Below are 50,540 nucleotides of genomic sequence, written 5' to 3' on the forward strand. Positions count from 1 at the left end.
CAATAGGTGCGTTGACGAAGGTGTTTTTCCCGATTTAATGAAATACAGCAAGGTTATTCCCTTATTCAAAAGCAGTAGGAAAGTTGATCCTAGCAACTATAGGCCCATTTCAATTTTACCAGCTTTAAGTAAAATATTCGAAAAGGTTATGCTAACTCAATTACTGTCCTTTTTCGGTAGGAATCATATTTTTCATAGTGAACAATACGGGTTTACTAGTGGTAGATCGACTAGCGATGCGGGGGTAGCGTTACTAAAACACATCTTTGATGCTTGGGAAAGGTCCCAGAACGCTATTGGTGTTTTCTGTGACCTCTCAAAGGCATTTGATTGCGTTGATCATAATACTCTTATTAGTAAGCTGGAACATTACGGTGTAAATGGCAAGGCGTCGAAACTTGTCTCGTCATATCTCAACGGTAGAATTCAGAAAGTAGGCATAAATGGAGCGACTTCTTTGGGTTCTCCAGTAAAAATGGGTGTTCCGCAGGGCTCAATACTTGGACCTTTCTTATTTCTGATTTATATTAATGATCTGCCATTCTTTGTTAAGGACCATTGCGAAATAGTGTTGTTTGCTGATGACACATCCTTGATTTTTAAAACAGACAGACATGACATTAACTATGACCGTATTAATGATACCCTCTCTAAAGTAGTTTATTGGTTTAATGCTAACAATTTATTGCTTAATGCCAAGAAGACAAAATGTGTTAAATTTGAATTACCTAACGTAAAATCGACTAGTCCAAGCATAGAAATAAACGGAGAAAAGTTAGACCTTGTTAATAAAGCAGTCTTCTTGGGAGTGACCTTAGATAGTAAACTTCAGTGGTTTCCACATATATCGTCCCTGGCCAGCAGATTAAGCTCCGCTGCATACGCAGTCCGCAGAATACGTGAGCTTACCGATGTTAGTACTGCTAGACTAGTTTACTTTAGTTACTTCCATAGTATAATGTTCTACGGGATTCTCATGTGGGGTAAAGCGGCAGATATTCAAACCATATTTGTATTGCAAAAACGAGCGATTCGTTCTGTGTACCGTCTAGGCTCTCGGGTATCTCTCAGAGAAAAGTTTAAGGAGACTGGTATCATGACTGTGGCATCACAGTACATTTACTCAAATATTTTATATGCCCGTAAAAATATACATAATTTCAATAAGAAAGAAGATATCCATAATATTAACCTTAGAGCTAAGTCCAAACTCATGGTACCACGATTTCGTTTAACCAAGGTAAACAACTCTTTTATGGAGAACTGTATACGTTTTTACAATAAGATTCCGGAGCATATATTAAGTTTATCATTTCCTAAGTTTAAAAACTACATTAAAAATATTTTGATCGAAAAATCATATTACAAAATTGAAGACTACGTGTTAGATAAAGATGTATGGAAAGACGACATGGCTCCAGAATCCACACAAATTTGATTCAAAATGTATTCCATAGCATTTAAGTTTATTTGAAAAGAGCAATCCCTAGAGTTTCTTGCTCGTTCTTCTCAGGGAGGTCAGCGTAGTGAACGAGCAGTACCTTAAATGTGACGTTTTCAAGTGTAAATTTATTTTACCTATGGAATAAATCATCTTTGACTTTGACTTTGACTTTGCTACATAGTTAATTATTGACTATATGAAACACTGCAGCTACACCTTTTTTATAAATTTAGTTACCTACTAATTTACTAATCCACAACCAAATCACTCCTCCACTGCCAAATCAATATTTAACAGTGAAAGAGTGACTAGTTTTAAATTTGATATATATTTCGTTATTATGCTATAACATATAGAAAAGTATGCAGAAAGTTACATTTAAATATTATCCTTGCTTCATTTACATTTGTTTACATTGTACGAGTATGGAGTTAGATTCAGTTATGTGGAAATAAATTTATTTTTACCTAGCCGCTTAGTTGGAGCTCTAGATAGTACTGTTTTACCTTACCTTTAAAAGACTGAGTGGAGGAGAGGATTCGCAAGAGAGGGGGAATATTATTCCATATTTTATTGGACTTGTTAACTTATGGCTGCGGGTGACGGTCGCTGTGCCAGTCCAGTGGCAGTGATTTAAAGCTTTGAGTGACACTGTAACTGTTTAGAACAGGCGCGTCGCTTACCTCCAGGCGACTTGTTCGTCCCTTCACGCATAACTTCCTTTTCGCTCTTATTGCATTTCCAGAAAGATTTTTATGACCGACTTAAGCAAATTCCGATTAAACCAGTGTGGTGACTCCTTAATGTCCGATGAGATTGCGCCCAAGCGTCTATTCTACATAACAAATAAGAGACGTTTTTTCAAAATCTCATTTTATACATGAATATTTGGTTTTTTATCAATAGACACAAAGAAAATTAAAATTATGTATAGGTATTATTTACAAGTTGCAAAACAGTTCATCGTATTACAAGTCTACAACCACAATAGAAGTAATAGCCATGTATGTAACAACGAGGAACGCTGTAGTTGATGTTCCATTGAGGCACTGCATAGTGCATGCCTTCATTTACGAATGCCGTTTACACGTCCTAATTCGAAATCCATTTATACCACGGCAGCTTTCATCACGAGTTTCCGTTGTTACAATTTAGACGATAATTTTCAAGTTTTTAAATGAATTTACTATTTTTTAGTAGGTGTACCTACAGGGACCCAAAAATACCCAAATGAAAACAATTGAATATTCCGATGGCAAGTTAAATCACTAGACAGTTAACACAATTTTGATTTAGAAAGTACACGAAAACGGTCCACCGCCACCTAGCGGACATCTTATGTAAACTACATAATTTTATTTTAAATTAATTATTGAAATAGCAATAAATAAAAGAAAATAATTTACTAATTAACCTAATAATTAACAAAACAATTCAAACTTAAAAATGATTGAACAACATGGTCACTTGGTCCAGGACGCTGCCAATGTTTTATTCTTCGGATAGCTGAGCTTATTTTTTGGTGGAAGTATTTGCCACTCTTTTGGCGAACTCGGTGTCACAACTGTTTGAACTGTGAGTACTGGATGAATAGGTCTCGGGCTCGAATCCCCATGGGATCAATTTGGAAATGAAGTTTTATTAATTAGCTCCTGCGTGAATTCCGTTGTTCTGGTACTCTAGAGACCAGGTATTTCTTGTGGTTATCTGGTACTATTATTATTATGGTGCCTGTCAAAAAAATGTCTTCACCGCAGGCTTCAACGGGGAATGATACTTTAGTTATTTGTAACTGTCATGTGTTCATAATTATATTTCAACAATTGAATGCCGTTGTGTCGGATCTTGGATCATTATAAATATATTGCGCAAGTAAGCAATTAAATTCTTATAAACATTCAACACTTTTGGTAGTTACTGGTTTCTTAATGATGTGTATTAATCTCCCGATATTTAAAAGCGCGATGAGAATGGTTGCGTTTGAGAGACCGATGGTTCGAATCCCCGTTGCGGCAAGTACCTATGATTTGAATGTCTAAGTTGACAACGATGAAGGAAAATATCGCTTTGATGCCTGGACGTTGGTAAAGGTTCATAAGTATTGGAACATATATATGAAGTAGCGGATTGACTGGCAAATGACAATTGACAGCTTTAATAACGGACATATCTGTATACTCCATTCAGTCGTCGACGATTACCATTACCTCGATTTCTTGCGGTGTTACCATTGTCACTATGTTATGTGTATTTTTTTTATTTCATAATGCCAGTGACGGGATGAACGAGGCTTGGCGGTACTCAGAGCTTTAAAACGCAAAGATCGAAGGGGCACTGCCACTGCGTCCGTCACCCTGAGACGTAAGTTGACAAGTCCCATGTGCCTGTAATTTCTCCAGCAGCCTTACCTTTCAAAACTGGAACGCAGTAATGCTCACATTATTGCTTGGTGGCAGATATAGGTAAGGTGTCAGCACTTTCCTGGACGAACTCTTTCACAAGGATCTTTGCTGCGTTGTAGGAACAGAATAAAAAGAGTGGTCTGACCATAATCCCTTAATTCTCTTGTGTATTTTTTTCTAAAACTACCGTAAACTAACCATGCATATATCTATAAAGATTCCTGAAAAAAATATAATTTTTTACATGGACTTCAATATTTAAAACTCAGTCCGGTAAAAAACGAACTAATGAATTAATGTAATATACATTATAGTACATTAAAAATTACAATAATAACACAGAACATTACATAATCGTAAGTATAACAGAATAAGTTAGGTACCTGGCCCTATTGCTAAGTAACAATACAGCGGCATGTGAGTAATTACGCCAAAGGTGTATTTAAAACATGACCCACACCCTACAGTGTACTAATGCATAATGCGTTGATGATGAGAAACAATAAAAGACCGCATGAGATATAGGTTGAGCAACTATTTGGACATATAGCCCTAGAGCTAGAATTATACTTTGCTTTATTAATCATCATACATTATTTACTAATTCGGGTTTACAAATTTAATCTCGACTCGGTCACAATTTTGTAACCTTGGTAATATGGATCATACGACAAAATGCTTTCATCTATTAGTATTTTTTTTAGTAGCAGTAGAGAACCTTGTGTAAGAGTTAATCCAGGAAAGTACTGCCACCTTACCTATTTTTGCCGCCAAGCAGTAATGTCAGCATTACTGTGTTTTGAAGGGTAAAGGTGCTGGTGAAATTACAGGCACATGGGACTTGTCAAATTATGTCTAAGGGTTCGGGCGCAGAGGCAATGCCCCTCAGATCTTTGCGATTTAAAGCTCTGAGTGGTACTGCAACTGTTATGGACAGGCGTGTCGAAAAACACCGATTGGCTCTAGGACGCTACAGTACCAAAACTGTTAGGGATACCGTGTGTCTCTAAAGGCATGACGGGTTAAGGATAAAAAAGTTATCGACTTATTTCGCTCGTAGAACGTTTAAACCTCTCTCTTGAAAAGTTACATTTTGCGGATGTGACCTTGTTAGAAGGGAACGAATTTCTTCCTCAGAATAGAAATTTACTAGTTGTAAAGTTGATTAAATCAAAGAATACCTTCTAATAACTAGTATTTCAAATGAATATACTACTAATTAAGACAATACACAAATCAAAACTGTCCAGGGATGAAAAACGTTTTTAGTCATGTACTGAAAAGCAGGTTTTTTTAATTAATTTTTATTTTATAATTTGAATCTGAAAATGAAATTGAGCCAAAAATCAATTAGTGTTAAAAAAATTATTCAAATACCTGATTTAATAAAATGTTATGGATGTTGTATGAAAAATCATTTTATTAAATTTGACCAACTTCTGCTGTTCCGATTTTTTCGTCTGATACAATGAAATGATTCTCACATAAAATAATTTTGACCAATGGACAACTCACGCTTGACCGAAAATTAACTATGCCAAAATTGTTTTCACAAAAAAAGATTTAATGCTTCCTAAAACAGTTTCTTTGTACCTTCTATGCTTTCGGATTTCCCCATACTGTCCCATTTAAAAAAAACACTGTATATGGGTTTCTCTTACGAATAATAATAAATAATACAAGATGACGTATCGTATATACAAAACAACGGGCACGCGGCATGAATCGCGCAAACCAGGGCGACTTGAGGCGGCATTCCTTTCAGGAGTTTTCAGTAGCAATCGGTTCGCCCGCCGCAGCAGTTTAAACACCCATCAAGCTATCTGAAACGTTTCAGCTTAACTGAAACTTTTATTTACTTTTGTGTAACCCTAAATACTATTTGCCAAGTGATGTATCCTTTCTTGTTCACAGTTAATCGATATTTAACTTTGTTATTAAAAAACAGTACTTCACTGTTGTAGGCTTAAAGTTTTCAATCAAATCTGATAAAGCTTTTGATCTATTTCTAATTGGTTTTTATGACTGTGTGATAGATTGAGCTGAATCATAAAACTTGTAGATTTTTTGTTAATTTCTTACCTTGTAAAGAAAACATACAATAAAATTAACGCTCCACTGGTACGTACTACAGTTACCATATAAAGATGTTATTCAAGATAATTATGATATTACCTATGGTATTTATTAGAATTTACCACTTGTTGGTTAGTAAAGTGTTATGAGCTCGAGCAAGGACAAGTGAAAACTATTAGAAATGTTTGCTTTACACTCGCGGCGGCTGCGCAGGTAAGGTTTTTGACTGCTTTACTACTTTCTAATTATGTAAGGTGTAAAAACGTGGGTGTAGATTGTACCCTTATGAGACTACGCATTATGCTTCACGCATTAACTGCAAGCAGTCGAAACCAACTTCATGCAGCCGAGATCCACTGCACGCATTAACTGCAAGCATGCAGTCAATCTGTTAGCAAACTAAAATATTAAATTCGCTTAGTTATACACAGGAAATGAAACTATTGGAGCTATATCGCGTATATTTGTTTTTTTTTAAACAAACCAACGTTTCGAGCCCTTTACTGGTCCCGTAGTCACGACTGACTGACATGGTAAAGTCATCAACCAGTTAGATCTAATATTAATGCAAGTTAGCATCCGAATAATTATAACTTTTTATTAAAAAACCGACCTCAAAAATTCGTGAAATTACATCTATTTGCCGAATTTTGTTGCAATCGGTTACGGAAAGTGCACGGAACCGAATTCATCCCCGAATTTGCCACACTTAGAGGTGGGAAATTTTCTTCAAATTTAAATGGAACCAATACTGAGGTACCCTCCTTCCAACAGAAAAATAACCATATGAATCGGTTTAATTACATTACATACAAAAAAAATATTCAACGGAATTGAAAACCTCCTTTTTCCAAGTCCGTTAAAAAATGGTTTCATTTCCTATGTGTAACAATCGCGAAAACCTAAGAATTCGATATCACTTAGTTATCATAATCAAAGAGAAACAAGGGTCATCATCATATCAGCCGGAAGACGTCCACATAGGTCTCCCCCAAAGATTTCCAGACTAGCCGATCGGACGCGACGTGCATCCATCGGCTACCCGCCGCTCTTACCAGGTCATCCGTCCATCTAGTAGGGGGACGTCCCACTGAATGCCTTCCGGTTCGTGGTCTCCATTCGAGAACCTTTCTCCCCCAACGGAAACAAGAGTGTTATTGAATTTCCCTCTATAAAGGAAATAGGTTAAGTTAATAGCAACCCTTGCACTGCAGAAGGCTCAGCGTTCCCACGTCGGGGTCTGCGCGGAGGCGCGCCCGCGAGCGCCGGCGCGCTGAGCAGACACGCCTCGAGGGCGAGCGGCTCGCCCGGCAGCGCGTCGAGAAGCGCATGTTCGAGAAGATGGAGCAGCAGAGAGTCGTCAGTATTTCCATCAAATAACCATACTCCAGCATGTGAACGCAAATCATAAGTCATGATAATGTAACACAATTGGAAACTATAAATTAACTGCCTCCGTGGTCGAACGGTTACCATGCTGGGGTCCCACACGCAGAGGCCCCAGGTTCGATTCCCGGGCGAGGAGGAAATATTTGTATGGCCCACGTTTATTGTTCTCGTGAGTTTGGGTGTAATTTGTGGTTGTCTATGTGTATGTCCATGGCACCCTCGACACAGTGTGCGTGGCTATGTTGAGTGTGTGCGTTATTATTATTATTAAATAATTTGGAAGCCTTAGCTAGCGCTAGTCTGTCTTTTTTGAAGATGGAGTAAAATGGCATTTGAAGGGTTGCCAGTTTTCAACAATTTTTAAATAGTCGTGTAGCTGTTGTCGATAGTTTTATAGATAGGTGAAAGAAGGTAAAATTTTGCCAAAAATGATGGAATTGTGAGTGTTACAACGTTCTAAAGATAACTCATTGCGTTATTATCTTCTTCATTGTTATTTTGACAGTTGACCTACTAGGATCGAAATCAATTTTTGTTCATAAACATTTAAACAAGAACAGGTTTCATTATTTATATTGAATTAAAATGAAAAAGTTTTAAATATGTCTCTTTATATTTTTAATAGACATGGATCTAAATGCAGTGTATGTATGAATTTACAAAAATTGACAATTCGTTTAATTTAAAAAAATCAAATGAACGTGGGTACACGTTGCAGTTGGACGAAAAATAGGCTGATAATGGTTCAAATTAAATAAGTTCAGCCATTTATTGCATAAGCGTGACCAACATACAGTCGATAATCGATAGAATATTTATTGATTGCAATCACTTTAGCGCAACGAGCTGTAGTTTTACTTCATCTTAAAAAAAGACAGACTTAGTACATTTGCATGGCGCCCACCACCCATCATCATTCCAAACATCCCTAATGTTTACCACCAAACATGACACCGTTAGACCGAGACGAAACTTACTACATACTTACCTTACTTAACTATCGACTAACGACCAAAGGAAAGACGTACTTTGAAGTATGAATAAGCGTAACTAAACTTTTGTTAACGTAACCCCACGTTGCCAACGTAACAGGCGAAACTAAACTAGTAAAATAAATCTTGTAGTCCAGGGAAAGCTGTATTTATCTACTAATTCTGCCAAACTCGTATCTTGCCTAGACAATCTAGATAGGTATTTAGGCATTACAGTAAGAGGTAACCAAGGATGTACAAATAATATTATAACGTGTTTTTGTTTAACAACAGTTTTATAAAACAACTCGTCGCTTTAGTCGAGCAGGTTTCCCAAGTTGCGCGGTCGGGTTTTAAAGAAACAATTTACTTACTGCAAAAAAACAATTGTTTTATTCTAGGAATGCAAGTCCTAGAATAAAACACGAAGCAAATATTTTGTCTTATGGCGAAATTGCGCAACCCGAGAAAGCTCCTGTCAATAGAATGAACGGCCAATTGTGTATTTTCTTAATGCGACGGTGAAAGCCAATACGAACACGCATAATTTCTATTTAAGCGGCTTTTCTAAGCAGGAAAAGGCCGTCTCTCATTCGTACATTGTTGCCTAAAATAAATATCTAGCGTAAAAACCCTTTTGGAGAGCGTGAAGATGACATTTTCGTGCAAACACGTTAGTTCCACACAGCATGTATTCCTTCGATTAAGAAATGTTGCCAAATTCAATTATTCGCTTTTGGAGTATGTTACATACAATAGCCGTTCAATATTAAATGCTTTATTCATGTGTGAATTTCGTTTATAATCAAGTAATCATTGTTCACTTTCCGAAAACAGAATCACATGACAAACGCTGTCTGACTAAATAAAAGGAATGATTGTTGTGTAAGCTTGTATTTTTTTTCATTGTAAAGAATTTAGAGACAATTAAACTTCCCAAACGTAGGTACTTAAGTAAATAAATATACGATGCAATTGTATTATAATATAATTTATCTAATTATCTTAGCGATATTTGAAAAGTGGAACATGAGTGATCCTGTGGATAATTTCCCTGATCTTTGCAATTTAAAGCTCTAAGTGGCATTACAACTGCCATGGACAGGCGCGTCGCTGAACACCAGGCGCACGACTTGTTCGTTCCGTTACTTAGTGTCATCGATCTCGGAAAATACTCAATGGGATACCGTCATTTAGTACATCTTTCGTTCTTGGTCCTGGATATATAGGTTTTTTATTTATAGGCTCGCGAACAACTAGCGTCATACGAGCCTTGGGGCCGCGCGGGAGGTGGCGCTCCGAACCCACGTGGCGTCCGCTACTCCAACCTGCGCGCTTCAGGGATCTACCCTGAAGATGAATTGAGGGTATGTACTTTCTAAATTCCACCACCAAGTTACTCTTGTATAAAATAGGCTGGTGCAAATGTTCTTAGAAAATTCTAAATTTTAAACAAGAGATGTGCATTCTATTTATCTAATCTCCTAAACATCTAAATCTAAATTTCATTGAAACGAAATCTTTATACTAAAGGTTATTTATTATACAGCTTGTGAGTGCTTGGATGACAAAAATCTGTGATAGCGACACGTGTAGTTAGTGTAGTCTCGAAGATGTTTGAAATAAATAGTGTGAATGATAAATATATTCAAATGTATTTTTACTAAGACCTTTAGAGTTTCTTATTCATTCTTCTCAGGGGAATCTGCGTTACGAATGAGCAGAGAGAGTAGAGTTTAATCAGTATGACGATTTCTAGTGTAATTTGCCTACCTATGAAATAATGATTGTTTGAATTTGAGTTTGAGTTTAATATCTACTTAGAATTCATGTCATTGTTATTTTATTTCTACATGTATATACTCTTAGAATAATAACGCATAGAATGATAGTTTCATATCAAACGAACTGTCACAAGTGAGGCAAAAATCAAATTCATGTGGGCTAGTTTTAGTAGTAGGTTAATTTTCGGTTTTAGTGAATATTTATATAAAAATACAAGTTGAAACGCGTTACTTCCTTGTGGAATGTGATGTTAGTATCTATTTTATGTTTGTCTGACGTATTTTTACACTCATTTACCGCACATTTCGTAATTTTTAGCTAAAATTCTTGAGCTGTTCGCGGTGCAAGTTGACCTTGAGCACTGAAGGCCCGCCCGCTCGTGTAGGCCCTTTTGGCGCGCTTCAATTTGCCTCACTTAGCGTGTGCGGGCTAGGTTTCTATGCGTTATTATTCTAAGTATATACTATGTACAACGTAACAAATACGCGTTATTGGCACCATGACATTGTTTTACGTTTTAACTATGATATTAATTAATAATATTAAGAGCACCAATCGTACGTCAATAATAAAGTGGCGAAAGTTTAAAATTAAAATACTCGTGAAACTAACAAAAGACAAGTTAAGAAAAACATACGAAATAAAATTTGTTTTTCATCCGGAATATATTGCTGCTGACACGCAAGTTATTGTTTAAAATGTATACTGTCAGTTACAAAACTCTTTCCAATGAAATCAACTCAGGACTAACATCGTCCCTCTTTATTACTTAGCGGACTTTGTTTCACAATTAAAACGGCGTAATCTTGATAAGGTCATATCTTGCTTAACTGGTGAATATCAAAGAGATTTAAGTTTTATTTGGTCAATTGACAACAAAAGCGATCAAGAAAAAAGTGATCTTATATCGACTAAGTAATTAGTAGATTCAGGCGTTACTTTGCGGAAGTCCATGTTAATAAAAATGGAAGTAAATTAATTTGGTACTCCGCGAACCCAGTGAAGGTTAAATCGTGCAAAATAGCTGCGCTTGGGTTGAATATTTTTTCATGCAGTTAATTATGCCACCCTCCCTCCGCATAAAATTAATAAAATAAATAACACAAGCGCAACTACAGTCACAAACCATCACCAAAAACCCGACACGTGTTTCGCCTCTCCACGAGGCATGCTCAGGGGCTGTTGTATTGTTGTAGTCAACGACATTACTTCCATTTTTATTATAGCGACTAGTTTTTGCAAATTATATTTTTAAATTGTTAAATAAAAAAATGAATAATTAATGAGGTTATAAACGTGTTTCATCATTATTTTCTAGGACTAACAAGGTATTTATATTTGCACCAATGCCTTCAGTACTTCAAAGAGTAAATAAATTAAATTATGTGAAAACGTCACAACTTTAAAACTTAATTTGTGTATTCCCAAAAAATTGAAATTTTGTGTTGGGTCACTTTCATTCTAAAAGTGCGGTCAATTAAGTACCATCAATGTCAATGTAGAAAAGTGAAATAAACAAAAGTATTAAATTGTATATAAACTAATAATAAAGAAAAATTATAGGCACTATCAAAATAACATTATATAAATACAAGATCGCACACTCAGAAAACATTCCTTCGATCCGGCCGGATTCGAACCGACGTCTTCTAGCATACCGTGCCAGATGCTATACCAACTAAGCCACGGAACGAACCAGTAAATCGTACCGAGAATGCGTTACCCTAAAAAAAATTGCCCTATGACTTCTAAGTCAGGGGGTCGATACATATGTGATAATCATCGACGATGTTGACGCAAGCGGGCAATCGAATACATCTTTCACGTTAACGCGTGGTTCTGTAATAGACATCACAGCCAGGAAAGCGCTGTCAACTAAATTGTTATATTAATTACGCTATTATTCTTCACCGATAAAATCGTGTAGGCGACAAGATTGCATGTGTCAGTGGTAACATTTATTTTGCTTTTATGCAATTCAATCACCTTGCCCTGTGTTTTATTGAACAATTAATTGTCGTTGCCGCCTTTTAATTGGAGATTTCCACGAACACATCAATTTCCATGGTGATTTATTTTTTTCAGTTACTATTTTTTTTAAATATTTTTATAATCTACATTATACTCACTTGATACTAACACATATGCACACTACTTTTACTTCACAATGTTTTTGCTTTTGATGCACCGCAACGCGCTACCCTCGAAGGTGGTGGCTGAAAATCAGTGCTTTCTTGTTGGACAAATTTTGCACTGAGGCACGACCTATTTGGTTTGCTATAGCGCACACAAGCTGTTGATCATTAGGTTAGAATTATGTTTTTTATTTATTAATGCTGTTTGTTTTTGCTTTATTTTCTTTAATTTTCATTTCTGTGTGTCTCTTTTAATCAATTTACTCTATTGTATTGTTGTGTGTGTGATGCAAGACCAATGAACGTTTTATCTTTCTATTTATTTAAAAAAAACATGGCGTCGTTGCCCATAGCAGTTGTAAAAAAAGCTAGATTTTTTTATCGACAACATACAATAGCGTGCAAATATCCAATGAGTAATCTACAGCTGTATAATTTTATTACGAAAATCTAAGAAAAATGCCTAGGTCATTGGATTACACGTCATTTTATAAAGGCGGTTTTGAGGGATAAGGGTGCTGGTGAAATTACGGGAACGTGGGATTTATCACCTTAAATATGTCTCCGGGTGACGAGTGCAGTGGCAGTGCCCTTCTGATCTTTGCGATTTAAAGATCTGAGTGGCACTGCAACTGTTACGGACAGGTGGGTCGTTATATAAATTTTCATTCAACATGAAGTAATTTAGAATTTATAATATATACGTTTTTATAACTTCCCTTGAACAAAATTAGACTACTAAATTAAATATTCGAGACGAGGAAATTACACGATGACTGACTGACATTCATAATAATACAAGAATTTCTTTCGTGACCTTTGTTAATCTATAATTCGGAATAGCTTCGTAGGAAATTGCTTTTGTCGTTATTTCGGATTATGTTATCTTTTGACGGTTTAATAGATTCTATAATGTTATAAGCGATTGTAGTGGTTTTATGGCAAAACATTGCCAAGGTATTATACTTAGAAGATTCGTTTTAAATTTGTAAAAAACATTTATTTTTTTGATATACATATCAGTAACAAACGTACTTTATGCAATTAATAGATTGCCATAACCATGCCATAACCATCAATGAACAATTTGAGGTTCCATCAAAATCACCTAGATGGCATTGATTGATTTTATGCAAATATTGAATCACGATGTCAAGATTTTCCCTTCAAGCCATTCTGGTAGAAGTGTACTATACCATCCTGAGTCGAGGTCCGTGTCCACCTTTAGTAGCGGTCGAGCTCTTTATGAAAGAGTTCATCCAGGGAAGTACTGTCACCTTACTTATTTCTGACGCCTAGCAGTAATGTGAGCATTACTGCGTTTCGGTTTTGAAGTCAACTTATGTCGCAGGGGGACGGGCGCTGTGGGGATGTCCCTCAGCTCTTTGCGATTGAAAGCTCTAAGCAGCACTGCAACTGTTATGGACAGGTATGTCGCTTACTGTCCGTCACTTGGTATAATAAAAAAAATTGGGTGCCCGCAGGCCCGCTATTTAAATTTTTATGCAGGTTAAAAACCTTCAGCTCTCCCATCCCAACTCGTGCGGTGGCGCCTAATTGTAAAATATCATAAAAAAAGATCATGCTTTGTTGTAAGTACTTTTTTTGTGTAGTAAGTACTGGCTACTGAAAATTATTCTTAATGTATATATTTTTCGAATTTTAAAAGCTTCCTTTTTCTTTTGTATGACATCTGTATGACTTTGTCTCTCTATTAAAAAATCTTCAAAAACAAACACATCTTTCTTGAATATTTACAAATATTTTTACAAATACCTCTCCAAAAGCTCCAATAGGACCCAAATCCAACATGCTTGCTAACGGATTACGTCCTTTTGAGAACGGCTACACGGAACCAATCTGGAAACATATTTCGGACTTTTAGTAGATTGTTATCTCCGGTATCTATTGCATTTGTTACAAGTGTATAGAGTGTAGGTCTTTACCTAACGTCCGAAATACACCACAAAAAATAAGTACAAAGTTTGCCTGGATTCGACGTTGTCATTCAAATCGTTAATAGGTATACAATATGTATATGGCGTGTGCATAATAATTAACACAGATTTACGAAATGAAATAAGTAAACCTAATTAATAAGCTTTAAAGTTTAATTGTCTATGGTTTATCATGTCAAATAATAATAATTTCTCCTACACTCTTTGGACTTCTTGTCATTTTTAACTTTAACTATTTCGACATTTTGCGTGCGTGTGTATGTTTGTTATGTTTGTGTTTGTGTGTGGGTGGGACAATCGCATACCTCCGTACACTTAAAAATGATAAACAGAAGAGAACAAAATTCATGACCCTGTTATTTATGTCCTGACGATGTCAAGTGATAAGTAATTCATATATTCATTCGTGATGGCCAACTTTCTCGAAATATTCGTATAAAATTCGTTTTTATTTACGCGTTTCTCGTCGTAACTTATTACGATGAGAAACGAGAATATTCACTCAATAACTTATTATGGAGTATAATTTGCGATAACGTCACTGGCTGATATTGTCGGCTGAACAAATCACAGGGAGATTCGCAAAAGTACATTGTTAAGGCTTACCGTAAAAATTTAATTTCGAACTTGTTTTTCACATCTGTCCAGATGTATTATTTAAGAAGTCATTAGGGTGCGTTCCCATTATTTCGTAACGTTTTATTTATCGTTGGATGACTGCCGCTTTTAGCCTGTTCCCATATCATGACTGTGTCGTGGACTTTTTTTTATCGTTTGTTTTATTATAAATCGGTTTTCGGAATAACGAATATTTGAGTTTACGTTTAACTGGAATATCGGTACATTTCTTATAGTACACGCTTATTTTCACATTTACAGTAATATGTGTATGTATGTATGGCTCAACTCTTTATTATTTCTCTAAGTGAATTTGTACAAAATTCGACATAATAATATATATAAAAATTAATTAATATTTACGACAAAGGCTACTTTACTCCATTACTCTTATGTTCAAGTAATTTTCAGTCGAAGCTAAATATGGTGCATTTTGTTAAATTTCCAGTAGAAGCTGAATATGGTGTTTTTGGGCCCTTAAATTGTTGCAAGCAAAATTAGGCACTACTGCAATGACGTTACAAATTAAATGTTTTAGTTTTTTATATTTCGTTACATGTCACTACGTTTGTATAGGTTAACTTCGGACATTTTTTTCGTGGTTTTTGTATTAGGCCCGACTCTATTTGTTGGTAGGTCAATGTATCCATTCGATAAGAGTTATACGTTTCGCGTCAACGATCTGAGCGGAAGCGATTAGTGTGGTGAGTCCTTTATCTGTTTCAAAGATTGGATTTCATTGGGCAAATAATTATGTGATAATGTCAGTACGAGTAGGTACATGGTGTAATAAGCACGGGCTGGAATTTTACAGATTTTAATGTGCGAACACAGGATAAATAGAATTTGACAGTAATAAACTAAGTATAGTAGCAGTAGACCTTCTTGTGAAAGAGTTTGACCAGGGAAGTACTGCCACCTTATCTATTTGTGCCGCCAAGCAGTAATATCAGCATTACTGTGTTCCGGTTTTGAAGGGTAAGGGTGCTGGTGAAATTACAGGCACATGGGACTTGTCAACGTATATCTCATGGCGACGGGCGCAGTGGCAGTGCGCCTCAGATCTTTGTGGTTTAAAGAGCTGAGTGGCACTGCAGCTGTCATGGACAGGCGTGTAGCTTACCATCAGGTGTTCGTCCCGTCACTTGATATTATAAAACAAAAAAAAATAGTTTCACCGTATCCGGTCAAACATTAGGGATACAAACGAATTAAGTCATATTATCTATCGAGTTTATAAATAAATAATCGTCTAATTACGTGCTATGCTTTCGCGATTTAAATTGAAAAAAAATATCGTTTAATTTTTATGGTATCTATTTACAAACATGCACTAAAAAGTCGTAGCCGCCTAATGGTTTGACCTGCCGTCACTCAAGCAGAGGGCATGGGTTCGAATTCGGCCTTCCACGTCCGAGATTTCTGGAATTTTTGAGTGAAATTTTATTTGAAATTTACCATTCTCTCCTTACCATTCTAGTGTTCGATCTTTATTTAATAGTTATAACAAACTAGTCGAGTAATTTCACAGAAAAATTATAATTGGATATCATGGTGGTCAAACTTCCTGACATGCAATGAAAAACCTAATCAGCGGCTGGTAGCTGTAAAGGAACCTCCCTGAGTGAAGAAAATCTTTCATAGATTTCTCACAAATGGTGTTACGGCAAAAAGTCATTAAAAAAAAACAGAAAACAAAGACCTGCAATAAAATACACGGAAAAATTCGTTAGGTCTGTTGGTTCGTTCCGTGGCTTAGTTGGCATAGCGAAGTGAATTTTTTCTATGTGTTCGATCTTTGTTTTAATAATTATTTACAATGGGGTTTTCAGTCAAGGACAACGTCGTGAAGAATAATAATGACGTGTTTGAAGTTTCCAAGTCGCGTTTGGCCTGCATGGGAACTACAGCTACAACTCTCCCACTGTGAGAGGAGTGTGCCGAGCAGAGGGATTAATATTAATAAGTAAAAAACTGAGTTAATGGTGTAGTGGTTACATTACCTTTAACAAAACGAAGTGTTTCAAACCTGTTTCGACAACTGTAAAAAAATCGTTATCGACTATGTTGTCACATGTTGTGTCTTAATTACAGCAGGTTTTAACCTCTTTTTTGGCTTTTTTTATAACGCCTCACATCTTAAATGTGTAATAAGCAATAAGCAATAAGTCAAAGCAAAAAGTCAATATATCAATGTATTACATTTTAATAATTAAAGCAATCATTCAATATGTTCTTAATGCGCCGTTAACGCGGGACCACACCGTGCGGTGTGACGCAACGCGTGTGTGCAAAAAAATTACCCATCAGCTTACCGGATATGACTTTTATCATAATCGTACACAACATTATTGAGTGTGTTCATTATTTTTACTCTTTATTCATAAAAGATATACCTATAGCGGCAATGTGGGAGGCAACTTTGTGAGACGACAAGAAGGACGTTATCGGGTGAAATTGAGTATTTTCTTAAAAAGGCTTTAGTGCGTAAGTGAGATGAATAGTGGGGCTTAGCAATTGATAGTCACTGTTAACCTCTGGGAAAAAGGTTTGAGTATACATTACATGTTATGTATGAACAAATAAAATGCATGGTGGTAAGCCACACGTCTATCCATAACTGTTGCTGTGCTACTTAGAGCTTTAATCGCAAAGATATCAGGGGCACTGCCAATGCGCCAGTCGTCAAAAGTTGACAAGTCCCATGCGTCCGTAATTTCACCAGCACCCTTCCAATCCGAAACGCAGTAATACTCACATTACTGCTTGGCGGAAAAATAGATAAAGTGGCAGATCTTCCCTGGACGAATTCTTTCACATGCAGCTCTACTGCAGCAATACGTTTCCTGTTTATTAACTGCAGCAGTAATGTGATCACCCCGTGTATAGTAATTGCGGTAATAAGTCCTATTGTTGCCGTTTTATAAGGTTCAAAATACTATGTAAATATTTAAGTAAATACTTAATTTTGTTCGTTTGATGTTCTTCGATCGAAGGAATTTTTCTTTATGCAAGCATAGCAGAATTGGAGTTATTTCATAAAATAAAACAAATCAATAATACATGTTTCTTAATTTTTTTAATGAATTACTAAATGAATATTAATAAATGAATTACTTATATTTACATGGATGTTTCACGTGTATGTGTGAGTGACGTATTGTATCTACTTGCGTGCATTTTATATATTTAAGTAGGTATAGGAACTTTGTGAACTTACATACAAAATAGAATTATAAGTTGATAATTTTAGCATTATCTTCTAGGGTGCACGCTAATCTACGCAACTTTCTTTAATCCAGTAGTTGAATATGTAAAAAACTAAAATTATATGATGTGTCTAGGGTATAAATCTATACGAAGCTTGCCGTCGATTGCCGTCACCACACCGACGTCGACGTACGCCGCTGCGCCTGCGCGAGGACCCGCAAACACTCTACACTGACACCTTGCGCAAGAGCGTCGATAATGACGTGCGTTACAGGCAGACACCTGATCAGCAGAAATGCTACAAGGAGATATTGGGTAAGATCAAAGACCAGCACACGATGTGCCTAAATCATATAAGAAATAATTATTATTTACTTTTTCTCAGATGACATGGTGACTCGGAAAAACAAAGCTATAAAAGCTGAAATGAAAAAAGATCGCGAGCATGAGCGAAAAATAGTAAGGAAAATTACCTTTGCCTACATTCTTTTTCTCATTTGCAAATAGCCAAGGTTCAAAGAAGCTAATAGTCTCATAACCTATCTTCCTTCTTCAGGTCCCTTATCTTCTTTCAAGGCTTTGTGTCTTTACCGAGTAGAGGAGTACGTTTTGGCGTATGAATATTTTACACATGCTTTCAGCAAACATTGGAGGGGCCATGGGGCAAGCCTGGTCCTGGAGGCACTACGTGGAGGAACCCCCGAGACATTGGACTAAATTTCTCAAAGTCTATGGTAAATACGAAATTTAGCGCTGAACTTTTATTTATGAATACTTTATATCACTGATCCTTTCATGATTCATTCAAACAGTAAATTATAGCTTTTAGAGATCGTTATACTTGACCGTTAATCTACACCTGTTTGTCCTCAGTTTATGATCTCAACATACACATAAAAATGAATCTTTTCAGGGCTGGACTGACAACGAAATTTTCGACAAAATAAAAGGGGAACACAAAAACTACAAAAGATCTTCGCTTACTTTGCCTAAAGTAAAGAGAGACGACGATTCTAATGACGACATCACACAGGACAAAGAAAACATCAAACCTTCCAGTGTAGAAAAGCTGCCTGATATCGAACAGACGAATAGTGCTAGTAAAGAACAGAAACGGAAACTCAGTGGCGAAAAAAAGGAAGCACCAAAAGTAGAACAATTGAAGGACAATGGAAAAAACAAAAAACGCGCAACTAAAAAAGGCAATTTTGTAAAAAGATTATCAAACGGCGAGAGATTAAAACGTATAGTTCCTGATGAAGAAATTAAAAAACCCGTGCTTACAACGGTAAACAATGGGGACGCAGCAACAATAGGAGATAAGAAACTGACGCCCGAGACAACAATCTTCCGGTTGACGGGAGGAATTGAGTTGGTTCCGTTATTGGCAAGAAGGAGGCGTGTGGGAGCGAGGACTCTACCATCCAGCGATGTCACCAGGCCTCCGGAACAAGCTTGCGAGTACGTATGCAAAAATATCAAAGTCAATATTGTTAAGTCACATTTGGACTCTAATTTCTTTTATTTGCAACAAGAACATTTGTTTTATTTTGTTTGCCCTGTACTTCTGTAGTTAGTTCCTCTGGGGGATATTTAAATTGATACCTGTATCTGCCGTGTCAGGGCCTTAAAGTCTGCGTTTAAAAACGACAGTATTGTTTGTTATTATTGCGCAAATCATGTGGAAATATTTATCTTTAGTTTGGGCTTTTTACGCGTGTTTTATTAAAAATGTCAAAGCATCGCTTAATAGATTTGTACCCGAGGTCACAAGTCAACACCTCTTTCAATTAAAAGCATTCTTTAGCACTTTGGACATTTTTCGCAAGTGTTCAACTCGTTTTGTTATGTAAGTAAGTAGAAATATGTTACGAAATAAAACGCCATTGTATGTCATAGGATGTAGTGGGCGTATCGAGTCTTGCTAAGGAGCTCTACGACAAAGGATCGTCATGTCTTGTCATTGCATTCGCCTTTCTGGGTTTTAGAATAGATCGCCTGATAGCGAATGTGATTATTAAAACCGACATCAAAAGAGAGCGGTTTTCAGTTTTTCATCGCAGTTTCTCCTAAATGTTTGGACTATATTTAATGGTTCTATATACTAGTGTATAGAGTCATTAAATATAGAAAGGATAGGTACATATTAGGGAGGACTATATATTGAGTGTCCCACAGCTATGCGACAGTTATCTTATATATTTATTTGCGGCATAGCTACAGAATACAAACTGTGAAGTTTGCATTGGAATATGAGTAAATTTACATTCCTATGATAGCCACACACGGCATTTGCGAAGTAAATAAAAGTTAACAGATTATTGAACAAAATAAATAAATTGCGCTTAAATACGTAGGAAAAAAATCATGTTGCATATAAACAAAAACATTAAGAACAAATAGATTTCTTACAGAGCTACGGCAAAAAAGTCGTTAAAAACCAAAACAAAGATATGCAACAAGCACATAGATAAATTCGTGAGGTCCGCTGATTTGTTCCGTGACTTAGTTGGCATAGTTGTTCGAATTCAGCAGGTTCGAAAGATTTTTTCTAAGCGTTCGATCTTTGTATTATTAATTATAAGAAACTAGTGGAGTAATTTCACAAAAAATAATTGAATATCAAGGTGGTGAAACAACCTGACATTGAAGAAACAATACGATTTTTAAATATTCGACGTATTCACCTTGTCCTTACAAGTATTTAAATAAGTATAACGATAAACTCATAATGAGCTCTAAACATTCGGAAAATAGGATCATTACACGAGATATTGTTAGTGGTTCATGGTAGAGAAAAAGTTATTTCGGTACTTTTACTGCCAATCTTAAACGTGGAGGGAAAGTATTTTATATGTTGTAAATAATATATTTTGCTTCACGGATACATTATTTTATTTTTAAAAGTAAGTAACACTACATTGAAAGACTTTTAAAAAGTAGCTTTATCTGGAAATCGAACTGACCAAATCTGACGAAAAAACATCTTCATATATTTATTTTTATTAATTCCTTTCAAGTAACATAGTATTTACAATTTATTAAAACAAAAAAAAAGAAACAATATGAATTTATTATTTAAGTGTATTTCGTCGGTGTTTTGTAGAAAGGGTGTAAGCGACATTTCGTATATTTTTCAGGGGAATATGTTTTAGGTTTTTAGCGACCGTTTTAAAATATTTCAGGTTTGGTCCTGATTAAGTTTAAATTTTAAAATTGAGTATTAAAACAGGACATAAATACTTTTAAAAAGTCGTTAAACGATTTGTGAAGGTCTGATCGCGAAGATCATGTCGCAGCTGCATGTCGAAGAAGGTTTACAAACTTTGAAAAAAAAAACCACAAGTGAAGTCCACAATCCGCATTAGGCAGCGTGGTGGACTATTCCCTAAATCCATCCTAAGAGGAGACATGTGCCAAGCAGTGGGACGTATTTATTACAAACTATTTGTTGTCATTTTTGTGATAATTGTAACGTATCAAGATCCAAACTTAAGTGATAACTTCAGAATAAATGAAAAGATTTCATATAACAACTTGTCTTCGTAATTGACAAAAACATCTTAATTAACAACGAATGAGCAAGCAAATTCAACTATCATTTGGAAAATGCTATTAATGATTTGTAATTAATTCTATCTACCACATAATCAATAAAAATTTATTTGCATTTATGCAAATTTGTTACATTTTTATGACACCTGTCTTTCTGCTTGCGAAGAAATGCCGTTTAGTGAAATCTTCACCTGTCATTTGTTGTCTTAAACGGGTTTCTATTCTCATTTGGGGTTCATTACAAAAGATGTAGCGAGGTTTTTAAAACAAATGTGGCGTTGTATTTTCTTCCAGACACGGTGTTTCTTTCTTATTCTTATTGTACTTGCGGAATGACTTTTTTCAAAATCGCACGCAGTGTGTAAAAATTAGTAATGAAGCAGCCATAGCATGTGGAATCCCTCAAGGTAGCATTTTGGGACCAACAATTTTTCTCTGCTATTCAATTAATTTAAATATTATTCTGGGTCGGAGACCTGGTGTCTACCTAGTTTGGGGACCAGTCTCCCGTTAAGTTCTCACTTGAAAGTATTTTTAAAATTATATGTGAATGGGAGAGATTAAATGATTATTAATATATTATTATTAATTAATGCAGTACTCTTTTTCTTTAACACGCACGTAAAATGTGTTCAACGAGCAGAGTTAAATGATTATTTTATATAATTATTTCATAACCTTGACATAATAAAGACACACGTGATCATACGCCAAAAGTACTTTTATTACATGAAAGTTATGAAAATAATACAAACTTAAGTATTATGTGAAAATTTGTAACTCTTCTAGAACATTTAGCAGCTGCTACTAATAGATCGGCTCTTGAAAAAATGTCAGACCATCCCGCCTTTATGTCTGTAGGAATCAAAACAACAACACCAACCCAGCCCGCCACTCTGGCCCAATACGGGTTGGGGACTTAGGGTTGTGAACCTTGTTTCTTCGACGTGCAGGTGTCATCATCATCGAAAATGGTAAATTTAAAATTGAATTTCACGTATAAATTTAGAAGTGAGAGCCTGGATTCGAAGTAACGGCTTCTGTTTGAGAGGCGGTAGGTTAAACCTTTAAGACTACCGCGGCTTTTAATTAAATTTTAAATTAAATTATTGATGAAAAATTAAAATCTATTATCTATTAGTATGGCTGAGACGCCTTAGTCTATCCCAAAAAGACGAAAATTTTACTACCACCACTACAAAACGTCGAATGCCCGTTTGCTATAGGAATCTACCTATGGCGATCTGTGAAGTGTAGATGTGTTTATATTTTTTTAAGCCCCGCACTACGCAAATTCTATATCGCGAGTGACATGAACACGCACATAGACAACCACAAATTACACCCAAACTTAAGAGATATAAATGTAGGCTATACAAATATTTCTCCCGGCCCGGGAATCGAACCCGGGACCTCTGCGTGGCAGTCCAGTATGATAACGTCAAATTTTGCTATTATTCAACACATTACTGACGAAATTAGTTTTACGTTATGTTTTGTAATACATAAGCTTAGTTGCTTCATGATATCTTTGAACGGCGTTTTTATATCCCGCAATAAAAACTATGACAATGGATACTTAAATAACGCCTTTGTTTGGATATTTTATTGCCCTCTGATGCGAGTTGCCAATACTATAATTTTCACTCGATGACGTTAAAATCCACACTCGATGAGTAAAAAAAAATGTCAACGTTAAACGACAACTTTCCGCTCCATGGACAGTTACTTTTTTTTTCTTTCGTAAAGGAACAAAGTTTCTAAATGAAAAGTAAAAGTTTATTTAGTAGATTCAACAAATTTAAAAACCGTTTTTATACCTTTAGAGCCTTTAAATCTGTGCTGGTATAATGTTGAGTGCAAGGACCGGTGTCCACCAGGGAGAATTTCTTATGTTATCTTTTAAGCTGACATTCTGTGTATTAACACCAAACCATATCAAGCGTCAGTTATTTGATGCTGGATACCTTCGTTATTAAAAGTTTGTCCAGGGAAATACTGCTACCTTACCTATTTCTGCCGCCAACAGTAATCTGAGCACTTTGCGTTTCGGTTTTGAAGGGTAAATTGTGTTTGTGACATCACGGGCACATAGGACTTGTCCATTTATGTCTCAGGGTGACGGAAACAAAGGCAGTGCCCCTGAGATTTTCACGACTGTTATAGACAGGCGTGTGTATTGCCTATCACCAGGCGAATGCCTTGTTCGTCCTGTCACTTGTTATCATAATAATTACTTTTTACTTTTCCGTACTAGGCGAGCATAAATTCATTGACGGACTGTACCTACAGCATTGACTTACAATTATAGTGTCTGAACTTATAGGGCGTTAAAATCGTATACAGAGCGTCATTTACGCTTTAGTCTTCGTTTGTTCGACTGACAGCGAAGCAAGCAAAATTAGACAGTACTGCGATGATATTACAATTTAAATTCAACGTTTTAGCTTGTTCATATTCCTTTATATGTCACTACGTTTAAATAGGTTGACTTGGGACATTTTTTTTGTGGTTTTTGTATTAGACCCGTCGTCCATTTATTTGTAAGTCAATGACCTACAGCTAAACAGAAAGATCTTTTTCGCATTAGCTCGGAAAGCCTTTCTTTCTCATTGGAAATCTGCGCTGTAGAAAAGTTTTTGGAATTTGAACTTGACGAAATACTGTGGTCCAGCCAACTTTTTCTTTCGATGAAAAAAAAGAGATAATGACACGTTCAACTACGCGATTTGTCGTATATTACTTATTTATGTAATATAAATCCGTTGGTATATTTTATTCTTATTATTGTTGACATTATATTGGCAATGATAACTACTTGTGTTTATTAAATTATTTTAATTCGTCGAAGAACTTAAATATTTTCAATAATCACTTAATCACACGAAATAAAAGTACAAGCCAGAATAAAAATTGATGAGGCGTAAATTCAGAACGCATCCGAAGATATCTTTTTCTTTTAATTAAAAAAAAACTGATGTTAACTATTTTTCTTTCATCTACCATTTTCCTCGCTTTAGTGAGGTGAAAGGTTGTGTGTTTTGCTCGGCAGCAAAGTTGTTTTGCGTCTCGTGTCTCGAAACCCTCGCTACGCTCAGGAATACAAGCACTCGCGTTTCTACAACAACTTTTGGGGCCTTGCATAACAAATAACCATTGTTGTAATTTCGTACTTCCCTTTCAGTATTTAAAACGTTTATTCAAGAAACGTGACAAAGGAAAAGATACATTCAAGAGTGTGAAGGCTAAATAAGAAACCAGATGGAGCAGTGGTAACCCAGTCAAAAAAACCATCGGCTGAGATGTTGAAGGTTTTTTTATCCCTGAGGCGGCTTGTTCCTTCGACTTTAATTTCTAAGTTACAGTAGCAGTAGCTTTCGTTACTGGTGAAGATAAATATCGTGATGACACATGTGTGTCAGAGAAGGTTCACAACCTTAAGAGAACAAAAGAAAAAGTGTGAAGTCTATTGCCTAAACACTATTTTTTGAGCAGTACGATGTGTAATGATGATGAAAGCTAAAGTCGTATTTTTTTATAATACCAAGTAACGGGACGAAAACATCGTGCGCTTGGTGATAAGTGACACGCCTGTTCATAGCAGCTGCAGTGCCACGCCTGTCACCCTGAGATATAAGTTGACAAGTGCCGTGCGCCTGTAAGTTCACGCGGTAATGCTGACATTAGTGCTTGGCGGCAGAAATAGGTAAGGTGGCAGTACTTCCCTGGACGAGCTCTTTATTTACATTAACTTAAATGGAAATTAAACCTCCAGACATAGGCCGCTTACAGTGAAACTGAAAATAGTGATGGACGAACAAGTCATGCGCCTGGTGATAAGCGACACGCCTGTCCATGTCAGTTGCTGTGCCGCTCTGAGCTTTAAATAGCAAAGATCTGATTGACACTAACACTGACACGTTACCCTGAGACATGAGCCCCATGTGCCTCTAATTCTTTCTTTCACAAAGAACTCTACTGCTCCTAGTTAATTTAGCAAACAACACCGCTCAAGTCCTTTCGAGTCAATGTAAACGAGAGTTAAAAAACTCAACAAACTTATTAACTCTCGTCATAAATAAGTAACGTAATTTTATTTGGTGGTCATAAATAAGGCACTTATTAGAATAAGTAAGCGTTTTTTCCATGCTAGCGTGGAAAAGGTTTTTGAAATTCGAACTTAACCATAGACAGTGCAGCACATAACTTTTTCTTTCGATGAAAAAACATAATGACACGTTCAACTACGCGATTTGTCGTACATTATTTATGTAATGTACGACATAGATATATCCGTTGGTATATTTTATTCTTATTATTGTTGACATTAAATTGACAGCGATAACTAATTTTGATCATTAAGTTATTTTGTTTTAGTTCAACTGTTTTTCTTTCATCTACGATTTTCCTCGCTATAGTGAGGCGAAAAGTTGTCTGTTTCGCTCGACCGCAAAGTTGTTTCGCGTCTCGTGCCTTAAAACCCTCGCTACGCTCAGAATTTTATTTCTTTTATCATTATTATAATCTTAGTACCCTTCGCTTACTCAGGTTTCAATACAAGCACTCATGTTAAACAATAACTTTGCAGCCTTGCATAACAAATAACTATTTCTTTTAGCAATTTATTCTAACAGTCAAATATTGCTTTTTTACTTTTTCTATTACATCTTCCTCTCTTTAGTCGTTTATTATTTCTTCACATTGTTAGAGAAACAAATTAATTCGGATAGATTTGTTATTCAATAATTCAGACATTATAACTACATTTTATTAATCAATAAGTTGTTTAATTGCTTTTTATATACGATAAGGTTTAATTTTAATTTAGACATTTAAAAGTACAAACAGCCAATTTTCGACTTAAGCCGTGTTATTTGCCAAGCGACGTAACATGAATGGACGAAATTGGGTCCCAACATTTTGACTACATGGTAAACTTTATGCTACTTAATACCCCAAAGCCTAAATGCAGATGTCTTACACCATGTTAGCCCAGTGGGGCCATGACAGGTTATCGACATGTTGGCCGTCGTCTGTCCGATTGCGTCACAACTTTCTATAGACGACGCCCATATGACACGAGATGTACGGATTTGATTATCACGTGTCGTCTGTTAGATAGTTGATTATCTTTTTGGGGACATGTTGACAATGACAATAAGTCTTTGATTATTTCATTACCGCAATATGGTGTGACATTGTATGACTGATTGGACTGCCCGAGTATAATAGAGCCACACAGCAAGGGTCACTTTGATACAAAGTGCGTTCTTGTAGAGCTTTTTTTAACGCTGTTTATTACATACAAATGAACTTGAGTTTAGTAAACCGAACTCAAACAGTGGCTGTGGATTCGAGTCCGGGCACCTCTGAAACTCTCGGAATTTATGTGTAAAATTTACCATGAGCTTTTCGGTGAAGGAAAATATCGTGAAGAACAAGCACGTCGAAGAAGTTTCACAACACTCGGAAAACGTGTGTAGTCTCCAACTCGTGAGGAGACCCGTGCTCAGCGGTGGAACGCATAACGGGCCAGACATCACGTTTGGTAATAATTAATATTTCAAAGTCATCTTTTGTTGTTGATATTACATCTTATCATGAAATCATTCACGATAGGTCAGAGAACTAACAATTTTATTTCGATGACCTCGGTGGCCCAGCGTGGGTGTTGGATGAATAGGTCCCGGTTTCGATTTCCGGTGGAACCAAATTGTGAAATAAACTTTTCTAAATTGGTACTGTTATGGATGTTTTGGTATTTACCATACAGGAAATTCCCTACTTTGAGATCAGATAATTGGTGTTGGCACTGCAACATTAAACATTTATAACTAAAATGGTGACAATCAACATGATCAAATTTTGTTAAATTACTCTTTGCAGATGGCGTGAATCTCTTCACGTTGAATATTTACGGGAATTGAAACGACAGATACAAGTTAAATACGATCGAAAAGAGGTAAAGAAATATTTTTAATTATTCCTAAATATTTATTATACCTTTTTATTTTTATTTAGCACTGCCACCTTACTTATTTCTGACGTCAAGCGGTAGTTACTTACTGTGTTCTGGTTTTGGAGGGTAAGGGTATCTGGTGAAACTGCCGACACATGGGGCTTGTCAACTTATGTCTCAGGGTGATGGGCGCAGTGGCAGCGATCCCAAGATCTTTGCGATTTGAAGCTCTGAGTTGTATTGTAACTGTTACAGACAGTCGTGTCGCTTACCATCAGGCGCACGACTTGTTCGTCCCGTCAATTGATATTATAAAAAAACGACATTCGGTTTCTGTCTTAATGTAATTTACATATCGAGTTGTTAGGTTATAGCAATTGTTACACTAGGACATAAAAGATAGGATAGGAAATGAATTATTTTCATATTTAAATCGCGTATACTTGTTCTAATTTCAACAGGGAAGAGTTTCTCTCATAGATTTAGGTTTCTCTGTACCACCGGTTGGGAATCCAATATTCCTGACTATGATAACACTACAGTACTGATTAATATGTTTTCATTTATTCTAGTTACCATTAGTAATTAATAGTAAAATTTTATTTTTAAAAACGTTATATTGTTAAAATAATTTATAAAACATATGTAGCGTAAATTGGAAAGTTTCTTTGGAAAATTAAAAAATATAGGTATTTATTTAATAACTTTTGTAGCTATAATGAAAAAGTAAGGTGGTTTGCTTAAATATTAGACATAACTCGTGGATGACTTTACCATCTTGGTCTGCCATGACCATGGGTCGCATCTCTGGGCAACTTCTATTTGTTATGATAGGCGTTCCTGGCAATGAAGAGTACTCAGCTTCGTCATCCGACAAGAGTTCAAAAGAGTTTTTTGTTTGAACGTTGTATCTATTTCGCTGGGTAACATAATTTTGGTCCTTTGGAGATTTATTTGTAGTCATTTCGTGTGTTGGTGAACAATCTAAATTAGAGAACACTCCCAATTTAGACCAACATTGGTCACATCTGTATGAATGTTTATTAGCTGTTGTCATTATAGAGAAACGTTGGAATGTCACATTGGTGCAGTCTAAGTGTTCACACAGTACACAAACTAAGAATTGCCTGTTCAAGATGTTTTCGTTGCATTTAATGCAATTTTTTGTAACTTTTGGAGACATATTGCTGTTCAATTAGATAATAGAATCATGAAAAAAGATAAAAATATAAAAATAACAATTAAAACTGTTTTTTATCTTGTGCTGAGAATCGAACCGGCACCTCCACGAGAGCGTTTCTCTCCGGTACCAAATACACCATCGAGACCTGCGAAAAGGCCCGAAACATTGGTTTATTTGAAAAAAATAAATATACACAATTAAGATCTGAAAAAATATTTAATTTCCTATGTAATTAACTTACTTTGGACATGCCACTTTAGCGTGACTTTTTTAAGGGCATCTCCAATTTGATCGAATTCACGTCTCCCCAAGTTTCCATTCACACTCACTCTATTTTGCGCCATCAATCTACTTAATTATTTATTTATTAATATTATTATAAAAACAGGAAAATAATAATAAAGAAAAAAAAAAGAAAACAATAAACAGTATTTTTTAACAACATGCACTTACATAAAAACTATCCAATACCTGCGCTAATCACAAATTATTCAATAAAATTAAATAGAGTATCCGTGAGTTTAGACTTTAGCGCACCAACATTACAATTGAATATATCAACATTCAGATCATAATTGCTCAGCACACTATCCAAGCTAGGTAGTCCTCGCTAAAGGAACTACAAACCGGTGATAGCGTCTCATAGAACGACTAAACGAAATATCACCCAGTAGGTCAAAGCATTCAACATTATCATTTATAATGTTTAGACTACTAACGCTAATTCTGTACACAACCAAATTATCGAGGCATCCCGTTTTCTATCGGTCACTATATATGATCTTACACACTACAGCTCTTTCTCTTACTGTACTGTTCGGCATAATGTATTAAAATTGTACTTTGACGCAGGAAAGTCGTCGAGTATCAGCCGAGAGTGTAAAGCAACACCACGCGACCTGGGAATCCCTCTGGGGTAGACCGGGACACGGCGCCCCTTTACGAGGCAAATACGCCCGCAGCAACCTAGCACGGCTGCTATATGTAGCCCCATCGGTAGCTAATGCTTCGTAATACTTGTGCCAGGGAACAATACTGGTACTTTTGCTAACACGGTACTGTCCTTTAGGGGTAAGTTTGGTGCAATACCTTTACGGCGTAAGTGCGGGGTAAACGTGATCGTAGTTTCCGTACATGATTTAGCCTCAGCGTTACTCGTCTGATAACAAAACGTGAACAAATAACATGTAGAGGCACAAAATGTAAAGAAATATTAGAATTTATCAAGTTGTCTGCGTAGTGCCAATTTTAAAGTAACGTTCTAGAAATTGTTAACTAATGATGAGTTGCAAAAGTGTTCTAAAGTTAGTTAAGACAAGCAAGAATTATCTGTCACTTATATAAATAGATACAGTTGAAAAGGTGACCTCGATAGTAAATAGACGAAACTCTGAAAGTAATTTTTTGAAATTTACAAAATAGGCCATTTAACTGTTATTAAATCAGATAAATTTTTATTTCACATAAAAAACAACTTACCCTAGTCTTGATATAAGAAACCTGTGTGTTGTAAGTAACCTGATATTAGTGATAATCATTTAGAGAATAACCACGAAAGTCTTAAAATCTATATATACAGCATTTAATGTAATGAAATCGTAATCATAAGCAACAAAATTAACAAAAAAGAACTTACGAAATGACTGGGGAAGCGATTCGAGAATGTTATTTAAAAAAATACGAGAAAAAAATAAATATCATAAAAATAATATGTACCATAATGTAAATGTGAAATTTTTTAACCCTTCTATCTAAGAGTCTAGACAACCTCAACGGCTTTTGTTGATTCCGCAGAGCAGTGAAAGTGTTAAATAAATCACTTTGGAAAAAATATATAATGAGGATATACACCGATTAGTATACGGTATGAAAATACGATTTCTAAAAATTTTCACGATAGAAAAGAAAAACAAACTTACCTCTCTCTTACTCATTTTACAAGAAAATCTATGTATTCAATAGGTACTTTACATACACGTATAGTATACGATATACACTTTTCAAAAGGCTTTAATTTCGTTTGTCAAAAAAATAAATTCTGAAATAAAGCCTTAAAATATTAGTACGGAAAAAAAATTATTCGAGCTGAACTAGTATAGACTTTTAAACATAAACTGTTATACTAATAATTTCATTCGTAGAATCTTTAAACATCTCTTCTGAAAAGTTGTAATTTTACAAATATGACCTTGCTACATCAAGGGTGGGATATTGTTTTAAAAATGTTTTTTTTTTAATTGCGCCACTTTATTATTGAGGGTGGAAAAAGCCATGATGATCTAGAGTTTCTCTTGACTCAATGTAAAAAAGTAAAACCAAATGAATTAAAAGACTTCTAAATATTATTGACGCAATAATAGATAAAAAATCTAGAGCTAGAGCATTTTATCTTAAAAACTGTACATAACAATCTAGACAAAAGTTAGCAAAAGAGAAAGAAAATAAACAATAGCTCACTCACTGAACATGTGTTTTTTATTCCGTACAAATGGATATTGCTAAGCGAGTAAGCCTTTCAAAGAGACCCCTCTCAAAGGCTGTCCATGGGCGACAATGAATTAAATGAATGAACGAAAGTCTAATTTTATTTATTTATTAATTAAAATTAGTTAACAACTAATTGCACTAGTCGGCGACGTATGACGCAATCTGGTGTTAGGTAACCGGCTTCGAAAATGACATCCTTCATGCGACATCCTTCGGCCAAAAATCATCCTTCATGAAGGTGGACAGCTGTTCGATTTCCACACTCCTGCCACAAACAAATTAAGACGCTGTACGGGACTCGAAAAGCTCGACCCTCAGCGTATATTTGGTTTTAATATATTTGACGACCTGTTAGGGAGATCTCGGACTAAATTCCCGCTAGAACCAATTTGTCTGGATGTTCTGGAGACTTTATATAATTTCGTTGTAATACTTTCGTTCGACTCATAACATAGAGAATTTCTTAGTTTACTCTTTTGTCTGTTTGTGTGGTTCAATATTATTATTATTATTAAACTGCCTCCGTAGCCGAACGGTTACCATGCTGGACTGCCACGCAGAGATCTTGGGTTCGATTACCAGGCCGGGAGAAATATTTGTATGGCCCACATTATTTCTCTCGTGAGTTTGGGTGTATTTTATGGTTTGGTATGGTTTTTTTATATTGGAAAAACAATTTTCAAACAAGTTGCTATATACAATTTTATTATTTATCTATTGTAGACATTATATAAGTTTATATAAAATAGAAATTACAAGGGATACTCAATACTAAAATATAATGTCGTTAACTAGTTATAATTGGAGATAATCAAAAAATATACATTCGTTTTAAAGCACAAATAAAAAACAAGTAAAACATTTTAAATTAAATGTCATTCATAATCATTTGAAACATAATGTTAAGTTGTATTAAAGAGTTTGCATGATTTTGTCCAAATTCTATTGTTCCTGCGGTATGAGTAGATTTAAGGTGCGTGATATAAATAAAGCGATTGAGACATTTACACAAAATATCTTGTATAAAAGCGGAGCAGTGAAGTACATTAAACCACAAATTCAATTTCAACGAAATTATCTTCACGTCGTGAGAAAATTATGTTAATTATTCATGAAACAGAGTTCTCGTCGCTCCACTTTGGCAAGGTCATGTTTGTTAATAAAAGTATCACGACATCTTGAATAGACAACAAAGCGTAAAAATGTCTGCGACAAAATAGTATATTACTTTAATAAATACCTCTTTCCCATCCCCCATTCACATCAGTATTTTTTAGATATATAATTACCACATTATTTAGTAGAAGTCGAACTCCTTGTCAAAGAGTTCATCCAGGGAAATACTAGCACTATATCTAAGTATTTCTGCCGCCGAGCAGTAATGTGAGAATTACTGCGTTCCAGTGTTGAAAGGTAAGTGTGCATCAAACATGCAGGTATTAGGGCGCGCAGGGCACGATGAGAGGTGACACATCGTTTGAATTGTACAAACAATGGTAGAACTATCCGAAAATCAAATCCAATTAATAGCAGTGGAGTTGTGAAAGAGTCCAGGGAAATATTGCCACTTTACCGGCGTTCTGGTTTTGAAGGGTAAGGGTGCCGATGATATTACAGGCACATCGGACTTGTCAATATGTCTCAGGGCGTCGGGCGCAGTGGCAGTGTCCCTCATATCTTTGCGATTTAAAGCTGTGAGTGGCATTGCAACTGTTATGGACGCGCGTGTAGCTTATCATCAGATAGCACGACAGTAGTAGTAAAAAAAATCCTCACCCGAGCAAATTGTCTTACCGGTCAACCTGAGTTCGAAGCCCGAAAGAAATTGAATTTACGCCCCGTTATATTCTCTTCTTACAAAATTATCGTAGTGAAGGGGAATTTGCACGTTGGAGAAAATTAAGTATAATAAAAATAAGTATATCTTGAAAAACAAAGTCCCCAACTCGCATTGAACCAATCGGAGGTGGACGTATGTGGGTTGTTGGTGATGATGAAATCTCGTTTTGACTCAATAGTATGTTTCAAAGACGACATTCATGAGTAAGTTAGCGACAAAGCTATAAATCACGTCACGATCCCGTTCCAAAAACAGGTATTGCCGGGAACGAATGCAGTTTATTTGAGTATGCAGCCGGCTCTAAACGATGGTACCAGTTACTCGATCACGGTTTCCCAATGTCATTAAAACATAATATATTGAGGGCAGACAGCTAGTGTGGGACGTGACCTGTGAGGACACTGGCCTGCTTCTCAAGTCTATGTAAGTATACGTGGCGGGCGCTCCAGAACAGTCTAGAATTACAAAAGGTTCCAAAATGTCAACTTTAGCCAAGAATGTGTTTTTTGCGTTGGAGAACCTGCGTTCCTAGGAGTTGCAGGCGAAATTCCTCGCTTCAGAACGCTCGTGGAAGTCTCGGGAGACCATAAAGTTGGCAGCTACTTTCTCCAAGAATTGTTTTAGCGAAACAAAGGGGAAACTTCCTTCTGGGCAAAGTGCCCCACGGCGTTCCTCTCGATGATATTTTTATTTAGTATATTGTTAATTTAATAACTGTGACCATGGGACCTGTAAAGGGCCCGAAATGTTGATGTGTTTGAAAAACAAATATACGCGATTTAAATCCAAAACAATTGTTTCATTTCTTACCTATGTGTAACAATCGCGATAACCTAAGAACTCGATAGTATATTGTTACGAAGACCTTTGAAAATGTGTTAAGAACATGAAGTTATTAAGTTATTAAGAGGGTATATTGATGTTCAACTACTTCCCGAAATTTTGAAATACATACAACACGTAATGTAGTTTCGTTAATTCGAAGTAGAAAGAAAGAAAGAAAGAAACATTTATTCGGCTATTGCAAATAATAATAATAATATTAACCTAAATTTAAATTAAAGAACAAACCACTAAAAAAAATAACCAAAAAATATATATATTACTAAGTAAATGTATTTGAAACTTTGAAACATCTTAAACAATAAACTAAAAAGACGCCAATGCCTGAAACATGTTCAAAAAATAAACACCTCTTAATTTCATATAGAACCCGCGTGATCTACACGCATTATTCAACGTAAGAAGATTAACATAATATTATCTATATTATATAGATATTATCTATTATAAACTGACACTGAAATTGGAATATCGAGTTTACAAAACAAGATTGATAATCTTTTATTAATTTATTATCGTTACAAAGTCGATATTATTGTTGCATCACTATAACCTATACTACGATCACTTTCAATTATTGTTGAAATAAAATAAGTTTCAACTCATTTTGAGAGATTTAATGTGTGTGTAGAAAACTAAGTGTTACTGTACCTACTATTTAATAGGTTTTTATTTTTTGTGTTTGTATTATTTAAATTTTTTTATGAAATCACTCCACTAGTTTGAATTATTAATACATTAATACATCAAACGCTTAGAAAATATTCCTTCGATCCGGCCGGATTCGAACCGACTTCTCCTAGCAAACCGTGCCAGACGCTATACCAACTTAGCCACGGAACGAACCAGCAGACCTCACGAATTTTTGTATGTGCTTGTTTTGTCGGATCTTTTGTATTTGGTGTTCACGACTTTTTAGCCATAGCGCCATCTATGAGAAATCTATGAAATTATAGAATCATTATTATCATGAACCCATTTATACGTCCCACTGCTGGGCACGGGTCTTCTCTCAGGCCATGGTTTAGGCCATAGGCCGCCACGCTGGTCCAATACGGTTAGCGGACATCACACGTTTTCCGAGGGTTGTGAACTTTTACCGAAAAGCTCTTGGTAAATTTCAAATTAAATTTGAGAGGCGGTAGGTCAAACCTACAAGGCTACCACGGCTAATCTATAGAATATTTTAATAAAAATTAGTTATTTTTGTTTTGTCTACAATCGACAATGTAAAATGGCAACACAAGTGGCAGAGATGAAGAAGGCATTCGAATGTTCCGGAAAAGAAGATAAATGACCGACGAAACCTTTGCTTTTTGATAAATATCTGTATTAAGGCTGTATAAATAGCATCTTTGTGATCATATTTTATATATTTAGACAACGTTCTAGGTCCTCAATTGTGTTAGTTACTCTTAGCCTACTTTAGTTTTTAATAATTAACAGGGGTTTTGTCCTTTGAGTGAGCTTCTAAATTAAAGAACAACAAACTTATTTGCTATCATCTTCTAGATGAAGGTAAGAGAAACAGTTTTCTCGTGCCATAGTGTGTAGAAGCTGTTCATGCGCATTTCAACACACATGGTCGACGCGAACATGGTCGATTTATGCAAGTTGCAATTCCATCGTGTTATTGTAAAGATGCTCTTAAGTTTAAAATTAATCTATATTGTTAGCTGGACACCTATTTTATTATAAAAAGTGTAAAGGCAAGATAATCTTTATAGTGACCACAGCATACTGGTAGTGCTACCAGCGCCACACTCTTACGCAAGTTAAAACGCACGCGTCTGATGTACCAAAACCAGTCCATAGACAAGTTAAGAAAAACCATAGAAAATTATTAGGTATGAACAAAGATGGTCCACCTAGAACTGTAATTCCATCTAGAATACATTTTGTTTTTGACAGTATACGGAAATTTATGACACTTAATATGAGAAAAAATTAAACGAGTTCTAATTTTATTGTAAAACAAACTAGAACCAGTATTAACTAAACGTGTATTAAAAGTTGATAATTAATTAATTTTCTTATTACTCTACAGAATACACAAAGTAAATAGACGTAATATTGGTGTTGGTATCCATGAAGAAGATTTGGAGCAAATTATTGTGCTAGGTGTCAATAAGTTACATGAAACAGATGAAATCGAAGATGCGAAGAATGCTCTGTTGCCAATTGTAACCGCTTTAAATTTAGCACAAAAGGGCGTTACCATATTGCACAATGTATCAGTTTTATCAGATGTGGTCTGATGATTAATATTCTTGAGTGTTTAAATGTGAACATCGTTTTTGATTGAGAAAGTATTAAACGGTGCAGCTACTTATTAATGGGTACGACGAGGCTGTTTTTGTGATAGTTTGAGCAGTTAAAAATGTGATAGATCCTTTACTGACTACTAGCGGTTGTAATATTGCATTTCAGCTCATTGATTTACACTTATACGGTATTTATCGACTTGGTGCCTACTTATAGAAACAAAATAATCATATAGATTTTAAGACTTTCGTGGTTATTCACTAAATGATTATCATTAGTATCAGGTTTCTTACCACGGTACATTGACTTACAAATAAATGGACGACGGGTCTAATACAAAAACCACAAAAATATAAGGCGCTGAAAAGCTTCTACTGAATAATATTACTTGATTATATGATGTAATTGATCCAGGAACATAGATTGCTGCAGCGATGACTGGTGAAAACGGTTTGTTAAGACACGCGGTGTACAAAATACAATAATCTTCAATACGAAAATTAAAAGATAATAAAAAATAGAGCTACACGAAGCAAAGTGAAAGCGAATGATTGGTCCAAAAGTAGCGAAGCTAGTAAACATAGAATCTTCAAAGTATACAGATTTCTCGACAGATTTGCAAGCACCTTTTAGTGTGTCTGTAACCCTACGACAAACGTCAGACACCTGGGGATCCCACGTAAGGCCTGTGTCAATAATAAGCCCCGGGTTCTTTACCTGATTTGACAGAGCAATCACTACGTTCTCAAACATTACTGGTGGCACGCACGACATATCACAAGACGAAAAAATGTCGTGAGCTTCCAAGGATGATGGCTTGACACTTGGAAGGGTTGACATTGATACCAAACCTTTGGGACCAAACCGAGACGCGATGAAGGTCATCATTAATTAATACAATTGCATCACTGATGCCACCGACATTAACCTTGGTATAAAGCTGCAAGTCGTCGGCATACAGGTGGTAAGAACATTTGAAGTTGGACATAATCAGATTTATGAAAATAGAAAACAAGAGAGGAGAGAGAATTCCGCCCTGAGGTACCCCAGAAGTGACTTTACACCATTCTGAGAACGAGCAATCAATACGAATCGCGTGTTTGAAAGAGAACCATTCAGCTGCCGTTGATGACATGTTTAGGTGGTCTAGGGTGACAAGCAGAAGGTCATGATCCACGACGTTGAATGCATCGGAGAAGTCAATTAGGACCAACACAGTAAGTAGAGTACAGTCCATGCCACTCCTTACATCCTCAACAATCTTTAGCAAGGCAGTAGAAGTACTATGACCTGCTCGAAAACCTGATTGAAAAGGAGAAAGGATATTGTTTGAGTAAACATAAACAGACAATTGTTTGTGAACGACAGCCTCTAAGACTTTAGAAAGAAAAGAAATAATTGAGATGGGACGGTAATGCTTGAGTAAACTGGGGTAAGTAACTTTTGGAAGAGGAATTACATGAGCATTTCGCCACAGAGAAGGAAAAGCCCCAGTCATCATCGAGAAATTAACTACGTGCGTAACATTATGTTTTTATGATACTCAATGACGGGACGATAAAGCCATGTGCCTGGTGGTAAACGACACAGTAGCAGTGTCTATAAGATACTAATAATAATAATTATATATAATTTATTATATAATAATTTTTAATTCGGGACATAATCACGACCATAGACGTTGCAGTACGTCAGAAACGTCGAGGTAATTAAAATATGTTTTATACATGATTAAAATTAAGTTAAATTATCACCAATGCATGGTTTCGTTTTGAATATTGTATGTACTCAAATCAATGATAGTTGAATGCACAAGCTGGTAACAAATCAAGAATATTTTAATTGCATCAAACACGACAATAGCTCGAATTTGTTTAATGTTAACTGAGAATCTAACTATGCGAACGCTAAACCGACAGAAAGGAAATTACATAATTGCATAATTTACAACTATAAGAAACGCTTGTTCACACACTATAAAAGACTACTTACATCCGTGTAATTTGAGATACATACTTTTAAACACAACAAAAGACGTCGAACAAATAAATTTAATTGTTCTCAATTTTGATATAATAATATATAATCTTAAATATAAAGCCGTAAGTAGAATAATAAGTAATAGAAATTGAATTAAATACGAATAAGGACGTGCTTATTGAAGTCAGAGACAATGACATGAATGTAGAGGATAATGATTTTATAAGCATGCGGTTGATAATCAAAATTTGTCATTTACGAGGTTTAAAACTATAGTGCAACAATAACTTTAATATATTTAAGTGGTTTCTGTCTATGAAATTTGAAATAAATATTGTAAACGATGTTATTCTAAATTTGGTACCTACTTGGTAGTTGTATTTGGTGCAACGGGCTGGTATCCGCAACTCGACGACAAAGCGCCTATTTTGCGTGTGGTGCCTGCAGGGTCCTACTCGTGCCACCCAAGCTCCTCCAGGAATCTCAGCAGCCTCCTTGGTTTGCTGAAGACTTCGGGGAGCGACCTTGGCACTCCAAGGTACTTTGCCCTGTAGTTGGCCACGCCGGAGCACTGAAGTAGGATGTGCGCAGCCGTTTCCGTTTCCGTTATTGTAAATGTGAACAAATGTTTATTTACAAAGAGCAGCACCTACAGTTTCGAAGGTTCCGATTCATTTTTCTCAGGGCAATCTGACTTTTGATTCCAAGTGACTTGAAACGGAATTTGCTAAGGTATTCTTGATTTTTTATATAACTAGAATCTATTAAGGCCTAGGTGGTCCAACGGTTTGCATTTAGGGGCTCTCGATGAGGATGTCCCGGGTTCGATTCTCGGTAGGACCAATATAGAAATTAACTTTTCTAAACTTGTTGTTTGGTATTCATAGTACAGGAGATTTCTTAGTTTGAAACCCGGTAATTTATGGTGTGCTTGTATGGCACAACTTACATTATTTACTGTCGTAGCACTTGTCCAGTGTGTAGTCAAAACTAACATAATCAATTACATGGCTATCGTACATAAGATAGACTTTGAAACGTCTTTGTAATGGTCTCACTTCACATAGCTACTTGTTTTCGCTATTGGATGTACTTGGAAAAGTATTTGACGTACAGACAAACATGTAAACACTGACAAAAATGACCGTCTACCTATGGAACTAAATAACGAGTTGAAATAATGAATATGATGGATTACTTGCGTATTTGCCCACTGACTCCTTTGATGTGTGTCGAGAAACCGATCAACGCGCGGTAACGCGAGTTTGGTGATTGCCGATTTATCGAATACGCATACAAGGTAAATAGTTTGTCACACATGATATCTCCACACACGCAACGCAAATAGCCACGTGACATCCCACCATAATATAAAATAATTTAAGCGCATTTCAAATTCTAGTCGTTCTTTCTTCTATCGTTTAGATGAAAATTTATAACCACCACTGCGTAGGGTGAATAATGAGATGACGAATGTAAGCTGAAGCATTATTTATTGCAGCTTTTGCTGCTGTAGGAGATACGCAGTGTTGGAAAACATTTTTCGTTCTGAAATCATCTTTATTTCATAGGTAAGCAAATTTCCCTCGTCGTCATACTGATTAAACTTTACATTTAAGGCAGATTCCCCTGAGAAGAACGAGCAAGAAACTCCAGGAGTTTCCCTTTGTAAACATGTATACATTTATTTCCAACATCTTAGATCGAGAATACCTCCATGAACTAAACGGGTTACTACCACGCATTTTTGTCATTCAAGTACGCAGAAGTTGTATAATAACCTTTAGTATAAAGTTTTTGTTTCACTATAGTTTTAAACTTCGTAAATAGCAAATTTTGAATAATAATCGGAATTTATTTTTAATATAATATATGACCAAAATAGGCACGCTTGACTGAATTATCTGTGGTGTTTATGAGCTTTTACAGCGTGTCATCTTATCTCACCTCTGGTCTCTGTGTAACAATTAAAAAAAAGTCTTTGGAATGTAGCGATCATTAATAATTACTACTTCATTTACACTGCGTAGAATTAAAGTATATGAAAATTATTTTAGATACAAGAGCTAAACGAAATGAAAATTACCAATTTGTATATAAAACCATTCGACGGTGTAAGAAAGTGTAATGTCGCTATGTATTTTCTTCTCGTCTTTAGTAAAGTTTTAGAGCAAAAAATAATGCTTACTCCAATTAATGTAAGCTAGGATATAAATATGATAATTGTAACTTTCTATATAAAGAAGCTGACCTCAAAAGTTCGTCGAGTTTCATCTATTTGCCAAGTTTTATTGAAATCGGTTACCGGAAAGTGTTCGAAACCGGATTTGCCATCCTTAGAGTTGGAATATTTTCTTGAAGTTTAAATAGGACCAATACTGAGGCACTCTCTTTCCAAAAAAAAAAGAATCATTGAAATCGGTTCACAAATGCCGGAGTTATCACGTAACATACAAACAAAAAAAATACAGTCGAATCAAAATCTCCTCCTTGTCGGTTAATGAACAAATACGGCTTTTAAACTTTGCACTAAATATTCTAGGATTTTAAAAATAAAAGTACTTACGAATTCCAAAAGTTGTGTATGGGTAGCGTTGGCATTCATATTATTTGCAATGGTGTATCGAGCTCACGGATATTCCTGAGAGTGAAAAGTCGTCGCATCATAAACTAGAAGTCATAAAGCTGTGGAGTTCAAAGCGTGTTGAACAGACATTACGTAGTTCGCGTAGAACACGTCAAATAAGTAGCTCTAAGTTATTGCAGAGGCTGGTAAACAAAATTAAGAGACTACTAATTAAACTGTTGTCCAGTGAGTGGGCTGTGGTCTGGCGAAATTTTTAAGTAAACAAAGACGCGCAAGCGTCCGAGATACCACATTGTTCATGCAGTTAATAGCCAGACGAAGTAGGTACCCAATGAATAACGACGTTCAATTTGAATACTGATTGACTTAAAGTGTTTATTCCTACGTTATAAAAGAAACACTCAAATGAAGTCAACTATACTTAAACGTTTAGTTTAGAGTTACAAAAAACTGAACTCTTGTCGGGATCACTGAGTATTTAAACACCAGATTTAGAATAATGCATTGACGGAACCATTTAGCTTTAACTTTTTTTTACATCGTGTCACGAAAGTCATCGGGTAGTGTAAATAATAATATGCCAGACATTAACACAAATTCTTTTTACTCAAACTAGCGATTCTCTAAAGTGACGAAACTTGAGGGGCATTATGCAAAATAACCGGATCAGAATAGAAAAATTCCTTTCCTAAACCGCGGCGAGGAATCTGTAGCATAATTCCGAAATCTTTCCACCCGCAGTTTTAAGTTGGTTATTCTGTAGAAAGCCGGTGACGAAACGGCCATAAAGTCATAAGGTGCGGCAGCTGACTTAACTTGACATAACTGACGAACAATACTCACTGCATTTGCATATTCGCTCACTTGTTTTATAACTACATCGCCGCAAATGGATATTACTATACTTCCGTTGCCGATATTTAAGCATTGCTAGAACAATGCCCGTTAATAGGTGTACTGTGTATCTTATCAAAGCTGTCGTGGAAAGCTTTGAAAAGGAGATAAATAAATAAATCCGGATGTAGATAGAGTGGCGAGAGATCGACGACGGTTCGATTCCCTATGGCCTAGGGATGCACATTACAATTCGATTTTTAGGAAGATCGATTCAAGTGTATACGATCTAGCGATTTTTTATATCGATTCATTTCAATGCGATTTTCAATTAAATCGATTCAATATTAAGGCAAATCGAATCGTCTAGATCGTATTCATAATTTAAACAAAACAGTTTCTTTCTGAAACCCTATTTTATCCCCTCAATACGTCCAATTACATTAAAATATGCTAAATATAATTACGTGTTTCAGGCTCAGGCGCGTATGCCCTCAGTTTTATATTAAAAACGTATTTTTCTAGATACTCTATAGTCATAGAGAATATAGCGTCAAATTTGAATGCGATAATCAAAAGATTATATCGTACGTACACTGGGAGTTCACGTGATCATAGGAATACTATCTAGGTCTGATTCACGTCACACATTGTGTACATTTTGAAGTACCTACACAGCCGTAGGAGGTTATGTTGCCTGCAGGAAGAGCAGTTTGGCAACATCTAAGTACTAAGTCTACAATATTTGGAGATTGCTTTTCTCACTGACTAATGTCACTTTAAATGAAAGTCGTAACCGACTGAAGTCACAAAAGCTGTCAAAATTGTTATTTTTTTATCGAAATTAGTTTTGAAACGATTTTTGTGAGACCGATTGAAGAGGATGCGATATGATCCATTACGATCCAAAAAATCGATTCAAAACGAATCAAAATTAATTATAATTTTATTTTTGACATTTAGGTAGTAACAAATTTTAATTGAATTGTAATTTTGAGACATTGTACGCCTGATTTGTTATGTAATTGGTTATGTAATGTAATGTAACGTAATGTAATAAATAAAGTTAAATTTATTAATGGGTGTAGGATACCTGAATAAAGAAACGTTTTATTTATTTGTTTATTCCAACGTGTAAGGAAAAAGATCTTATCACTATGCAACATGGTACATTATTTGCGTAGATTATGCAATAGGACAAATGTGAATAAGTGATACATTATGAAAACTGTTGATGATTTTGTGTAACGCTCATAAATTATACATACATTGAATATCCGTTTATTTATTTATTCATGGCAAAAAAAAACAACTTCAACCTTTTAATAAAAACAGGGAAAGCTAATTACAGGTTTCCATCTATAAGCTTCAGACAAATCAAACACGAGCATTCAACAAATGAACAATAAACAGTATTTATCGAGTTCTTAGGTTTTCGCGATTATTACACATAGGAAATGAATCTATTTTTCCGGATTTAAATCGCGTATATTTGTTTTTTGTAACAAACCGACCTTTCGGGCCGTTTACAGGTCCCATGGTCATGGTTGACTGAGGTGGTACAGTCATCAACCAGTTATGTTTAATCTTAATGCAAACCAGCCTATTTTTTCACTATAGTTACAAAAGTTATTAATTAAATACCGTGTTTTTAAATTTTACAAAGAAACATTACTATTTACGCTACATTACGTTTTACAAATTATTTTATTGAATGAATTATTATTAAGTTCAATTTATTATTAATTAATAATAGAAATTAGAATAAATTAAAACATATTAATTAGTACTGCAGTCTTATGTCAGTTTGGGATTTTTCATTACAGGAAATACAGGATCCCAAACTGGTGGCGCGGAGAAACCATCTTCCCTGTTGAAATAAATTAGGATGTTTTTTAATTTCAATGGCCTCTCGCAGCTCGACATGCTCGCAGGCTGCAGACCTGTTTACGCGACCATGGGACCTGTAAAGGGCCCGAAAAGTCGTTTGTTTGAAAAAAAACAAATATACGCGATTTAAATCCGGAAATATAGTTCCATTTCCTAAATAAACAGTATTTGTTAACAAAAAGTCAAAGTTAAATAATCTTTATTTCATAGGTAAGCATTATTACACTTGAAATCGTCACAATGGTTAAACTCTACCGCTCATTCGTAAGGCAGATTCCCCCGAGAAGAATGAGCGAGAAACTCCAGGGGTTGCTCTTTGTAAATATACATTTGAATACATTTATTATTACAATATTTAATTTAAACATCTTAGATCGAGAATACCTGAAAGAGCTAAACAGGTCACTACCGCGGATTTTTGTCATCCAAGTACGCAGAAGTTGTATAGACGACCTTTAGTATAAAGTTTTTGTTTCTCAATATTTTTAAGCCTCGTAAATGGCAAATTTTGAATATCAATCGGAATCTTATTATATGTAACTCCGTGAACTTTTGAGGGCGGTTTGTTTTTTTTTATAAAAACGTTATAAAAGTGATTAAAACTCCATTCAAATATTTTAAAAAGCTTTATGGATCGTTTCATGAAAATTCTGGTTCTTTTTTTCACATTTGGTTAGTTTGTCCCTAGATGAAGCACGCAACATTTTAAAAGTATTTGAATCCACTACACTCTGAAGCGAAATATCCTATCTACAATATTTAAAATATTTTCCCGCCGAGTTCCATAGCCGTGGGACAACCTGTATATTTAATGCAACATCGGGGTTGCTTCTAATCGTACGAGTTCACAAATAGCTTATTCTATTTGCCCTTTCTCAATGCAATGCAGTATAAGATGAGATCGTATGACCTATTCAGGAAACGCTCGTAGTATAATAGGTTGCTGCTTTGCTATAAAAGCTGTTTCAACATTGATAATGTGCAATAAATTATGCTATAAATTTGTGCATTGTGTTTGTTGATTGGATTTTGTTGCATTTGTGTGCTTTTGGTTAGGCTAGGTTGGTTCCACACAATAGATGTAGTTTTAATCATTTACTTTTGCAATATTGATTGACATGGTGCGGAATCATCAATAAGAAGATGGTAGAAACAGTTAAATCATCGAGTACATAACCAGATATAGATACGAAATGTCATTTAATTTGCTTGAAAACTATTCTGCCAAATCATTACAACGGTGATAATTAACGGGTGTCGTCAATTGTTTCATTTCAAATTGACCAGTTTAACTTGTTCTTTGGTATAATGGGCGAAAATTGAAAAATTACATATTTAATTACCGGTGAAATGTGATTCTATTTGTTTTGTAATTAGATGTTTTCCCACACCACCGAATGGAACAGCCCCCCATAGTTAGACATATTATCTTTATTACAATAAATACTGAATATTTTTCGAATATACGCAGTACCAGTGGTGCTGTACCATTTCAGCTTTCTAATTTGTGATTCCAGTGCAAACGAGAGGTGACATTTAAAAGTAATATAAGGCCCATTTGCCTGATTAGTTACCAGGGATGAATGGCTCTTATTTCGTCTCTATTTCTGGTTACATACTCGATGGGTAAAATTGACGATCCGGTTGGGACTGTGGGTGCTGGACGAAAGGTACTGGGTTCGTTTTACGGTAGGACTAATTCGGAAACGAATTATTTCAAATAGGTTCTACTCGGAGTACTTGGTTTAATGATAGTTAATTTCGTTGCTCTGGTACTCACAGTAAGGGGAATCTGTTTGTAATAATACTTAAAAAAATTACCGACAAGTCTGGTAATTTTGAATTTCCAAATAAATTTTGATAACTGCGTAAAACGGGTACCAATATTATAGATATCAAATGTGATGTAACATTGACAGTTTTCAAAGGAGTTTTGAAAGTTTTGTTTTAACTGGAGTTTTAACTGCCTCCATGGCCGAACGGTTACCTTGCCGGACTGCCCACAGAGGTTTTTTTTTTTTTTTATACATGACAGGCAAATGACTCCACTCCACCTGATGTTAAGTGGAAAGTGGTATCCAAACGCGAAGGAACCTAGTGCAGCGATGGGACCCTCACTGCACTAGCCACCTCCACCCTGCCTGCCTACAATATGCCTCTTCACGCCTCGTTTGAAGGACCCCATATTATAAGAGGGAGGGAAGACATGTGCCGGAAGGGAGTTCCATTTGTCAACCGTGCGGCAGAGAAAGGAGCCACCGAACCTTTTAGTACGCGATGGAATGCGGCAGGTAGTGAAACGGTGACTACGAAGGCCAGCACGCGTGCTTCTGAGCAGGAACGGGGAAGGGGGATGAGGTTGAACAGCTCTTCAGAGCACTCACCATGGTACATGCGGTAAAAGGCGCTAAGCGATGCAACATCTCTACGCAGTTGCAGAGGTTCAAGGCGTGATGAGACCTCTTCGTCGCCTATGATTCGAGTAGCACGACGCTGTAATTTATCCAAGGCATCGAGTAAGAAATATTTCTATAGCCTACATTTATTTCTCTCGTAAGTTTGGGTGTAATTCGTGGTTGTCTATTCGTGTGTCCATGGCACCCGCGACACAGGGTTTTCCCAGTGCTAGGGATATGTAGAATGTGTGCGTTATTATTAAATTTAAAAAAAGTTTCGTGCTATTTTCCGTCCACGGTCTTCAACGAGTGAAAAGCCCATCCATGCTGGGGTTTCTTTTTGTACCAGCTGGTAGCTGCTAAATTGGTAAATAGTATCCCTCAGTGTGTGTTAAATTGTCGCATTAAGGTTTTTTGGGCGCAATTTTTTTCATACAGATTCTTATTAATCAATAGAACTTATTTCGACAGATACATTTTTATTTTAATATCCGTAAACACTTGAAAAAATGAAACTTCAAAATGACCTAGTTCATTACTAGGCAACACGGAGTCATTTTTACATTTATAAATACTAAAAGCTTGGATAAACAAGAAAAAATGTCGTTGAAGTTGAAGAAGAAGAAGGACAAGGACGTGGAATCTATCAAAACTTCCAATTGCAAATTGAATCTTATTGTTGTTGTTATAACGTGTGACGATGCATAACGATGATTTTCAAGATATAATCATTTATTGTGATATCTGTTAATGTACATAAACATATTTTCAAACACAAAATTTCCCCCTCCAAACTTTTAATTGACGAAGACGAATTATATCATAGAATTGGAAAGCCGTAAGGCGAACAATGGCGTCTTGAAATTAGCTAACGCCATCTCAGATGGACCTCTGGACCTCTGACCTTGGCGTCATATTCATCAGACTACTTGTGTTATAGATTGTTATCGGATTGACGTAAAAAACGCTGTACGCCTCAGACGAAATGTCAGCAGAGATGGCCAAGCGCTCCGGTTTTAATTCTTCGCTTTATTAATGTTGGGTTTCAATAAAACTATTTACAACGTGTTTGTTGTAAATAGAGTTTTGTTCAATTTTAACGCTATTATTACAAAGTGTTTATTGCTTTCTGATCTCGACTTACTCGACGTTATGGACAGGCGTGTCGCTTACCAGCAGGCGCACGACTTGTTCATCCCGTCACTTGGTATTATAAAAACAAAATATTATTATAAATTATTAGAAATTCACCTCTTTCATGGCCTAAAAGATAAATTTTAATTTTTAACGAGGAGTCGGTCGGCCGGGGTGAGAGACTTAAGTTCAAGAACCGGAGAACGGGTAACTTTTTGCACTTGTACTTTGTGTGCAGCTCACATTACTGCTTGACGGCAGAAATAGGTAAGGTGGCAGTACTTCCCTGGACGAACTCTGTCACAAGGACCGGCTACTGCTACTATGATTACGATACTCGCTGACTACTTGGTCTTACATTAAGGAATTTCCAGTACTGATATCGTATCATATCAGAGCAACGAAATCAACACCGAGGCATTACTAAGAACATCAGAAATGATTCCTATCGTACAGTCCCAGTGTCGATAATAATTAATAAAAGGAAAAATCAATAAAATTATAACTTTGTATTTCATACGTTGGAAAGGAAAATATTTTTTTGATCTAAATCGTGTATATTTCTTTTTTTTTTTTCCAAACAAAACAACTTTTCGGTTCCTTTATATTTATACCTCGTATGATTTGTTATATACGTCAAATTAAGGAATTTAGTTCTAGCTTATTTTATATAGTTAATTAAAATTTCAATTTGTACTGAATTGGTATTCAATTATAGAGACTATTCATATCAAGGTGGAACAATTATGGTATGGGCAGGAATACGCCTAGGAGGGAGAACTGACCTCATTTGCGGGCAGGGCGATTTGACTGCCGCAAAATATCGTAATGAGGTGCTGGAACCTGTAGTCCAACCACAGGTCAGGACTTTATGTATTTATTATTATGCATGACAATGCTCGCTCTCAAACAGCTCGAATAGTAAGTCAATGGCTGCAGCAACATAATGTTGAGACACTGGACTGGCCCGCCCAGACCCCGGATTAAAATCCGATTGAGCACGCGTGGGACATGCTTCAACGAAGGGCTTTACGAAATTTTTCCGAAAATCTGGTGACAGAAAATCAACTTTTTATGCATCTTCGTCGCACCTGGGACCTTATCCCACAAGGAGATATTGGTAACCTCATTTTGAGTACCTATGCACAATCGTTGCAGATGCGTTATAAACATCCGAGGTGCTTTTACAGATGATTGAATTGTATTTTGTAACACATTAATTGAATCATTGAATTTTGTTTTTCTCTATAATAACCAAACACAGAATTCTTATTTTAGCACAAAGTTAACTTTTTCTATTTTCACTATAAAAGTCATTAAAATAAATATAACAAAGATTTATTATTAAATTTTCTGTCAGATTATAAAATACTGCGCATTTTGATATAAGAACGTTTCAAGAACTTTGACAAGACAGTGTTGATGTGTGTATGTGAATTATATGTATATATAACATGTTTATTAAAATCAATATAAGCGGCTTGATAATAATTCTGTAATTGCTAATAATAATGGAAATGTTGCTATATAAGGGATATGTATGATGTGGAAAAAATTATTGCTATCGCTCTTCGATAAATAAATAAGTACTGTTTTTGTCAGTAATCATCAATGTAGCGATGTAACAACAATCGATATGTTTAACAACACTAGGCGTGCCGCTTATCACCAGGGCATGCCCACGACTCGTACGTCCCATCACTTGGTATAAAAAAACCACGTTTGATGAAACTTTTCTCAACAGTAGTAAGAGTAGGTCTCGTTTGTATGAGCTATATGCTATGAAAACCTATAATACTAATTCCAATTACATAGAATATGTTAGAATTTATTCGAAAATATTTAAAAAAGTTTGTGTAGCTGCTAAGGTTAAGTTTCACAGCGACAAAATTAGACAATCGATAAATAAATCTAAAACTACTTGGAGCATAATAAATAAAGAGTCAGGCAGGGTTAAACTACACGATAGAGATATAGTTTTAGAATTAGACAGCAAACTTATAAAATCTAAAGATAAAGTAGCCCAAGCTTTTGAATCGTTCTTTTCGGAAATTGCTGTGAACACTACAAAATCATTAAATTCCTCCCCTTCACTTGCTATTGATCTCCTAAAGGAAAATGTTAACGTTTGTGGCAGTTTATTTAATTTTCGTCATGTTAATCCACAAGACATCATAAAAGCTTTTAAGTCAATACATGTTAAAAAAACTGAAGATCTCTGGGGGCATATCAACTAAAGTTATAGACTCAGTTATTAATCTCATTTCCCCACAGTTAGCTGTAGCTTTCAATAGGTGCGTTGACGAAGGTGTTTTTCCCGATTTAATGAAATACAGCAAGGTTATTCCCTTATTCGAAAGCGGTAGGAAAGTTGATCCTAGCAACTATAGGCCCATTTCAATTTTACCAGCTTTAAGTAAAATATTCGAAAAGGTTATGCTAACTCAATTACTGTCCTATTTCGGTAGGAATCATATTTTTCATAGTGAACAATACGGGTTTACTAGTGGTAGATCGACTAGCGATGCGGGGGTAGCGTTACTAAAACACATCTTTGATGCTTGGGAAAGGTCCCAGAACGCTATTGGTGTTTTCTGTGACCTCTCAAAGGCATTTGATTGCGTTGATCATAATACTCTTATTAGGAAGCTGGAACATTACGGTGTAAATGGCAAGGCGTCGAAACTTGTCTCGTCATATCTCAACGGTAGAATTCAGAAAGTAGACATAAATGGAGTGACTTCTTTGGGTTCTCCAGTAAAAATGGGTGTTCCGCAGGGCTCAATACTTGGACCTTTCTTATTTCTGATTTATATTAATGATCTGCCATTCTTTGTTAAGGACCATTGCGAAATAGTGTTGTTTGCTGATGACACATCCTTGATTTTTAAAACAGACAGACATGACAATAACTACGACCGTATTAATGATACCCTCTCTAAGGTAGTTTATTGGTTTAATGCTAACAATTTATTGCTTAATGCCAAGAAGACAAAATGTGTTAAATTTGAATTACCTAACGTAAAATCGACTAGTCCAAGCATAGAAATAAACGGAGAAAAGTTAGACCTTGTTAATAAAGCAGTCTTCTTGGGAGTGATCTTAGATAGTAAACTTCAGTGGTTTCCACATATATCGTCCCTGGCCAGCAGATTAAGCTCCGCTGCATACGCAGTCCGCAGAATACGTGAGCTTACCGATGTTAGTACTGCTAGACTAGTTTACTTTAGTTACTTCCATAGTATAATGTCCTACGGGATTCTCATGTGGGGTAAAGCGGCAGATATTCAAACCATATTTGTATTGCAAAAACGAGCGATTCGTTCTGTGTACCGTCTAGGCTCTCGGGTATCTCTCAGAGAAAAGTTTAAGGAGACTGGTATCATGACTGTGGCATCACAATACATTTACTCAAATATTTTATATGCCCGTAAAAATTTACATAATTTCAATAAGAAAGAAGATATCCATAATATTAACCTTAGAGCTAAGTCCAAACTCATGGTACCACGATTTCGTTTAACCAAGGTAAACAACTCTTTTATGGGGAACTGTATACGTTTTTACAATAAGATTCCGGAGCATATATTAAGTTTATC

At 35.7% G+C, this 50,540-nt stretch overlaps 1 protein-coding gene across 1 annotated transcript; it reads left to right on the plus strand.

The window, feature by feature from the left end:
* Positions 1-6,103: 6,103 nt before the first annotated feature.
* LOC113231832 lies at positions 6,104-29,919 on the plus strand. Its single transcript, XM_026466365.1, has 9 exons — positions 6,104-6,135; positions 7,137-7,281; positions 9,527-9,649; positions 18,123-18,303; positions 18,374-18,447; positions 18,630-18,722; positions 18,902-19,449; positions 27,430-27,505; positions 29,538-29,919. The coding sequence occupies exons 1-9, from the start codon at positions 6,104-6,106 to the stop codon at positions 29,697-29,699; spliced, it is 1,434 nt and encodes a 477-aa protein (XP_026322150.1). The 3' UTR covers positions 29,700-29,919.
* Positions 29,920-50,540: the final 20,621 nt, after the last annotated feature.

This window comes from Hyposmocoma kahamanoa, unplaced genomic scaffold (assembly GCF_003589595.1).
Source record: "Hyposmocoma kahamanoa isolate Upper Pololo Valley unplaced genomic scaffold, ASM358959v1 66, whole genome shotgun sequence".
Taxonomy (NCBI): domain Eukaryota; kingdom Metazoa; phylum Arthropoda; class Insecta; order Lepidoptera; family Cosmopterigidae; genus Hyposmocoma; species Hyposmocoma kahamanoa.

Coding starts and splice junctions, on each gene's coding strand:
- LOC113231832 (XM_026466365.1), top strand. CDS start 6,104: ATGTTTGCTTTACACTCGCGGCGGCTGCGCAG. Junction 18,304..18,373: donor ATGCTACAAGGAGATATTGG/GTAAGATCAAAG, acceptor ACTTTTTCTCAG/ATGACATGGTGACTCGGAAA. Junction 19,450..27,429: donor CCTCCGGAACAAGCTTGCGA/GTACGTATGCAA, acceptor TACTCTTTGCAG/ATGGCGTGAATCTCTTCACG.